This window comes from Chenopodium quinoa, unplaced genomic scaffold (genome assembly GCF_001683475.1).
Source record: "Chenopodium quinoa cultivar QQ74 unplaced genomic scaffold, ASM168347v1, whole genome shotgun sequence".
In the NCBI taxonomy this organism is placed as follows: domain Eukaryota; kingdom Viridiplantae; phylum Streptophyta; class Magnoliopsida; order Caryophyllales; family Amaranthaceae; genus Chenopodium; species Chenopodium quinoa.
This window is the reverse complement of record NW_018744745.1, coordinates 435,510-496,723: the sequence shown is the minus strand read 5'-3', so window position 1 is coordinate 496,723 and position 61,214 is coordinate 435,510. Positions and strand designations below refer to the sequence as shown.

Here is a 61,214-nt window from a genome sequence, read left to right as displayed (position 1 = left end):
AGCAAGGCCGATTCCCGATCCTAGGAACAGGATTGGGACCTGGAATGGACAAAGGCCAGAGTCTGACCCTGCTGAAGGGATTAGGGCAACTCCCCTTTCCTCGGCTCCTCCTCAGAGAACGGAGGAGCCGAGCGCTTCTGGACGGGATGATGAAGTTCCCGCTGTCCTTTGGGATATCCTCCCCGGGTTTTCAGAATGGGAGAATGCCGAAGTTGCTTCGGCCATGATAAAGAACCGCCCCTACCATGGTGGGTGGAGAATGCCGATCAATATCGATTTGCCGAGCAAATTGAGTTGCATTACGGCATTTTTGAAGCTGATGGGTATTGGTGCCGAATGCCCTCGGCATCCGATAGAATCCATCGTCCACCCCCGGGGTATGTGGGGGTGTACACAAGACAGCTTCAGTACGGGCTGAGGTTCCCTTTGGACGTATTCGTCCGAGACTTGCTGATCCATTACAACATCTCTCTATGTCAGTTAACTCCCACCAGCATCCGAAGGGTGATGACATACTTATGGGTCTGCAAGTTCTTAAAGTATGTGCCGAACCTGCACTGCTTCAAAAAGCTCCATCGGCTAGTGCCAAATATTCAAAATGGGCACGGAAGCCATGGTTCTGGGTGGTACCGGATTGAGTCCCGGCCCCAATACCTAACCATGTGGCCAAACGACTCTTAAGACAAGGACTGGAGAGGTCAATGGATTTGGGTTAGGGCACCCACAGATCCGGGCCACCCTTGCGTCTTCAGCGCTCCCCGGTACCTCGCTGAGCCTGATCCCGAAATGGGAAGTCTAGGTCCCCCCGCAGATAACGGGGTGGATCCGAACCTTGATCAGCAACATATCTTCGGCAAGCTGCCGAACCGGGGGGGCAGTGGCCGAATGCAGCATATCCCGGAGACTTGGCTTCCCGATACGCATTACGTTTTCCAAGAGAACATGCTAGCAGTTGTTGGCCTCAGCCGAAAGTTTAAGGATGGTAAGCTTCTTCGGCTGGGGCCGAGGCTTTTTAATTATCTCTTTTTCTTCTCTCGCTTCGCTTTTTTATGCTGTGCCAACCTATCTGAACTGACCTTTCCCCTTTCCTTTTTAAGAGCGGGACGAGACCAACGTTGGCATTAACTACGCTCGTCTTGGTGTCAATCGAGAACGAGTTGTAACTGAACGGGCCCCGTCTATCACTGAGCCGAGGCATAGGGAAGTTCATCTAGACTCTTCCCACTTCCAAATTGAGGCTGTTGCTCTGTATCAGAGGCAGAAGCCTTGGTGGAAGAAGAGAGACCCCTGGTTTCAGCTGCTGGACGAAGAAGCTGAAGCTGCCCGTACAGCCGAAGAGGTTGCACGGGTTCTCAAAGCTTGCGAAGGAGGAGAAGGGTCCTCCAGAGCTGCTGAAGAAGAAGCTGCAGCTAGGGCAGCTGAAGAAGACGAGGCTTTGCTGAAGACCTCGGTGAGCTTTCAGACTTAACTTTGTCTTTCTTTTTTTTTTTTTTTTTTTTTTACTTACATTCTTCCCCCCCCTGTCTGTTACAGTCTGAAGAGAGTAACAGACATAGAGAAGGGAAAGCTCCTGTTCGTCCCGAAGACCAAATACAAGGAGAGTCTTCAGACTCAGATATGGACGAGCAGCCCCTTCAGAAAAGGCGCCGAAGGATGGCCATCATCGGCCCTCATGACTTTCAGCGGAGGCCGATGACCATCGGCGTTGCAATAAGGGAACCCGAGGAAGGCAATGGATCGCCGAGGGTTCCCCGGCCACCACCCCAATAACCTCAAAAGACCCCTCCGCCACCTCCTGAGATGGAGGTGGATCAGAGAACCCCCGAATCTAAGGGAGGGGTCCAAGAAGAAATTAAGGAGAGTGCTGCTGAGCACGAAAACAAGGATGCCGTGATGTCAAGTGCTGAGGGCTTCACGGCAGACATCGCAAGAGAGGTTGAGGCTTTCGTCCTCACCCCTGAAGAAGAGGAGGTCATAGTAATTGACTCCTCTGAGAAGGATGATGCTGAGCCATCCAAAGCTAATCAAGCTCCATCGTCATCCTTCCCTTCCTTCCAGACTCTGCAATCTGGAGAAATGGGTTTCTCGGCCCCCCGAATTCCAATCCCAGACCACATCTGGGACCTCATATGGGGTCAGAACCGAGAAGGAGCTGCAGCCTACTTCGGCGATTTTGCTGGCATGTCCGAAGTAGATAGGGCAAGGATCTGGTCGCTGAAGGCCACTGCTGGGATGGGCGAATCCAGCAGATCAGTTCCTGACCCAGCCAGGTCTAACCAACTGCTGATGATGCAGGTAATTTTCCTTGTCTTCATTTCCTCTGAAATTCAGCTCTATTTTTATTATTATAAATATATTTTTTTTTATTTATTTTTTTTTGTCTTCATGTTTTCAGTTCGTGCACAATCAGACTCTCACTGTAGAGCTGATAGATACCCTACAAGATAGGGTAGACGCTGTTGTGCACGACAAGAAGGTAGCTGAAGAGGAATTAAAGCTTGCTAAGCTGAAGCAAGCAGCAGCTGAAGAGAAGCAGCAAAAGGGTGAGGAGTACGAGAAAAGAGCTGCTGAAGCCCTCAAAACCTTCTGCGACGCTATGGAGAAGGAAGTTTTTCCCCCACTGATGGAAGGGGAAAAATTCCTCCAGAGCATATGGGAGTGGACGTCTCCAAATTCAAGGCTGCTGTTGAGAGCCGTATTCAGGAAGGAGCTGCTGCACAAGCTGAAGTGCAGCAACGTCTAGAAGCTCTTGAAGCCAGCCGAATGGCTGCTGAAGAGCTGCTCCAGGCCAGAGATGTCCAACTCTCAGAGGCTGCTGCTGCTGCCGAAGCTCAGAGAGCTAAACTCCATGAGGCTGAGGATCAACTGATAACCAAAAAAGTTGAAGTGGCCCAGGCTCAGACAAAGGCTTCCCAAGTTCAGCAGGAGCTGAATGAGCTGAAAGGTTCCTCCTCCAAGCTCGCTGATGAGCTGAAGAAATCCAAGGAAGACTTGGAGGAGACCCAGAAGAAGCTGGCTGATGCTGAGGCTCTACTCAAAGTCCGCGTCTATACCCAAGAGGAATATGAGATGGGTTTCAGAAACGGGTTCAGAGTATGCCGAAGAGTCTGCCTTCATGCTGAGCCGAAGCTGGACTGGTCTAAATGTGCTGAATGGGTCCAGAATCCCAAAGACCCTCATATGAAGTATGCAACTCCAATCGAAGCTGAAATTCTTAAGGCTGAGGAAGCCGAAGAGGAAGCTTAGAGAATGGAGTTGGAAGCTGAACAGAGGGAAAGGGAGGCTCGGCAGAGTGCAAAGCCCGCTTCTTCTGCTGCTGGGGCTGAGGCCACCATGGGGCTCAACGTTGATCAGTCTGATCCTCAGGCTGAAGCATAGGAACTCGGGCAGTCGTCTTCAGAATCTTGCGGTTCATCATGCGCTTAATTTTAGACTTGCCGCTTTCTGAATTTTTTGCCTTGTTTTTTGCTTCAGCTTGCCTTGTCGTACAACAGTTTATTTTTTTGCTTATGTACGTATTTCGGCAGCTGTTATTTTCCGCTTGTGGGCGGCTGCCGATACAGTTTAATTGAACTTGTAGCTCAATTTCTGAGCATGAATTATTAATCTGATGCTCTTTTCTTCAGTTGCTTTGTTTTTGAATGCTTTACTGTTTCTGTTTCTTCAATTCTGCCGAACATACTTGCACTGATAGTGCTTCTTGCCCCCCCAGAAATTGAAGTATGACTTCAGCTGAATAAGCAATTTCTTCACTTCTTCAAAATGGGTATCCGAAACACAGGGCCAACTGAAGGCAATGCTTCTGGGATACAAGTCTTACTGAAGATTGACTTCATCTGAAAGTTGGATATCCGAAACACAGGGCCAACTGAAGGTAATGCTTCGGATATTAGCTTTCTGGGATACAAGGCTTAGTTAAGGCAATATCCCAGAATTGTCCATGGACTCATGTCTTTGGAGAACAAGTCTTACTGAAGTTTGACTTCAGCTGAAAGACCAGTGTTCTTTAAAAAGACACATATCCGAAACACAGGGCCAACTGAAGGCAATGTTTCGAATAATGGCTTTCTGGGATACAAGGCTCAGTTAAGGCAATATCCCAGAATTGTCCATGGACTAATGTCTTTGGAGAACAAGTCTTACTGAAGTTTGAATTCAGCTGAAAGACCAGTGTTCTTTAAAAAGACGAGTTTTATCAGCAATCTGAAACCCAGTTACCCGAAGGCGAAGGTTTCAGACGAGGCTGATTTAAAATTTTTCAATTGTTGCTGTTATCCTTGATTTTCTGTCTATCTTTGAAAAATGGATACCCGAAACACAGGGCCAACTTAAGGCAATGTTTCGGATAATGGCTCTCTGGGATACAAGGCTCAGTTAAGGCAATATCCCAAAATTGTCCATGGACTCATGTCTTTGGAGAACAAGTCTTACTGAAGTTTGACTTCAGCTGAAAGACCAGAGTTCTTTAAAAAGACGGATTTTGTCAGCAATCTGAAACCTAGTTACCCGAAGGCGAAGGTTTTAGACAAGGCTGAATAAAAAACCCTTAAAGAGTAGATAGAGCAAAGAAAATTTTGAAAGGATAAAAAGTTGTAAACATTTATATAAATGGCGACTCCAAGGCCTTTCATTAATTCAAAATGTACTTACAAAGATTGTTCTGCCCCGAAGGGTTTTTACATGGTATTTTTTCAGTACATCAGCGTTCCAGTGATTTTTCAACTCAGTTCCATCCAACTGCCGAAGTCGGTATGTCCCTGGCTGAAGCTCATCATAGATTTCATAAGGTCCTTCCCATGCAGCTGAGAGTTTCCCATGGATTCGGCCTTTCTGAACTGCAGCAGCATTCCGAAGGACCAGGTCTCCAATTTTGAGAGGCCTTGCATGGACCCTTCGGTTATAAAATTTGCTGACTCTCTGCTTATAGGCGGCCATTCTGTCTCGGGCTGAGTCTCTTACTTCGCCGAGGAAATCGAGAGATTCCCTCATCAGTCGCTCATTCTCAGCCGAGAAGTGGTGCACTCGAAGGCTCTCAGAGCCAATTTCCACTGGAAGGACTGCTTCGGCACCATACACCAGTTCAAAAGGTGAGTGGCCCGTTGCCTCTTTTTCAGTTGTCCGAAGGGACCAAAGGGTTCCAGGGAGCTCCTCCAGCCACTTGGACTTTTGATCTTCCACCCTCTTCTTGAGGGCATTTAGGATCTGTTTATTTGCAGCTTTGGCTTGTCCGTTACTTTGCGGGTGGCATACCGCTGAATATGCCAGTTTGATGCCGAACTGATCTGTATACCGCTTCAGCGGCAAGTTATCGAATTGCCTCCCATGATCGAAGACAAATACTCTCGGGATGCCAAATCGAGTGATGATATTCTGCCAGATAAATTTTCTGACAGTTTGCTCTGTAATGTTCGAGGCTGCTTCGGCCTCGATCCATTTACTGAAGTAGTCGACACCAACTATCAGCCATTTTTTCTGGTACACAGCCTCTGGAAATGGTCCCAGTATATCCAGTCCCCATTGGGCAAACGGGAGTGGATTAAGGATCGGCTGAAGATCCCTTGCTGGCTGATGGATAACTGGAGCGTATTTTTGACATTTTTCGCATTTCCGAACCAGCTCCTTAGCATCTGCGATCATGGTGGGCCAGTAATATCCAGCCCTCAATGCCTTGTGGGCTAAGGTTCTTCCCCATATGTGGTTCCCACAGATGCCGAGGTGAATCTCCCGTAGGATATAATCTGCATCTGTTGGTCCCACGCATTTCAACAATGGGGTTGAGAAGGACTTTTCAGAAGTTCCCCCCTGAAGACAATGAACCTAGAGCTGGTTCTCTTCATCTTGGAGGCCAAAGATTTATCTTCAGGAGTTTCTCCCCGAAGCTTGAAAGCTAGGATGGGGTCCATCCAACTAGGCTCTGGGTCAGCGCAGCACACTTCAGGTGCTTCGTCGACACTTCTCTCTCGACGCACTTCTACATATACAGATCTGTTCAGCTCGGTAAGAGATGAACTAGCAAGTTTGGAGAGTGCATCGGCTTGAGTATTCTGACCCCTTGGGATCAGCTGAACCTCAAAAGTTTTCAGCTCTGCAATGACTGATTTGATCTTGGCAAGATAAGCTATCATGGAGGGCTCTTTGGCCTCGTAGCTGCCACTGATCTGATATGCAACTAGCTGAGAGTCTGTTTTTAAGCAGACATGATCGGCTTCCAGGGAGATGCACAATTCTAGGCCGGCGATTGCTGCCTCATACTCGGCCTCATTGTTCGAGGCCTTAAAAGAAAACTTTAGTGCATACTCAAAGGATTTGCCTTCGGGAGAAGTTATCACTACTCCTGCCCCTGAACCGCTTTCGGTAGAAGATCCATCCGTAAACACGGTCCAAACTTTCTTTTCACTGTCTAGCGCTTCTTGGTATGAGCATTCGGCCAGGAAATCCGCTAGAGCTTGAGCCTTAATGGCAGCCCTCGGACGGTAGCTGATGCTGAATTCGGTGAGCTCAAAAGCCCACTTGGCTAGCCTACCAGATTTTTCAACCTTGCCGAGAACTTTTTCCAACGGCTGATCAGTTAAGACCAGTATTTGATGGCAATCAAAATAGGGCCTCAGCTTTCGAGCAGCTACTACTACTGCGAAAGCAACTTTCTCGAGTAGTGGATAGCGAGTCTCGGCATCCGTCAGTGTATGACTGACGAAGTAGATCGGTTGCTGACTATTACTCTCTTCCTTTAGCAATACTGCGCTGATGGTGGCAGGGCTAACGGCCACATATAGGTATAAAGTTTCTCCTTCAGCTGGGCTAGCCAGCGTTGGGAGTTCAGCCAGATGCTCCCGAAGCTGTTTAAAGGCGTCTTTTTGCTCTTCCTCCCAAACGAGCTCTTTTGTTTTCGGGAGTTTCAGGGCTTTGAAGAAAGGTAACCCCTTATCCGAAGCTCTGGAAATGAACCTCGAGAGGGCTGCCATTCTTCCGGTGAGCCGCTGAACATCCCGCTTCGTTTTCGGCTCAGGAAGGTCGAGTGCCGCTTTGACTTTAGAGGGATTGGCATCAATCCCCCTTTTGCTGACCATGAACCCAAGGAATTTCCCTGACTTCACGCCGAAGACACACTTCTTCGGATTCAGCTTCATTTGATGCTTTCTCAAGGTGGCGAAAGTTTCAGCCAGGTCATTTACATGGTCCTCTAGTTTTTTGCTTTTGACGATCGAATCGTCAACATAGACTTCCATGTTTCGGCCCTTTTGATCGGCGAAAACTTGATCCACCAGCCTTTGATAGGTTGCCCCCGCATTTTTCAATCCGAAGGGCATCATTTTGTAATTGTACACCCCAGCGTTCGTGACGAATGCTGTCTTTGCTCGATCGTCGGGGTGCATAAAGATCTGATGATACCCCGAGAATGCGTCCATGAAACTAAGCAAGGCATGGCCACTTGTCGAATCGACTAGCTGATCGATCCTCGGCAAGGGATAGAAATCCTTTGGACAAGCCTTATTTAGGTCCGTGAAGTCAACGCACATCCTCCAGGTACCATTGGGCTTCTGAACCATCACCACATTTGCCAGCCATTCTGGATATTGGCAAGGTTCGATGAATCCTGCCTCCAATAATTTTTTGACCTCGGCTGCGATGTCTCGGTTCTTATTGGCGGGGTAATTCCGCTTCTTTTGCTTAACTGGTCGACACGTCGGGTCAACATTAAGCTTATGGGAGATGAGGTCTGAACTTATCCCGGGCATATCAGCTGCCGAGAAAGCAAACACATCTCTGTTGTCCCGAAGGAGCTGAATAAGTTCACAACGGGTGTTCGGATCAAGGTCCATCCCGATTGTTACACATTTCTCAACGTCTCCTTCGGCCAACTCAACTGTTTCAGTCTGTTGGTCCATGTCCATTGCTGATGGACTGGACTCTTCAGAATCTGGCCTGCTGCCAATGTCAGCAGGTGTCCCAGTCTTTTTGTTCTTCGGCTGGCTCTCTGAGTCTTGCGGCTCAGCTGAAGAGCTAGCCTTTTCCCTTTCGGGCCCTTTTTCTCTGGGCACAGATCCTTGGGCCGAAGCACTTAAGCCTTTTGGCTTTTTTGTGCTTGGCTCTCTTTCTTTTTCTTTCTCCTCCTCATCCTTGTCGTCATCTGGGCGACTACTGGATGGCTTGAGGTAGTTGCACCTTCGGGCGTCCTTTTGGTTGCCCTGTATCCTTTCGGGGAAGCCGGCGTCTGAGACGTAAATCATCAGCTGATGATAAGTTGAGACGACCCCTTGGATCTCGTGAATTATGGGTCTCCCCAAAATCACGTTGTACACTGAAGGAGCGTCGATGACCAAAAATTCAATCATGACGTTCCTGGCTGCCTCATCGCAACCGATGGTGACAGGAAGTGTCACCTTCCCATCTGGATAAGTTGAAGCCCCATTGAACCCGGATACCGGGTAGGGTACCGGCGTAAGGTGCTTGGGCTTCAGCTTAATTTGATTGTAGGCCTTTCGGAACAGAATGTTTGCTCTACTGCCACCGTCAACAAGGACCTTACTGACGTCGTGGTTGGCCACCGTGGCGATGATCACCAACGGATCCTCGTGAGGGAACGCAATCCCCCGGCAGTCGGCGGCTGTGAACGTCATGTTCGGCACCGGCGACTGGGGAGATTGAATGTCAGCGTTGTTCACCTGGTGAGTCAAAGCTCTAAGGTGTCGCTTGTGCTCCCTCCGAGAGTATATTCCTCCCGAGATAACATTGATCGGAGGGAATTTCCCCTCCGGCTTTTTACTGTTTTTCCGGGGGAAGTCGAGGTCTTGCCGAGGGTCCTTTGCTGACCTCTCGGATTCTTTTTTCTCGCGGTGATCCGCGATGTATTTTTTCAAGTATCCCTTCCGGACCATGTCCTCTATCTGGTCCTTCAGTTGGATACACTCCTCAGTGTTGTGTCCCGAAGACTCGTGGAACTCGCACCACTGATTTTTATTTTTTCGCTGATACCACTCTAGGAGTGGTCTCGGCTTTCGGTAACTCTGCTCCTCCTTCGTCACGCTGTAAATTTTGGCGCGTGGAAGAGAGAGCGGAGTGTAGGACTCGTATCTGCCTGTGTATGAGGCAGATCTTTCCTTCTTTGGGTCGCTGGCCAAAGATTGCTCCGGGGCCTTTGACTTTCCCTTTGCCTTATGGCCTTGGCCTTCAGACAAGGGTATTTGTCTTTGTTTCCCTCCCTCGAATTGAGGTTGGGTTTTCGCTTTGTTCCATTCTTCGGCTCGGATGAACTTATCCGAAGCATTAAGAGCTTCCTCCAAGGTCTGCGGGGTATGCATGACCATGAAGTCTAGGAACTTTCCGGGCTGAAGGCCATTCTGCATTGCAAAAACGGCTAGCCCCTGGTCCAGCTGGGAGACGCTTGATGACTCGTTACTGAAACGGGTCAGGTAGTCTCAGAGGCTTTCGGTTTCCCCCTGTTGCAGACTCATGAGCTCTGAAGTAGTCTTCTCTCGGCGGTTTGCCATGGAAAACTTGCTCCTGAACTTGGAGGACAGATCATCCCACCCTGTTATGGATCCTTGCCTTACTCCCTTGGAGATCCACGCTTGCGCGACCCCCTTGAGAGTGGTTGGGAAATATTTGCACCAAGTCGCCTCGAATCTGGGGCAAAGATGCATATGAGTCTCATACGAGGCCACGTGATCCTTCGGATCCGTGGTCCCGTCATATGTGATGTGCGACGGTATTTTAACCGTGGGTACGCGCTCTTCCAGTATCCATTGCTCGAATGGTGAACTGGCGGGTAGCATAACGACCTTGCCCTTGTTCCTGGCCGAAGGGACCGCGCTCCGCCCTCTTAGAGAGGTAGGAGTGGTTTTCGTCCCTGGCTGGGAAGTCTGGGCCTCGGCTGCAGGGAATGAGAGGCGACTGCGCACGCTCGGTTCCTTGCCGCCGAGTCGGTCAAGGACGCTTCTGCGAACAGTCTCAGGTTCTCGGTGAGTAGATTCTGGCCGAGAAGCTGAGCTGCTGCTCTTATGCGCTTCTGGTCTTGAGGATGAGGATCCTTTTAAAAATTGAGGGTTCTTTTTCCTCTGTTTTTCATTTTTCCAGGAATCCTCCTCCCACTCTTCCAGTTCCCGGAAGGAAGGAAGCTTCCCACCATCATGGTCTAACTTCCTCCGCTGATGCCGGGTATGCGGAGGAGTTCGATCACGAGGTGGTGGCATATTTTGTGCCCTCATCGCCTCCATGAGTACTGCCAGCGCTCTTGCCACCTATTCCGAGCTGGGCCCCGTCAAAGGGGTCCTCGGCCGAGTGTGGGAATGAGAGCGCGCAGCCGATGGTTGGCTTTGGGACACTGAATGTGTCCTATGATCGGACTCACCCCTGCTAGACCGAGAGTAACTCGGCCTATAATGAGAGTCATGAATTACGGGAGATAGGGAATCCTCCTTGTATGATCCTCCCCCCGAGCCGGCACCCTTGGGAGAGTTCCGGTCCGGCGAGGGTGATGGTGTAGGGGTTTTAGGCTTTTCGCCCGCTCCTTGACGGAGGCCTTTGCTCTTGCGGTTCTTAGCCATTGCTGCTAAGATAATTGCAAGATGATCTTGCTTAGGAATTTGGCTTAAAGATTTTTAAAAGTCTTCCCCACAGACGGCGCCAAATTGTTTCGGGTGAAAACAATGGGACCTTGCCGAAGGTCCGCTGAAACGGAGAAGGCTGGATTCGGTCCAAGTTATGTTGGGCCGAAGGTTTCCTGCACAGTAAACACACGTAAACTAGCCTCGGGGGTGTTGCCGAGGAAAGCCCCTCCGATGCTAAAGTCAGTACAATGTGTAAGAAGAGGACACTATGCAAGAGAGTTTGTTGCTTGAGGCTTTGATGGAATATATGAGAATATATGAATGAACCTATCAATGAACATATGAATGAACATATGAATGAACATATGAATGAACATCCTAAATGTATCAATATTGATGGAAAATGTATCAATATTGATGGCTTTTATACCTTATCATACATGGAGAGGTTGGGCCTTAGCCCAATTGGCTTGCTTTGTGGGCTGACCTTTGACTTTAGCACAACTGGAGAGTTGAACCTTGACCTTGGGCTTTTAATTGGATCATTTAATGCCTAGGCCCAATTGGACTAAATTGGACCCAAACATGATGTTTTAAGTAATAATAATACTAAACAGAGAATTACCATGAAATTACCTACACATTCTATCATTTCTTAGATAATATTACTAATTTCATAACCACCAAACCAAAAATGCAACTCTAACCAAATTGATACTAACTAAAGATTCAAACCGTAGATACCCCCAAATTAATTTTAAAAAACCTAATTATAGCGAATACTCAAATTTCATATCTAGAAGAGAGAAGAAAATTACCTTAGATTTCCCCAAATTGACTGACGAAAACAATTGAGCTTGAGGTGAAGCAGAATTTGTGAGGATCTAGCTTGGTTGAATCTCCCTTTCTTTTTACTTCTTCAGTGGAGTAGTGGAGTAGATTTCCCCAAATTGACTGACGAAAACAATTGAGCTTGGTTGAATCTCCCTTTCTTTTTCTTTCTTTCTTTTTCAATAATCGATTTTGGAAATTTGGAATAATAGACAAAAAGGGAGTTTTCCCGCTATTTTGGTTCTTTAGAATGAATACTGTATTGATTTTTTAGGGTTTAATTTTGATTTTGGAGGGTTAAATTCTGAATTTCCTAAAATAAAAAAATTACCAAGATAAATGCTTTATTCATTATGGTGGTAAGTTTCCCTCCAAAATTTTCACTCTAACTTTTGTTTTTTTTAATGATTAACATATCTAATAGAGTAATAGTAACTTTATACTACGTATCTAAATTACTTGCTAATTAAATTTAAATTTTTTTATGAATATACGGAGTAATATAGTGCGCAACCATTTCCTTAAACGCAATCATCAGTCACTAGACATGAATAGATTAAATATTTTATCTCACTAATATAAATATAATACTCGACAATGTAATACTCATCAACAAATTTATTACATTAGTGGTAGACTTGTAGTGTTTGAAAATTGAAATTATATAAATAATACAATGAGTAATAGACAAGCAGATAGTGATACGAGTATAAGACAACCTATGCGGTAAGCTATACTAAAGCCATATGCCTTAAACTAAATAACTTTGTTATGAGTTTGGCTTGATGAAAATAACTAGAATTAGATTAATAAAGTAGGCTTCAACAACCCGTCAAAAAAAAAAAAAAAGTAGGCTTCAACAAGCTAATAATACCAATGTTGTTAGTTTGCTCTATTCACAAGATTCATCTATAAACTTGGATTATTACTCAAATTATCGAAAAGCATTTCTATTATAACATCATCTTACATAATAACATATAATTTTGTAATTCATAAAAGAGTTTCTCTTAATTAGAAACTGATATTTATTATTATTGCTATGTACTCATTTCGCTTTTTTGAAGTGCTAAATTAGGACTTTTTTTTTTAATTTTTTTTATTTACATTTAAATTGGGATTTCATGCACTATTCTAATTTGTGTTTATAATCTCCCTACAAAAAAAAAGGAGTTTATACTAAGGGCATGTTATCTTTGACTGAACTGAACTGAATTGAATATTTTATAAGAGAAAGAAATTAGAAGCTGAATTGAACTGAATTTCAACGTATGAGAACAGACCCTAATTGAGATAATGAGATCGTCACATTGAATATACTGTGTTAAGATTCAATTGTCATATCTTATACTTATTGATAATTACAATATATGAATATATTATTGGTCAAATTTTGATTTTGTATTTGCATACGTGTGCCATCAAAATGGAGTACTTAAATAAAAACAAACGAAGTAGTTAAGAAAATAATAATAGTAGTAATAATAATAATTAATGTTAAAATAATCTTGTGATTTTGATGACAACAATAACAATGATATTAACATTAACAACTGGTAATAAAAATAATAATAAATCTACTAATTAAACCTTGACTCAAAGTATCGACCCAAAATGACCCGATCTAAAGTAAACCTGACCCGAACATGACCCCGACCCGACTTGACTCGATATATGAACTTGAGAACTCTACCGACCCTGACTTGACCTAACCCAAGGTCAACACAAAGTTTTGACCCGATACCCAACCCGACCATCTATTAACCCAAACTCGACACAAAACCCGAAATGACACAACCCGACCCAAACCCAACCCGAATATTTGTTGACCCGACCCGAACGACCCGATTGCCAGGTCTAATTTTGTGTATTACATGACCAAGCAAATTGATTTTATTGTTTGTAATATATGGAAAAAAATTTCTGAGACTTCAAGTCCCTTTTCATACTTCGATAATTTGTTTGGTAATAATTTGAAATAGAAGAGAAGATGCAAAAGTGGAGTAACAAAAGCTAATTGTATTAAGGTGACATGAAAACCATCTATACAAGTGTGATTAACTATCACTCTAAGAGTTCCTTCACAGGGCATACCATAGCAAAATATCCACAAAACTTGGTGGAATTACTCATCTTATCCTTCTTCTTGTGTCCAGCATATGTGAAGTGAATGTTGGCTTTAGACTGGACTTGCTGAACCATCATAGTCTCTTCCTACAATCAGCACCTACAGAACTGAACACCACAAATATCAATCAACTGCAGAAATGATAAGAAGCCTAGTAGCGGCAATACAATAAGGTCGGATCAAGCTAAATCCAACATAACACATTTAGTTCGCGTAATACAACAAAAAAGCACAATATTGTTGATCCATACATATTTCACACCATTTCTTGGCGATGATAATAATTAATTTGGCATGATGGACACTATAAATCATCCTGATATTAAGTGCAATTGGCATCTATTAATGATCCCTACAGACAGAGCAAACTACTTAGCAATAATAAAGCCAGATTGCCCAAGCCCTTATAGATGGGTAGGGCGAAGGGTGATGCAAAGGATAGCTATCAGAGTTTGGGCAATACTCACTAACCAAAAAATAAAGGGAAATTATCAATGATACATTCTAGGTTTTGACTTTTATCAATGATACACTTCATCAAACTTTCATTATCAGCGGTACACCTAAACTTTTTCCTAATTAGCTACGGTAACCTAAACGTTAATTGTGATTAGATGACAGAAATTTTGGTCTGACTTGGATTGACTAAAATGCTCCCCCCCCCTCCCACCCACCCACTCATTAACACTCCCTCCAAGCCCAACCAACAACATTAAATACAAAACTTTTGATCGTTCATCTCCCTCCAAGCCATTGATTTTTCACAGAAAAAAAAAAGTAAAAAGAAGAGACTATGAATGGAAAGGGAGCATACAAACAGAAAGGTGTATAAGTAGGGGAAATTTCACAAAAATGGAGGGAAAAATGGTGGGAAAATTTGGAGGGATATTTAATGAGAGGGGCAATTCAGTATCTTTAGCCTCCTAAGAGTCCTAACCTTTAAAACGCTGTCAACTAATCATAATTAACGTTTACTTAACGTTCAGGTTACTGTAGAGGGAAAAGTTTAGGTGTACAGATGATAATGAAAGTTTAATGAGGTGTATCATTGATAAAAGTCGAAACCTGGAGTGTATCATTGATAATTTCCCAAAAATAAACTTCAAGGACATCCTTGTAAGATCATTGGACGGAAATTTCACTGACTGTTAAGCCCATTAGAAAACCCACATGTGAGTGGTGTGTGGTCCCACATTGGTTGAGTTTATAAGTAAGGGTTTGTATTGGGATATGTATCCCACATTTAAGAAATATGAAAGTTGTGCTAAGGGGCTACTCCCTTCATTGCCATATGTTTTTGAGGTGGAACCTCCTTGGTCGTATAAAGTGGACAGTTGTGTCGGGTGTGGCCCAGACCCGTTTATCACTGACAAATAAATCTCCACAAGGAAGAAAAGGATAGGACAAGAGAACAAATAACAATTACTATATAGCCCTGGACAGTTACTTTTTAGTTTTTACTAACCTGAAAGCATAAATTGAATGGTCTAATGTATGTTCTTATAAATGTCATTGGTTAGTTTCTACCTACCTTGGTCCTTGCAAACACCCAGAGCACAATTTGCTTGATGTCCCTTGAAAGAAAGTGTTGAAGCACCACTTAGTGGACCTTGACAAGAACATGTGGTATCCGCAGAATTTGGGCACCAATTTATTTTGAGATATTGCGTAGCTGACTCAATATTTCAGCAAGATCAGCAGGTGGAGGGCATGAAAAATGCATGTATTTGCCAGTACACGGATGCTTAAACCTAAAAAAAGAGTAGTAACAATGTTAGGAACTTGTAACTATTGCTCAGATTTAGAACATAAAGTAACATTAATAGATTTTACTTCTCACCCAAGAACCATAGCATGGAGGCAGGGCCTTTCTATGCTGGAAACCAGATCACTGAGCTGTAAATGACATGTGGATGGGGTTCTTGGTCGAAGCAACGATAAGGCCATATCCTTGGTCCCACCATACAATTCATCTCCCAGTAATGGAATGCCCATGTACTTTGCATGCACCCGAATCTTCATCAAACACAAGGACACATACATGGCAAATATAATGAGCAACAATACAGAAGCAAGTTCAGACCAACATATAAATCCTATATAGAGTAGATCACAAAGAAAGATCTGTGTACATTACAAACTAATGGTAGCACTGAAAAGTAAGTTCACTTGAGGCAAAGTAATATGGCAAGGGAGCCTTCAATATTGTTCCAACAAAAGGGAATTAAATCATCTCCCAAGTCTTATAATAGAACACAACATATTAATTTAGCACACTATACACATAGAATCATTCTACTTAATTCTGGAATTGCAGCATAAGATTTATACACATATGACAAATCCATCTAAGCAAGTAAATGTTGGAATTTAGTGACACTTCTTTTCAGTGATGCTTAGTCTCAGTTGTTTCACCTTAAGTACTAAGTGAGTCGATGAAATTTGAAAGGGCAGAATTTTCTTTCTTTATTTTTTAACTTTTTTTTTGGTGTACAGAGAACCACAAGAGTTTTTAAGTACCACCCTCTAAGACTTCAACTGAATAAGCTAGATGGTATCCTTTGATAGACACTTAGGCAGTCTGTATGGAAATTGGAATAACAAGATTCTTGTAAACCACAAAACTGATAAAAGCTATTGCTCAAATTATAATTATGTGATGATTTCCCTAGAGTGCCATACTAAAAAATGTTAGTAAACTTTAAGACGAGAAACAACACACACCTAGTCACCTATTCTCTATCTTTCAAATCTCAGAAGTCAATACCGGATTTGGAATGCAGAATACATCTAAAATAGTGAGCAGTTGAGCATACATCAACACCTTCAACATCTCTATTTTAATGGGTCAGAGAAATGGGAGATCTGCACTACTTTTTATACCTGATGTGTACGCCCAGTTTCTAATCTCCATTCAACTAATGCTGCGCCTCCGTTAGCTAATACTTCAAGTATTTTGTACCTGCAGACACAAGACAAAGGAAAGAAAAATTTGAAGGTATTACAGGATTACAGGTACATCAATTAATAAAATTGTAAGATAAAAACCAAAGCAGGAGTCATTGACTTATATGATTGATTCAAACACAAAAGTTACTAGAACATTTCTCAATCCAACCTGAAATACATTGACCCTATACCAAAAGTTACACATCTGACCCATTTCATGGTGTTATACACAATGTCTACCAAATTCATCAACCTGTCTTAGATGATGTATCACTATATACTTTTAGGTATTTGTAACCAAATAAATATAGGCAATGGGGTCTGGTCAAGAAAGAAACATAATTACTTTAGGGTGTAAAAGGGAAGTTAAATACACAACCCCCCCCCCCCCCCCTCTTCCGGTCTCCATTTCAAAGGAAACTACCCTATTTCAAAAATCATCCTGCTAATAGAATTGCAACCTTAATTTGTCATAATTATCACATGTCCAATTTCTTGTAATGATCAGCTTTTTCCTACCACTCATTCTCCTTACCCTTTATTTATTTTTATTTTTTTTAATTTCATAAAACTAAACAATAGGAAATACAAAATACAGTAATGACCATGGTGGTGGTTGTTGTACTGCTGAAGTGGAAGCTAGGAGGAGTTACATTATTTTTCAGGGTTGTGGCATAAAATGGCTTAGAAGATTTACTTCACACTTGCAATTTGAGAGGTTTTAACCTTTTTCAAAACATTTTCCAAAAAAAAAAAAAAAAAGAGGTGACCACAGTTTAAGTTCAAATTTTCTTTACACTATAATTATGATTTTTGTATACAAGCTTACAGGAGTACATATAAGCCATAAATACATTTTCTATTTTGGTACTCCCGCCAACCATTGACTTCTACATTATTCACATATCTTCCTATTAACCACACTTTTTTTCTAATATAAAAACACACGTTATCATGTACAATATTATTGGATTTGTCTCAATGTATTTTTTCAAAAAATCAATTGTCTTTAATATTATTTAAACATATTGAGAAATAAACGGTCAACGTATTCATTGAAAACACAAAAGTCATCCAAATTCGATTATTTAGAGATAGTGAAAGGATCTTAAAAACATTATTATGCGGTATTAGAGACATAATTTACCTACTTGCAGCATGTCTCGAAGGTCCAGATTTATGTCCAGTAGCAGCAGTCATCCGAATTCGATTATTTAGATCACGACCAATTGGAACCTCAACGCGGCCAGAAGCAGAGGTAGGCACCCCGGAAGTGACACTTAAATAAACTCTGGTCACTGTATGAGCCTTAAATTGCTCTGCCAAATGAGCATGAGAATGTTCATCCTGTCAACAGCACATAGTTTTTACAAAATTTATAATTACGTGAACCACTTTCATCTCTTCGGTTGCAATAGAAACAAAACATTCTGTAAAATATTATAAATCTTACCTTAGCAACAACCAGCAATCCACTGGTGCCTTTGTCTAGCCTATGCACTATTCCAGGGCGAATTGAACAGGATGCATCTTCACAAGTAGTTTGATTCATAGGATGAACGTCTATATTGAGATCATCCTCAGACACATCATCTGCCTCAGAAAGCCACCCAACATCAGTTAATGCAACATTGGGGAGACTGCAATGGTTCAAAATTGCATTAACAAGAGTGCCCCTTGGATTTCCAGGTGCAGGATGGACAACCTAATCACAGTATAAATATTCAAGGTATTAAACTAGGTAGAAATGCTGATGACATCTGTACCATATACTTATAATTTACAAATTTTGATGAACACATAATCTCTCATCCATGTCAAAAGCAAAGAATCTCACAATTTGCATGATTCTACCCCTTTTTTCTCATCGTTAGATTTATTTTACTTTTTATTAGTTAAAAAAAAGGAAAAAAAAAACCTCACAATTACGCCCTATTTGTTTTTGTTTGTCCTATTTTACTTTTTAAATCATTTCTAATTCACACATTCAAGTAAAAATATCTTCTTCACTATGGAATTATGTATAATACAAAAAAAAAAAAAAAAAAAAAAAAAAAAATAACATAAACTTGATATTATAAAACAACACATTCAGATGACTGTTTATTGAAAGAGTATTAGATACTAACTAGTTTGGGGCCGGGGTGATGCCCCGGGTTATGTTTAAATACAAAATGAAAAATTACCTTGAGTTTAAATAATATTTTGGTTCAAATCTAATCCAAATACTAATGTGTTGTCATGTCATCATCTATGTGGCGCTATGTCATAAATGCTATGATGACAAAATATGACACATGTCATCCACATGTTAATCCCTTGGGTTTTAATAATATTATAAATTGCACTGTAATCTAATATCATTCCAAACAAGACTTAAATAATGAAACGAAAGGAAAAGTATACTGACGTACAGATGTAGACACACAAACAAATGCCCAAATCAGACAGCTATCAACTTTCAAAGCTATAATGGGCATCATCACACTAAATACAAGAGGCATCACAGATCATCTACATATATGATTCTGGAAAATTTTGATGACATTCAGTTACTTTCTAGAAGCCAATTCTCAATAAAATTTCTAGTAGTGCTTCCAACAGGAATATGCTCTCATAATGGAAGGTGCATGACAAACAGAAACATATTTTTATCTGTAACAGAATCAGATTACTACATCTCTTGTATCAAGGACATCATTTCAATATAAACACTTTTGAATAAATTCTAATTATACACATGATAAGTTTGGAAAGATTTATCTATCACATGTCAGCAATTGCAAAAGGCTAATTATAGGATGAGATCAATATTTTTTTTATGAAACAAGGTTGGATTATAGAGGTCATGTGGATATAGTACTCACATAACAGTTCCTTAAATCTTCATACAACAGTAGAAACCTTAGAACGCTTATGTGATAGACAACCTCATTTCAAAACACAATAAGGCCCCGTTCAATTCACCTTATTTTTGCTGAACTGAAATTATTTTTACTGAAACAAAATTATATTTGTTGAACTTAAATTATTTTTATTGAACTTAAATTAATTTTACTGAACTAAAGCTGAACTGAAATTATTTTTACTGAATTGAAATTAATTTTAATGATCTGAAATTATTTTTTACTAAACTGAAATTATTTTTACTAATATTATTTTTTTAAGGTGAAGTGAACAAGGCCTAAGCTCCCAAAGAATAATAAAGAACATAACTTTTAGCTAATAGTCTCATAGATAAATAAAAATACCCGTGCTACACATGTCAAACAGTCATGATACATCAATTGATCAATAGGTAGCACAACTAATTAATGGAGTATGAAAGACCATCAACAAATTGTGACATAAGAATCCTTACCATATGTGGAGGTTTATTCACAACTAAAACATGGTCATCCTCATATGTAATGTCCAAAGGTATATCCTCTGCATCAGCCCTCAATGGTTGCAGTTTTGCTATAGTGCAGTTGATTTCATCCCCTGTTTTAACACCATATGATACCTGTAAAAACAATGACCACCCTAGTGAGAATATCAACAAGCCCAAAATTACTATATTGTAATCTAAACAAAAGGTGATATTTCTATTTTAGACCGTCCCTCAAAATAAATTTAATTACTTTTTTTTTTGTTTGCTTATTATTGACAAATGATGGGGAGATGTCTTTGAATTACAAAACTCTCACAAATGAAGTGGCATATTCGTAATCAAACCAAAAAATATATATTATCGAAATGATTGAATATTCAATGACCATGGTTATATATTTCATCATTCTTGTTGTCACAGTTAATTTTTCGCTAAGTATGATGGTATTAGATTCACTAACCAGCCAAACTTCACCCACTAACTTTATATAAGAATGCACAATATAATAAACACGATAGAACACTAAGGATATACCACAAAGCATACTTTTATTAATATCATTAATCACGTATTTACACAATAGTTTCTGAATGCCTTGGACAGACCCCAAAGTCATCTATTTATAGGCAAAGGAGGACAACCCCCTCCAATGCGAATAGACACTTATCATGCATGTGTGCCAAGTGGCACTCATGCACTCAACTAATCATTAATACAAGTCAGCAACCCAAACCCACATACATAACGGATCACCAACATTATCCTTTGTGTCTCTTCACTTTGCATTTATCCACAAACCGTCACTCTAGTGTGAAGGGCTGCGTCGTTTCATCATAGTGTCAGCTCCATTGGCCATGTAACGGTTCACTAAACGTCGTCTCGCACCAACCGACGCCACTATCCAGCACCAAATGCCACTTCGCACATTCCGCACCAAGCAACACAACGCTTCGCGTTGCATCGCACCAATGTGCTGCTTCGTTGGCACCATGCCAACGACCAAGCAACACGTCACTTCACCGCACCGCATCAAGACCAAGCATCGCGTCGCTTTGGTGTCCCGTGCCATAGCCCATGCGTCGCATCGCTTCGAAGCAGCACCACTTCCCCAGCGTCGCGTCACTCCGATGCTACGCATCGTATCCCAACCGACACGTCGCTTCGCACCCAAGGCTAAGCACGCACCCGCAAAGGCTCGCGGCGAGCCTTTGCTCATAGCCCAACTCATTAAGCCCACTTATGTAATCAAGCCTTGTGCTTAAGGTGTAAGTAGCCCACACCACGCTAGGACCATGCATCATGGCCTTAGCCAATGATGCACCCATGGGCACACCAAGCCATGAGTAGCACTGCTCCCCCTTAAAGAGCTTTATATTGATATAGGCTTGTAATACTAGTGAACACGCCAATGACAATAACATAATAATGGACTATTGGCCCCAACCCTTGGGTCCAACGTTCATCTAATGAACCTTAGCTTACCAAGCTAATATATAGAGGCAACCATATGCCTTTATTTACTTATTAACCACACCATAGAGTCATATAGTAATATGTACAAGGCCTAGCACCTAGCCAAGCCGTAATGTGCCCTTGTCCAGGCACGCCATGCCGCGCATGGCTCAATAGAGTTCTTACAAACCTCCCCGCCTCGAATTGCCACAACGTAGTATCACGTTCCCACGAAGCCTCCACTTTAGGGCAATTCTTCTGCTGCACCAAGTACTTAACTCGGCGGTTTTTCTTACTTTGGCCCAACACCCTTCGATCTAGAATCATTTCCACTTCCTTATTGAATTGTTTCCGGATCGTTGGTGGGTTTCTCTTTGAGGCAGGATGCACACCTTCTGCATCTTCGTAGTAAGGTTTCAAATAGCTTACATGGAAGGTTGGGTGTACCTTTAATTTCTCCGGTAACTACAACCGATATGCAACAGCACCCACTTTCTTCAACACCTCAAATGGACCATCGTACTTTGGGATCAAAGTCCTTTGCGCCGTTTCGGCGCTAATCTTTTTCCAAATCTGAGGGGTAAGTTTCAGCAACACTTTATCCCCAACCTTAAATTCTAACGGACCCCTTCCCTTATCAGTGTACTTCTTCATGCGATGAGAGGCCTTTTCTAGGCTGTCTCTTGCCTCTTCCATCAAGATGATTTATAGCAAAGCGATGCGCTGCGGGCAGCCCACATCTTTACTTTGCTTTATGAACTCAAGCGGCGTAAGTGGCTGCCAACCCATGGCAAGCTCAAAGGTACTCATTCCCGTCGCCGAACTCTTATGGAGGTTATAGCAAAATTGAGTAGGATCTAACTCCAGCCAATTCTTTTGAGAGGCTGTAACATAATGTCTTAGATACTCTTCTAGCAAACCATTGATGCGCTCCGTTTGACCATCCGTTTGCGGATGATTGGCCGTCGAGAATTTTAATTCCGATCCCGACAAATTAAACAAAGCAACCCAAAATTGACCAGTAAACCGTGTATCCCTATCTAGGGGTGAAACAAACTCAGTTTAAAACCGAACCAAACCGAAAACCGAACCGAATAAGAAATTTGGTTCGGTTTTTTTCGGAAGTGGTTCGGTTTCGGTTTTTAAAAAAAAAAAAAATTTCGGTGTGTGGTTCGATTTCGGTTTGCGAAAATGAAAAACCGAACAAAACCGAACCACACCGAAATATAGGCCCAATCCAATTAAACCCTAGCCCAACTCTAAATTACCCTAGGTATTTAATGCAAAAAAAAAAAACCCCTAACACTCTCAGCCCCTCTCTCTCTCCTTTCCTCTTCTCCTCTTGAGGATTCCGTCCATTCTCTCTCCTCTCCTCTTCTCCGTTTCTCGCCTTCACTATCTACGAACACCATCAACCTTTTTCTTGTCTTTCTCCTCGCCACCATTAACGAAAGAATGCTAACTTTATGGGACTAAGATCGAGGGCCAGGACATTGAGGGCCAGGACTTTGTGGGGGTGGAAGCACACTCAACGGGACTGGATTGTAGATATGGTGATGGATTGAGTAACCACAATGGTCAGGGAATAAGTAATCCAAAATAATCCAAACCTTCCTGAACACTATCTCTTATTTGAGAATCAAGTACTGCTCATGGCCACACCAAACCATGAGTAGCACTGCTCCCCCTAAAGAGCTTTATATTGATATAAGCTTGTAATACTAGTGAACACGCCAATGACAGTAACACAATAATGGACTATTAGCCTCCAATGAACCTTAGCTTACCAAGCTAATATATAGAGGCAACCATATGCCTTTATTTACTTATTAACTATACCATAGTGTCATATGGTAATATGTACAAGGCCTAGCACCTAGCCAAGCCGTAGTGTGCCCTTGTCTAGGCACGCCATGCCGCGCATGGCTCAATAGGGGTCTTACACTTATCCTATATGATATAATATCAAAAAATATAACATCATAGTTCTTAAATACTTCGTATCAAGTATACCATAGTATAATCTTGATTTATGTATATACCATCCCCATTATCACTACCATTATAAAGTCTTGATTTGTTTTGCATTATATTATATATCATTTCTAATTTTACCATAATCATTAGCACCAAACGAGCATTTCTCAGTCCCTAATAACTTGAATCATTGATGACTCTAATAACACATGCCAGTATTAAGAATACAAGAGATACAACTATACAAGACACAACACACAAGTAAAGCATTTATGCTTATTGGCATTATTGTAGGAGTATTTTAGTATCATGGTAATAATACTACAATAACACAACAACAAAGCCATAGTCCCGAAATGATTTTGGGCTCGGCTAACATGAATCGTCGTAATACCATCCAAAAACATTAATTACTAAGTTAACAACTGAATTCAACATTAAAATTCAAGTATGCAACAATTAGTACAAAAATGAAAATTCCAGAAAATGAAATAGAGAAATGGGAGTAGTAGTACCTTATCGACAACGCGGCCATTAACGCAGACAAGGCCAGCGCGAATACTGGATTGAACCCTAGCTCTGCTAATTCCATTAATTTTGGAAGAAATCCAAGCGTCAAGCCTAGTTTTAGCGACGCCTTCGACCGTCACTTTCTCCTCCAATTTAACTCCTTCATAGTTGGTTATTACACCTTCAGCGGAAGAAGTGGTGGAGAAGGCTTTGACGAGAGATGAAACCCTAAATCCAATTGTTTGGCGCGGAGGGAATTGGCAGAAGGTAGGAGATGAAGTGAGTGCCATCATTTTTGAGCTTTCACAAATTCTACACAAAATTGTCTGATGACCCGGATTAAGCCGGACGTTTTGGGCTTCTTTCGATGCCTAATAGAGATGGTTGTGGCCTGTGGGGTGTTGGCTTATGGATCGTGTAGAGACCCAAATGCTTTGGGTTAGCCTATCACACGAGCTATGTGTCATGTCGTGCTGTATCAAATTTTTTAAAAGATATGACTATGCATGTCCCAAGGCTTAGTGGCAAGGACCATTCGTGTTGTGCGTGCAACATGCGTGTGGTGTGCCTAAGCCAATTTTTTATGATTTTAGCCTGTTTTGTCATGTAAGGATATATTGGGTCATGCTTTGTTGTGTTTCTCACAGATAAAAGTGGCCCAAGCTCAACCTACAGCCATCACATATGTATCCTGTTGTGACTTGTGTCATGCATACACGGTTGTGCCATGGTTTTTGATGCTTTAGTCGACATGGCCCAATGTGCCATTTGTAGGTTTGATACGTGAATGTTAAACTCTTTGGCTTGAAATTCCAACCCAAATGTAAAATGGACCATTTTAGTGCAAATAAAACCAACTACTCTATCCGTCTCATAAAATGTGTCATTTACTTTATCCAACCCAAATGTAAAATGGAGCAATTGATAGTCTATTCATGTCCTTTTCCATCCAAATGCAAATCAGTTTCTTAATCCAAGAGACTAACCACATACTTGTTGTGGGATTTATAGTTGAAATTTTGCATAAATTTAACTGTAATAAAAAGTAAACATACATGATTGATGAGATTTTGATCAAGTTTTGTAACAAATATGCAGCTTATTAATCTCAGGAAACAACAACGAGATTATAATCAATTAATCAGAACAGTAATATACAAGGCACAAGTAATTAATTTTAACTCTCCTTCACCCTTTTCACTTGTACACAAACAACTCATTTTTCTTTCCATCAGAATCTGGTGTGCCCTTCTTCATCATTGCTACAAACTCCTCATAATTTATGTTTCCATCCTGTGCGCAGCACACCAAACATCATTCATATAACAAGCCTATCGTCGAATCACATCTTAAACATAGAAATCACAAGGGTGCAAACAAAGTTGAGGAAGAAAATTTACTTTGTCAGTGTCAACATCATCAAGAATTTCGTCAATAGTTGCATCATCTCCCATTTTATATTCTGTCATTGCCTGTTTCAGCTCATCTCTTGTTATATACCTACGACGATACATATATTTTGTTGTTAGCCATAAAGAATTCATCTTCAGTTGCCTGCTTTTTGGCTGTAATAAGTTGAGATTAAACATGTCCTAGTATTTTGGAACGGAGGGAGTATAACTTCATCTTCACCTAAGAAAAACAGAACATGAAAAAAAGAATAATGCAATGTATGTTCTAGCATACTAAATTACTAACCCACTGCCATCCTTGTCAAAGAACTGGAAAGCCTTGTACAGATTCTCTTCCTTATCCAATCTATGCCGATGCATAGTAGCCGAAATGAATTCCATGTAATCAATAGTTCCATTCTTATCAACATCAGCCTGACAGAAAACACAGGACTTAACATATGGACTCGCAAAGTATGATTTATAAGTATTGAGAAGAATATTGATCATCAAATTCTGATAGTTGATCGATTTCTTACAGCATCCATTAGCTGCTTTATTTCAGGTTCACTCAGTTTTGAGCCAAGCCTTGCTAGGCCATGTTTAAGTTCATCTATAGTAATTGTACCGCTTCTATCAGTATCAATGTTGTTGAACATTTCCTTTAAACCTTTTATTTCTTCATCTGACAGATTTTCTGCCATAACCTTCATCAATCAAATTCACTTTATCAAGAAACTAGCTTAACAAATTTTGGATTTAACACAAGCAGTTGTCGATCATACAATATATATAGATGTTCTAACAATATATAGGAATTTGGTATGTTACCATGAGAGCAAGCTTCTTGAGTTTGTTCATTGCTCTGAACTGCTTCATCCTAATAAGAACCGCGCTGTCAATAGGTTTCTCAGAAGCATCACTGTCTTCTTTGAGCCATGGATGTTCTGATTCATATAATAGGTAAATTGTGGGCAGTCAAAAGCAGTTTCATGTCAAAATTCTCTATTATCAAACCTTAGTCGAGCTAAAAAATTACATACCAAGTGCCTCTGCAGCACTTATACGCGCCTTAGGATTTCTGTCTAACATTTTAGCAATTAAGTCTTTGGCACCAGCAGAAATTGAAGGCCATGGATGTGTACTCAAGTCAAGCTTCCCGTTCTTGACCTGATAAAAAATCCCAGCTTCAGTCTCTGAAACAGTCGCAAACACTATGAATCAGAACCAAAGAGATGAGATGGGCAGGTTACAGAATACAGATAAATGAAATTAAGCAAGTATCCCCTCATAATGCATATTCATCTAATCTACAACATCTCTATAGGCTGCTATAACAATCTTAAAATTTTCGTTAAGCAGCATGAAACACGTCGAATTCAGTTTCAGGAAGTATATGCTTACCAGCCCAAAATGGAGGAACTCCACTCAGAAGAATGTATAAAATGACCCCAGCACTCCACACATCTACTTCTTTCCCATAGTTGCGTTCCAAAACCTCTGGCGCTAGATAATAAGCACTTCCGACAAGTTCCTTGTATATTTTCCCTGCATTTTTCATTTGACTGATCACTACTGGTGAACCCAAATAGCTCCAACATCATATTAAGTCCGATTATATAGAAAAATCTTAAAAGAAACAGTACACTACTTAAGACTCAAAAGTCCACAGTTAAAAGATATAATTGCATCTTGTGGAATGGGGCATTAACTTGCAGTTAAGTTACAGTACATAAGCTACTCAGCTTGTGACATTTTCAACAACACCTCCTCATGACAGCGCGAAACTAATTACAAAAGTTATCTACATCAGACATAACATCAGTGAGATGTATGTATAGGAAAATAGTTATTTGTCTAAACATGACAACTGAGGGAAATTGTTGTTATTTGCAGAAATGATGGCAGACGAGGACATATATCGTAATAATTGGGTTGAAACAAGCTTAAATGATCCTAGTCAACCATAATGAACATCTCTTTCATAATCCCCATTTAATTAATTAATTTAGTGCTTGTTTTTATTCAATAATTCACTTTTCGTTTTTGAGGAAACATAAGTTGACTTGATTTGGTTGACTGGCCCCTTTTTATGACCCTAAGACACCATTTTGGTGCAGGTTGCTTTCTAGAGTTATACATGAAAAATATCTCCATTACAAATTTTCAATTTCTTCCCTTAATTTTGCTTGGGTTTTTTTCCCTAAATTTTGATTGAGTTGTACTTATATATATATTATCTTACTTCGATCTACCCTTTTATCTAAAGAAATTATAGCAAATGTGTTACATAGTTAAATTATCTGTGTTTGGGTCCAATTTAGTCAAAGTTGGGCCTGAGCACTAAATGATCCAATTAAAAGCCCAAGGTCAAGGTTCAACTCTCCAATTGCTCAAAAGTCAAAAGTCAGCCCACAAAGTAAGCCAATTGGCTAAAGCCCAACCTCTCCAAGTATGATGAGGTATAAAAGCCATCATATTAACACATTCAAAAGGACATCACATACATTATCACATATGATCATTGACATTCCAATTCAATATGCTCATTCTTGCATTCAGAAATATTCCACAAAAGCCTCAAGCTACAACTCTCTTGCATAGTGTCTTCCTTCTACACATTGTACTGACTTTAGCATCGGAGGGGCCTTCCTCGGAAAACACCCCCGAGGCTAGTTTACGTGTGTTCACTGTGCAGGAAACCTTCGGCCCAACACAACTTGGATCGAATCCAGTCTTCTCCATTTCAGTGGACCTTCGGCAAAGGTCCCATTGTTTTCAACCGAAACAATTTGGCGCCGTCTGTGGGGAAGACTTTCAAAAAATCTTTAAGCCAAATTCCTAACCAAGATCATCTTGCAATTATCTTAGCAGCCATGGCTAAGAACCGCAAGAGCAAAAGCCTCCGTCAAGGAGCGGGGCGAAAAGCCTAAAACCCCTACACCATCGCCCTCGCCGGACCGGAACTCTCCCAAGGGTGCCGGCTCGGGGGGAGGATCACACAAGGAGGATTCCCTATCTCTTATAATGCATGACTCTCAATATAGGCCGGACCACTCTCGGTCTAGCAGGGGTCAGTCTGATCATAGGACATATTCAGTGTCCCAAAGCCAACCATCGGCTGCACGGCCTCATTACCACCCTCGGCCGGGGACCCCTTTGACGGGGCCCAGTTCGGAAGAAGGTGGCAAGAGCGCTGGCAGTACTCATGGAGGCAATGAGGGCACAGAATATGCCACCGCCTCGTGATCAAACTCCTCCGCATACCCGGCATCAGCGAGGAAGTTAGACCATGACGGTGGGAAGCTTCCTTCCTTCCGGGAACTGGAAGAGTGGGAGGAGGATTCTTGGAAAAAATGAAAAACAGAGGAAGAAGAACTCTTCAATTATTTAAAGGATCCTCATCCTCAAGACCAGCAGCGCATAAGAGCAGCAGCTCAGCTTCTCGGCCAGAATCTACTCGCCGGGAACCCGAGACTGCTCGCAGAAGCGTCCTTGACCGACTCGGCGGCCAGGAACCGAGCGTGCGTAGTCGCCTCTCGTTCCCTGCAGCCGAGGCCCAGACTTCCCAGCCAGGGACGAAAAACCACTCCTACCTCTCTAAGAGGGCGGAGCGCGGTCCCTTCGGCCAGGAACAAGGGCAAGGCCATTATGCTTCCCGCTAGTTCACCATTCGAGCAATGGATACTGGAAGAGCGCGTACCCACGGTTAAAATACCGTCGCATATCACATATGACGGGACCACGGATCCGAAGGACCACGTGGCCTCGTATGAGACTCATATGCATCTTTGCCCCAGATCCGAGGCGACTTGGTGCAAATATTTCCCAACCACTCTCAAGGGGGTCGCGCAAGCGTGGATCTCCAAGGGAGTAAGGCAAGGCTCCATAACAGGTTGGGATGATCTGTCCTCCAAGTTCAGGAGCAAGTTTTCCACGGCAAACCGCCGAGAAAAGACTACCGCAGAGCTCATGGGTCTGCAACAGGGGGAAACCGAAAGCCTCCGAGACTACCTGACCCGTTTCAGTAACGAGTCATCAAGCGTCTCTCAGCTGGACCAGGGGCTAGCTGTTTTTGCAATGCAGAATGGCCTTCAGCCAGGAAAATTCCTAGACTTCATGGTCATGCATACCCCGCAGACCTTGGAGGAAGCTCTTAGTGCTTCGGATAAGTTCATCCGAGCCGAAGAATGGAATAAAGCAAAAAACCCAACCTCAATCCGGGGGAGGGAAACAGAGGCAAGTACCCTTGTCTGAAGGCCAAGGCCATAAGGCAAAGGGAAAATCAAAGGCCTCGGAGCCATCTTCGCCAGCGACCTAAAGAAGGACAGGTTTGCCTCATACACAGGCAGATACGAGTCCTACACTCCGCTCTCTCTTCCACGCGCCAAAATTTACAGTGTGACGAAGGAGGAGCAGAGTTACCGAAAGCCGAGACCACTCCCAGAGTGGTATCAGCGAAAAAATAAAAATCAGTGGTGTGAGTTCCACGAGTCTTCGGGCCACAACACTGAAGAGTGTATCCAGCTGAAGGACCAGATAGAGGACATGGTCCGGAAGGGATACTTGAAAAAATACATCGCGGATCACCGCGAGAAAAAAGAATCCGAGAGGCTAGCAAAGGACCCTCGGCAGGACCTTGATTTCCCCCGGAAAAACAGTAAAAAAACCGGAGGGGAAATTCCCTCCGATCAATGTTATCTCGGGAGGAATATACTCTCGGAGGGAGCACAAGCGTCACCTTAGAGCTTTGACTCACCAGGTGAACAACGCTGACATTCAATCTCCCCAGTCGCCGGTGCCGAACATGACGTTCACAGCCGCCGACTGCCGGGGGATTACGTTCCCTCACGAGGATCCGTTGGTGATCATCGCCACGGTGGCCAACCACGACGTCAGTAAGGTCCTTGTTGACGGTGGCAGCGGAGCAAACATTCTGTTCCGAAAGGCCTACAACCAAATTAAGCTGAAGCCCAAGCACCTTACGCCGGTACCCCTATCCGGTATCCGGGTTCAATGGGGCTTCAACTTATCCAGATGGGAAGGTGACACTTCCTGTCACCATCGGTTGCGATGAGGCAGCCCGGAACGTCATGATTGAGTTTTTGGTCATCGACGCTCCTTCAGTGTACAACGTGATTTTGGGGAGACCCATAATTCACGAGATCCAAGGGGTCGTCTCAACTTATCATCAGCTGATGATTTATGTCTCAGACGCCGGCTTCCCCGAAAAGGATACAGGGCAACCAAAAGGACGCCCGAAGGTGCAACTACCTCAAGCCATCCAGTAGTCGCCCAGATAACGACAAGGATGAGGAGGAGAAAGAAAAAGAAAGAGAGCCAAGCACAAAAAAGCCGAAAGGCCTAAGTGCTTCGGCCCAAGGATCAGTGCCCAGAGAAAAAGGTCCCGAAAGGGAAAAGGTTGACTCTTCATCTGAGCCGAAAGACTCAGAGAGCCAGCCGAAGAACACAAAGACTGGGACACCTGCTGACATTGGCAGCAGACCAGATTCTGAAGAGTCCAGTCCATCGGCAATGGACATGGACCAACAGACTGAAACAGCAGAGTTGGCCGAAGGAGATGCTGAGAAAATGTGTAACAATCGGGATGGACCTTGATCCTAACACCCGTTGTGAACTTATTCAGCTCCTGCGGGATAACAGAGATGTGTTTGCTTTCTCGGCAGCTGATATGCCCGGGATAAGTTCAGACCTCATCTCCCATAACCGAAGGGTCCATGCAAGGCCTCTCAAAATTGGGGATCTTGTCCTTCGGAATGCTGCTGCAGTTCAGAAAGGCCGAATCCATGGGAAGCTCTCAGCTACATGGGAGGGACCTTATGAAATTTATGATGAGCTTCAGCCAGGGACATACCGACTTCGGCAGTTGGATGGAACTGAGTTGAAGAATCACTGGAATGCTGATGTACTGAAAAAAATACCATGTGTAAACCCTTCGGGGCAGAACAATCTTTGTAAGTACATTTGAACTAATGACAGGCCTTGGAGCCGCCATTTATATAAATATTTACAACTTTTTATCCTTTCAAAATTTTCTTTGTTCTATCTACTCTTTGAGGGTTTTTTATTCAGCCTCGTCTGAAGCCTTCGCCTTCGGGTAACTGGGTTTCAGATTGCTGACAAAACCTGTCTTTTTAAAGAACACCGGTCTTTCAGCTGAAGTCAAACTTCAGTAAGACTTGTTCTCCAAAGACATGAGTCCATGGACAATTCTGGGATATTGCCTTAACTGAGCCTTGTATCCCAGAGAGCCATTATCCGAAACATTGCCTTAAGTTGGCCCTGTGTTTCGGGTATCCATTTTTCAAAGATAGACAGAAAATCAAGGATAACAGCAACAGTTGAAAATTTTTAAATCAGCCTCGTCTGAAACCTTCGCCTTCGGGTAACTGGGTTTCAGATGGCTTACAAAACTCAGTCTTTTTAAAGAACACTGGTCTTTCAGCTGAAGTCAAACTTCAGTAAGACTTGTTCTCCAAAGACATGAGTCCATGGACAATTCTGGGATATTGCCTTAACTGAGCCTTGTATCCCAGAGAGCCATTATCCGAAACATTGCCTTAAGTTGGCCCTGTGTTTCGGGTATCCATTTTTCAAAGATAGACAGAAAATCAAGGATAACAGCCTTTTTAAATCAGCCTCGTCTGAAACCTTCGCCTTCGGGTAACTGGGTTTCAGATGGCTTACAAAACTCAGTCTTTTTAAAGAACACTGGTCTTTCAGCTGAAATCAAACATCAGTAAGACCTGTTCTCCAAAGACATGAGTCCATGGACAATTCTGGGATATTGCCTTAACTGAGCCTTGTATCCCAGAGAGCCATTATCCGAAACATTGCCTTAAGTTGGCCCTGTGTTTCGGATATGCGTCTTCTTTAAGAACGCTGGTCTTTCAGCTGAAGTCAAATTTCAGTAAGACTTGTTCTAAAGAGGTTAGTCCCAGAAAGCTAATATCCCAAGCATTGCCTTCAGTTGGCCCTGTGTTTCGGATATCCAACTTTCAGACAGTCAATCTTCAGTAAGACTTGTATCCCAGAAGCATTGCCTTCAGTTGGCCCTGTGTTTCGGATATCCATTTTGAAGAAGTTCAGAAATTGCTTATTCAACTAAAGTCATACTTCAATTTCTGTGGGGGCAAGAAGCACGCAGTGCAGCTATGTTCGGCAGAGTTGAAGAAAAGAAACAGTAAAGCATTCAAAAATAAAGCAACTGAAGAAAAAAATTGAGCTACAAGTTCAATAATTCAGTATCGGCAGCCGCCCACAAGCGGAAAATAACAGCTGCCGAAATACGTACATAAGCAAAAAAATAAAACTGCTGTACGACAAGGCAAGCTGAAGCAAAAAAAAAAACAAGGCAAAAAAGCTCAGAAAGCGGCAAGTCTAAAGTTAAGCGCATGATGAACCGCAAGATTCTGAAGACGACTGCCCGAGTTCCAATGCTTCAGCCGGAGGATCAGACTGATCAGCGTTGAGTCCCATGGTGGCCTCAGCTCCAGCAGCAGAAGAAGCGGGCTTTGCACTTTGCCGAGCCTCCCTTTCCCTCTGCTCAGCTTCCAACTCCAGTCTTTCAGCTTCCTCTTCGGCTTCCTCAGCCTTAAGAATTTCAGCTTCAGCTGGAGTTGCATACTTCATGTGAGGGTCTTCGGGATTCTGGACCCACTCAGCACATTTAGACCAGTCCAGTTTCGGCTCAGCATGAAGGCAGACTCTTCGGCATACTCGGAATCCGTTTCTGAAACCCATCTCATATTCCTCTTGGGTATAAACACGGACCTTGAGTAAAGCCTCAGCATCAGCCAGCTTCTTCTGGGTCTCCTCCAAGTCTTCCTTGGATTTCTTCAGCTCATCAGCGACTTGGGAGGAGGAACCTCTCAGCTCATTCAGCTCTTGCTGAATTTGGAAAGCCTTTGTCTGGGCCTGGGCCACTTCAACTTTCTGGATCAGCAATTGATCCTCAGCCTTTTGGAATTTAGCTCTTTGAGCTTCAGCAGCAGCAGCAGCCTCTGAGAGTTGGACGTCTTTGGCCAGGAGCAATTCTTCAGCAGCCATTCGGCTGGCTTCAAGAGCCTCTAGACGCTGCTGCACTTCAGCTTGTGCAGCAGTTCCTTCTTGAATTCGGCTCTCAATAGCAGCCTTGAATTTGGAGACGTCCACTCCCATATGCTCCTGGAGGAATTTTTCCCCTTCCATCAGTGGGGGAAAAACCTCCATCTCCATAGCATCGCAGAAGGTTTTCAGAGCTTCGGCAGCTTTTTTACCGTACTCCTCAACCTCCTGCTGCTTCTCTTCAGCTGCTGCTTGCTTCAGCTTAGCAAGCTTAACTTCCTCTTCAGCCACCTTCTTTTCGTGCACAGCAGCGTCTACCCTATCTTGTAGGGTATCAATCAGCTCTACAGTGAGAGTCTGATTGTGCACGAACTGAAAACAGGAAGACAAAAAAAAATAATAAATAAAAAAAATATATATATGTAAAGAGCTGAATTTCGGAGGAAATGAAGGAAAATTACCTGCATCATCAGCAGTTGGTTAGACCTGGCTGGGTCAGGAACTGATCTACTGGATTCGCCCATCCCAGCAGTGGCCTTCAGCGACCAGATCCTTGCCCTGTCTACTTCGGACATGCCAGCAAAATTGCCGAAGTAGGCTGCAGCTCCTTCTCGGTTTTGACCCCATATGAGGTCCCAGATGTGATCTGGGATTGGAATTCGGGGGGCCGAGAAACCCATTTCTCCAGAATGCAGAGTCTGGAAAGAAGGGAAGGACGACGATGGAGCTTGATTAGCCTTGGTTGTCTCAGCATCGTCCTTCTCAGAGGAGTCAAGTACTATGACCTCCTCTTCTTCAGGGGTGAGGACGAAAGCCTCAACCTCTCTTGCGATATCTGCCGTGAAGCCTTCAGCACTTGACATCACGGCATCTTTATTTTCGTGCTCAGCAGCACTCTCCTTGATTTCTTCTTGGACCCCTCCCTTAGGTTCGGGAGTTCTCTGATCCACCTCCATCTCAGGAGGTGGCGGAGGGGTCTTTTGAGGAGATTGGGGTGTTGGCTGGGGAACCCTCGGCGATCCATTGCCTTCCTCAGGTTCCCTTATTGCGACGCCGATGGTCATCGGCCTCTGCTGAAAGTCATGAGGGCCGATGATGGCCATCCTTCGGCGCCTTTTCAGAAGAGGCTGCTCGTCCATATCTGAGTCTGAAGACTCTTGTATTTGATCTTCGGGACGAACAGGAGCTTTGCCTTCTCTGTGTCTGTTACTCTCTTCAGACTGTAACAGACAGGGGGGAAGAAGAGTGAAAAAAAAAAAAAAAAAAAAAAAAAAAAATGAAAATGAAAATGAAAAGAAAAAAGTTGTCTGAAGCTCACCGAGGTTTTCAGCAAAGCCTCGTCTTCTTCAGCTGCTCTAGCTGCAGCTTCGGCCTCAGCAGCTCTGGAGGACCCTTCTCCTCCTTCGCAAGCCTCAAGTACCCGTGCAACCTCTTCGGCTGTGCGGGCAGCTTCAGCTTCTTCGTTCAGCAGCTGAAACCAAGGGTCTCTCTTCTTCCACCAAGGCTTCTGCCTCTGATACAGAGCAACAGCCTCAATTTGGAAGTGGGAAGAATCCAGATGAACTTCCCTATGCCTCGGCTCAGTGATAGACGGGGCCCGTTCAGTTACAACTCGCTCTCGGTTGACACCAAGACGAGCGTAGTTAATACCAACGTTGGTCTCGTCCCGCTCTGAAAAAAGGGAAAGGGAAAAAGTTTAGCTCAGATATGTTGGCACAGCATAAAAAAGCAAAGCGAGAGAAGAAAAAGAGGTAGTTAAAAGCCTCGGCCCCAGCCGAAGAAGCTTACCATCCTTAAACTTTCGGCTGAGGCCAACAGCTGCTAGCATATTCTCTTGGAAAACGTAATGCGTATCGGGGAGCCAAGTCTCCGGGATATGCTGCATTCGACCACTCCCCCCCGGGTTCGGCAGCTTGCCGAAGATATGTTGCTGATCCAGGTTCGGATCCGCCCCGTTATCTGCGGGGGGACCTAGACTTCCCATTTCGGGATCAGGCTCAGCTAAGTACCGGGGAGCGCTGAAGACGCAAGGGTGGCCCGGATCTATGGGTGCCCTAACCCAAATCCATTGACCTCTCCAGTCCTTGTCTGAAGAGTCATTTGGCCACATGGTCAAGTATTGGGGCCGGGACTCAATCCGATACCACCCAGAACCATGGCTTCCGTGCCCACTCTGAATATTTGGCACTAGCCGATGGAGCTTTCTGAAGCAGTGCAGGTTCGGCACGTATTTGAAGAACTTGCAGACCCATAAGTATGTCATCACCCTTCGGATGCTGGTGGGGGTTAGCTGACATAGGGAAATGTTGTAATGGATCAGCAAGTCTCGGACGAAAACGTCCAAAGGGAACCTCAGCCCATACTGAAGCTGTCTCGTGTACACCCCCACATACCCCGGGGGTGGACGATGGATTCTATCGGATGCTGAGGGCATTCGGCACCAATATCCATCAGCTTCAAAAATGCCGTAGTGCAACTCAATTTGCTCAGCAAATCGATATTGATCGGCGTTCTCTACCCACCATGAGTAGGGGCGGTTCTTTATCATGGCCGAAGCGACTTCGGCATTCTCCCACTCTGAAAACCCAGGGAGGATATCCCAAAGGACAGCGGGAATTTCATCGTCCCGTCCAGAAGCACTCGGCTCATCCGTTCTTTGAGGAGGAGCCGAGGAAAGGGGAGTCGCCCTAATCCCTTCAGCAGGGTCAGACTCCGGCCTTTGACCATTCCAGGTCCCAATCCTATTCCTAGGATCGGGAATCGGCCTTGCTCTTCTTGGAGCACGGGCTCTACCTCTAACTCCTCTTGCCATGGATTACTTCGAAGAGAAAAGTCGAAAGAAAAGGGGAAGGAGTTCGAATTCGAAGAAAAATAAACTGAAATCAAAGGAATTTACCTTAATCTGAAGCGAAAGTTGCCGATTTACGAGTTCGTAGTGGCAAGTCTCAGTTTCTAAGCTCAATGCTCGGGGAATTTGCGAAGTTTTGATGCGGGTTCTTGGTTTCTCTCTCGAAGAATTCTGGGTTTGTGTTGGTGAATAAGTGAGGAGAATGACGCGCCTCTGTTTATATCTCCAGGTACGGGATACGAAGAGTCTGTGCTTTAATTTCTCTTAAGTACCCACTAAGTAACCATTAAACACATGTCTTGTGATTAAACTGCCCATTATCCGTCCAACTTCCGCAAATCATTAACCGTTGTTATCTCATTAATTACGGTTTAAATTCAAATTTTTGGATCAATTAAATCATTTACTTCCCTCCTTTTCTGAGTTAAATCAAACCCGACCCGTCATTCTTCCAAATCGGGTCTGGGGGGCAAGTTGTTTGGGTCCAATTTAGTCAAAGTTGGGCCTGAGCACTAAATGATCCAATTAAAAGCCCAAGGTCAAGGTTCAACTCTCCAATTGCTCAAAAGTCAAAAGTCAGCCCACAAAGTAAGCCAATTGGGCTAAAGCCCAACCTCTCCAAGTATGATGAGGTATAAAAGCCATCATATTAACACATTCAAAAGGACATCACATACATTATCACATATGATCATTGACATTCCAATTCATATGCTCATTCTTGCATTCAGAAATATTCCACAAAAGCCTCAAGCTACAAACTCTCTTGCATAGTGTCTTCCTTCTACACATTGTACTGACTTTAGCATCGGAGGGGCCTTCCTCGGAAACACCCCCGAGGCTAGTTTACGTGTGTTCACTGTGCAGGAAACCTTCGGCCCAACACAACTTGGATCGAATCCAGTCTTCTCCATTTCAGTGGACCTTCGGCAAGGTCCCATTGTTTTCAACCGAAACAATCTGTATATTCCTAAGTATAAATTCCCAGGTGATAAACCTCAGCTCATGAATAACAAACCAATCAAACTTGTGCATGCTTATAATCTTGTAAATTTGTTTATAATCGTTACAAATAATATGAAACGGAGGTAGTATATCGAATAACATTTGTACACCTAACAAAAAAGAATCTAATTGAATTATGCTAGAAGATACTTAATTGATTCACTTCAAAAAGTACATGTTTGACATGAGTTTGGAATCACTCGAACCCATACCACTTGTTTGGCCACATATATTGGAATTGAGATCCATCCCCTACTCTCAATGTATACGGTAACAAATTAACAATCTTTACAAAGTAAAATAAAATCGCACATTGCATGAGTTTTTCATCAATTGAAAAAATAAAAAAGTTTTAGTTTTGCCATTTAAATTCTATTTTATGATTTTAAATAGATAAAACAAAATAATAAAATAAACTAAAATATAAAAAATAAGGTTATAATTTAATGCGTACATTTTACACCAAGGTGGGCTATGTTGCACCCTTGGACTTACTATCAATCATATTCAAGGCCAAGTATCTTCTATGCTAACTTGATTACTTATCAATAGTCAATATATACCTTGCTTCATAATGAAATAATGTCCATATAAAATATATAAACTTTGCAGTAATTTTTCATATCATTGCCTTAAAAAAATTATACTCCTTTTTATCCCAGCATAAAGCTTCGCATATGCTCCTATTATATTCTAGTTTATCCCAACAAAATTCCACTTTCTATAATGTGTAATTTGAAATTCTAACTTTCCCAATAACTTGTAATTGGCACTTTGGTAACCTAATAAAAACTCAAAAAGAAGTTAAGATTGTAACATGAAAAACAATTTCCACCAAAAAAGAAAATGATATAAACTAAAAAAGAAAGACAAACATACAAACTAATCAACAGATAATTACTCCGTAAATGATTATGTTATTCAGTTCTAAGGTATATATTTTGCGCACCCAATTAACCCAAAGTTAGTTTTTGCTTTTTATTTGATGATTAAATGAAAAGCAATCATCAGAATGAGAAAAAAATGTTCATGAGTCTACCATGCACCCGAGTATATGAACAATCTCTCAGAGGTAGTGTATATCACAGTTGTACGGAAACAGTATAACTTACCTTCGATGAAGACGGAGAGGCCAAAATCAGTAATCTTCAAAGGAGAATCATGATCTTTACTAACCAACAAGAAATTCTCAGGCTTCAAATCTCTATGCATGACACCCATAAAATGACAGACATGAACAACATTAACAATTTGTCTAAAAATAACAGCAGCTTCCTTTTCAGAGAATTGGCCTTTACTCACAATTCTATCAAACAATTCTCCACCAGAACAAAGTTCCATTACTAAATACAATTTATTTTTATCTTCATAAGCCCCTTTAAATTCAACAATATTTGGTTGTCCACTTAAATGTTGCATTATCAAAATCTCTCTTCTTACATCTTCAATATCCTTTTTACGCTTAAGTTTAAGCTTAGATATTGATTTACATGCATATTTCAACCCTGTTGAAATTTCTGTGCATAAATATGTTATTCCAAACTGCCCTCTTCCTAGCTCTTTCTCTAGGTGGTAGATGGAGGTGATGTCTACATAGGGTTTGTTAAGGATAGTGCCGTGTTCCAGGACCGAAGACATAGTAGAGGAGGAAGGAAAGGGAATTGATGTTCGTGGTGGTGGCGGAGGTGGTGGGGGAGCTGGTGTTTGTATAGGAGGGAGTGGTGGGGGTTTGTAGTATGATTCGTTTCGGTTTCGGCTTCGGGTTGGTGGAGAAGTGTCTGAGATTGCTATTTCGTAAGAACTTGGAGACCAGAATTCTCCTGAACAACAGTTTCCCATGTTTGGAGAGAGAGAGGAGAAAGAAAGAGTAAGAAATGGGGTGAAGAAGGAAGGTTTGAGCTAGAATTGGAGGAAGGAATTAGATTAGAGTCGTCCACTTTCATATTGAATGTTTTTGGTGCTTTGCTTTGCCTTCGAGAGTTGATCATTGATCACTTTTTATTTTTTGTGTTTTGTTTGTTCCTCCTCTCTTGTGGGGGTAGTTTTGTATTTGCTTATAATTATTTATTATTACTTTATTGTAGAGAATTAACACACAAATCGATACAATAAGAAATAGAGAGAATGGGTTGTTTTACATATTTGCACATCCGATAAGCTTTAACTGTATTTGCCATAAGGTTGCTATTGCGCATGTCATAGCGGCTAGTCATGTTTAAAGAGACCACTTATTATTAACAACATTAATGAGGGGAAAATGTGTAAACAAATATTAGTAGGGGTATAAATGTACGCATTTTATTCTTAAGCGTTAAAAAAAGCAATTAACTTTTTGTTGACCTTATGGTTTTGATGATGACATTGCCTAACTTTATATACAGACTAGTAAGAACTTGATTGTTTAAGTGTATCATCAGATGCAATGACTAGGAGAATTGAGTTGTCTTACGAAGATTGCACGAGGAACAAGATAGACAGGGACAAAGTAATCCAAAAGAGAAGAGTTCCCTCACAGGAACTTATGCTTCAGAGATGGAGCCTTGAAAAGAGAAGTTCCTTATAGACAGGGACAAAGTAATCCAAAAGAGAAGAGTTCCCTCACAGGAACTTGTGCTTCAGAGATGGAGCCTTGAAAAGAGAAGTTCTTTTGCAGGAGTAGAAGTCTCGGAGTAGGAGTTTCATTAGAAAAACATGAAAACTAAAATATTTTATGTTTTAGGATTTATGTAAGTATTAAAACTAGGTTTACACTTTAACTTAGCTATGTGGAATTGGTCTTAAAGATAGAATTGTGCGTTGCTTAATTTTAGGAAAACAATTGGCTTCAAAGTCTTATCTTTTAATTATAAAAAGGATTTTATTCTCTCTAAATTTCGAAATATCATTTTAATAAATAAAATGTGATTTTTATTTTCCAAAACTTGTGAACTACTCTCCATGACGACTTTTTTTCCATGTCATGGTCTTGCACATTGAGGGGTTCGTGTCCTTAATTTTAGGGCATGTTCTACTTAGTAGGTTTAGAGTAGTGGCGACATGTGTTTAGGTTAATTTTACCCCGCCACGTGGTCCAACCAGAGGACGACACGTGTCAGCTTAAGGTTGGCCCAAAGTGGACCAATCTCTGCCTGACACGTGTCACTCCAGAAATTAAGGGAAAAAAGGCGGCCTTCAGGCCCAAATCCCGAGAAAGCCGCAAAGCGGCGCAGCCCACCAATGATTAGGGTTCAGTGACCTAATCAGGGGTACAAATTCCAAAGACCCTATAAATAGGGAGATGTCCCTCTTTTTGAGGGCACGTTTTACCATTTACTACATACAGTCCCTGTGATAGAGACATCTGAGCTTGGAATCCGAGCATATACCCACCTAAATTCCCGCACCTTTTTCACTCCCTTCAAGTTACTAACTTGTTCGTCGGAGGCGGAGCACCAACCAACCGGTGTCTCCGTTTGTCTTGCAGGACAGCTCCCGCCGGATCAGTCTTCGTGTTGTAACTCTCCCAAGGGACAAAAACACCAAAAACATTTGGCGCCGTCTGTGAGGAGAGTACCACGAAGATGGTTCAAGAGTCTGTACCACCCCCTAACCATCTGGGCGATGACCCATAAGTCTTTACAGACCATGAGGATGAAGATCCTCAGGTCGAAACCTTTATAGCCGATGATGGCTCTCTCAGAATCAAGCGCTTCCGGCCCATAGACACTCTAGAGCGGGGTGCCTCCCAGGCGGGTACAAGCCGACCCCTTGGGCAGCCGGAAGGGGAAACCCATACGGCCGCTGGATCAGCCCCTGTCACCCGAGACGAACTCATGAGATTCATGACAAGTTTCAAGGGTGAAATTAAAGAGCTGATCACCCAAAGCCGGGCTGACCCATGTAAAGGTCAGTCGCCCAGGAAGACTCCTCTAGAGAAGGGGAAGTCAGTCAGAGAACGACAGCCCACTCCTCATCCAAAGGAGAAGGCAACCGGGACCATTGATTGGTCAAAAATTCTTCTCCCTAAGAGGAACAACAACAACACCCGCCGGACTCAGCAGCCGGTGGGAAGTAAGAAATCAACTCTTGATGCCCGGGAAATTATCAACCGAAAGAGAAACCAACAACTGTCTGAGTCGGCTTCAACGTCGAACTTTCCAGACAGCTTCAACAACACTTCTGCAGGGAATGCACTCTCCCTGCATGAGAGCTAAACAGGCGGTAATACCGTCCATTCTGGCCCTCAGATGATTGGGGTTGTACCGTATGTGCCTACTCAGGTTTACGATCAATATCCCCCTCACTTCATGCAACTGGCTCTCTTCGGAGGTCAGGCGGCATATCAAAATGTCCAGCCACTAGACTGGCAGCTCCGTCTGCTACGTCTGGGTGAACAACCTTCTACGTTCACCCGGGAGATAACCAAGGCGTCACAGCCGGCCAAGGTTAAGAATGTTTTGGTGGGTACCTATGATGGTACTACCAACTCGGAAGATCACCTTATGGCATTGTAGACACCTAAAAATGTCTCCCCAAAACCAAACCCGATGATAAACAACCTTTCACCGCCACTATTGGTCGGGTTTGGTATTTAATCCCGAGAGTGCTTGAAAAATCGTAAATTCATATTTTCGAAAGGTCTATGGATCAGTCTTGGTGTTTGGTAAAAGCATAGTTTTAATTTTATCCCAAACTTGTTAATTAATTTTAAGCCCAAACCTTTTTATTTTATTATTATTTATTTTTGGCCCAAATATTTTATTTATTTTTATTTTATTATTTTAGCCCGAATAATAAAGTCAGAAAAAAGCCCGAAATTATCAATCGGCACTTAAAAAGCCGAAAGAAATTAGGGTTAAAAATGAATTTAGACGGAAAAATGGACTAGAACTGACCGTGTCACGTACAGCCTGACCGTGTCACGGGAACTCTTCCTGTCTGACGGTGGGACTTCCCGTGACACGGGAGGTCTGCCGTGACACGGGGAGTTCTGTGTCCTTTCCGCGTAAACCCTTAACGCGTTTTCCGTTCCGTTTTCTGAAAATTTCCCGCGACACTCCAAAACTGACCGTGTCACGGGAACTTGTACCGTCTGATGGCACAGTCTAACCGTGTCACGGTACAGTCTGACCGTGTCACGGGATACTTTTTCAGGGTTTTTATCATTTTAGGGTTCCGTGTGCTCCCTCAGCACATTTCCCTATAAATACCCCCTCATTTCTGATGTACGGGGCAACCAGAATTCGATTATTCTTATTTTTCTCTCTTCTATGCTCTTAACCTAAACACTAGCCTACCCTTTTCACTTCAAAATTCCTTCTTCAAGCACTCAAAGGAGTCCATATTTTACTCGAAGTTCTGTCCTTAAGCCAAGGCGTGAAAGGTAGAATCGTTTGAGGGTTTGGCCCCAAAATCAACCTTATTTTATTTAATTTAATTTAGTTATTGTTTTATTATTTCCTTGAAGTTACTAACTCGTTTATTGTTTTGTAGTTGCAAACAAACAGAATCAAAGTAAGGATCATGCTCCTTTATTATTATTATTATTTTTCTAACAATTTTATGTTGTTGTGATTAAATTGGTATTAATGTTGATTTTATTTTTATGATCACTATATTGCATGTTTAAAGAGAATATGTAATTGAAAATCACGGCTAATAAGATACTTTGGACAACCGGTTTAGGTTCCCTTTTAATCTTATTGTTAATTCAAGTGATCACCAAATTTTTAGAATTATGTGTGCATTAATTTTAAACCAATTTAGTTAAATAATAGTTTGGAGCAAATTGAATTATTGTTTGTACGCCTTTGAGATCACATGAATGCTTTTCACTATAAGAATCGAGTAGAGGCCAATACGGGCGAACGTGACTCCATGACTCACTTCGTACCATCATCCCCGATCCTCCTTTCGTGGTTCCGAACCATATGGAGTTAGTAATCTCATGGATTATGAATGGGGTGTAACCTTCACGGGTCAATCGTTGTTGCCTATCGTTGTCCCTTATCATGGTTGCCTTTTTATGATCCGTGAACGGTTTACAAGTTCCTTAAAAACTTGTTGGCGGCTCCCTACTTTATTTATCCCTAATCGTAGTGTCAATTCCCACTCCCTATGAGTGCCAAGCATATTCACAACATGCTTTTAACGTAGGCGCACTTCAAACGACGCCTACAATTTGGCGACTCCACTAGGGAGGATTCTTAGTTATTTATCGATTTGAGTGATCGGTATTTAATTAAGATGAGTGGATGAGACTTGAAAGATTCTTGAAAAAATATTCCTGTGATTAATTTGGCATTTTTGCATCTGCATAGACGTTTTAACGTCGCATTCAGGTATGTCCCGTAGGAAAAATTGGATAACTCGGTTACGCGCAAAAGCAAACAGGGCACCAGTCAGATTTTCTGACTGCCGTGTCACGGCAGTCCTAAAATCTGTCCGGTGGCCTATTTTCTTTTCTCACAGTCGACTTCCTTCGATTTTTCTGAAAAAACGTATGTGTTCTACATGCGTCTTATCCCCGGGGGATTTAAGCTCTATCAACCCAAAAACGCTCATGGTAATAAGGGTTCATCCGAGTTATTAAATCCACCCAAACCATGGAGTCGAGTTCGATTTCATCACGAACTCGCGGAGCCGCCCGTTGGCATACACCCTCAAGGGAGGCTGCCTTGCTAGCGCGTCCAAACTCTTAACCATGGTACTCTTTTGACACCCAAAGCTTGACCAATAGTTGAACATAGATCTTGACTTTAGGTTGCGAACTTTTTTTACATCATCGTGCCTAAATGCTATGTGTTTGTTTAGTGCTAACCCCAATGTGTTTGCTCTTTTTATTTGACCCATGACCGAGGGTTTTTATTCTCATATAGTAATTAGTACGGACTTAAAATCGATTAAAATCTGAAAAAAAAATCACAAACTGACCTGGAACTGCGCACCGTGTCACGGCATTGTGTGCCATGTCACGGCATTGTGTGCCGTGTCACGGGGAACAGTGCCGTGACACGGGAGAGTCTACCGTCTGACGGTAGGGTTAAACGTGTCACGCTAGTCTGCACCGTGACACGGTGCCTAGGAAAGTGTCCCGTCAATATTTTTTCTCGATTTTTGTGTCCAGTATTGAGTCGTGTCTAGCTATACAGTCAAAACACGCGTCCATAACCTCACTTAATCACTCACATGTCGTGTTTACACACTTTTTTGCTTTAAGTCGTGCACCACTTTTTTAACCGTATTTTAGGGAAAGTCTTATTTTTATGTCTTTTTTTAAGTCGGATGGTATCCTCCCTTTAAAAATAAACAAGCAACGTTTCAAATTTTTTTTTTTTTTTTGAAAAAAAAAAATTGACCGTGACACGGGAATTTATCCCGTCTGACGGGAGAAGTGTCCCGTGTCACGTCACCCCTTTTCAAAAAAAAAAAAGAAAAAAAAAAAGAATTTTGACCGTGACACGGGAATTCATCCCGTCTGACGGGAGAAGTGTCCCGTGCCACGTCACCCCTTTTAAAAAATAAAAAAAAAAAATAAAAAAGAATTTTGACCGTGACACGGGAATTCATCCCGTCTGACGGGAGAAGTGTCCCGTGCCACGTCACCCCTTTTCAAAAAAAAAAAATTTGACCGTGACACGGGGAATTTATCCCGTCTGACGGGAGAAGTGTCCCATGCCACGTCACCCCTTTTCAAAAAAAAAATAAAAATTTTCCGTGACACGGGAATTTATCCCGTCTGACGGGAGAAGTGTCCCGTGCCACGTCACCCCCTATAAAAAAAAAAGCGTCAGTTTAGTCTTCCGTGTTAATTTGGTCCTCGTGTCAGTCATTTTGGTTATTGTTCACATGTCTAGCCATGCGATCATACCACGAGTCTTATAACATCACTTGATCACTCACGAGTCAAGTATAGTCCACACACTTTCTTTATGTTCCGACTCGAGTCGTGCACCAGGTCGTTTATGATCGTATATTAGGTTCATGCACCCTTTTTTCGTCATAATAAAAAAAAATGAGTGGAGTTTTCTCACTTGTTTTCAAATGTCTATTTTTTCCTTCCTTTCCTATCTTGAGCAATGAGTCAAACAATTAAATGAATTGTTTTATTTCACAGTACTTGTTCAAGGAACAGAGATAGATCAATACGGTTCGAGCCATTATCGCAACAATCTCTCAGATCTAATAGGAGTTCAAAGAGAACTTTGTCATCTCCGTTACTCATCACCTTTCAATGGCCACTAAAGAAGACATTGAGAACATCAACAAATCCATTGAGGCACTGTCTTCCATAATGCAAACCCTTACCACTAGGGTCACTACCATGGAACAAAACAAGGTCACTGTTTCCACCCTTGACAAACTGAAGGAACAAATGAGTAAGATTTCTGAGGATTTCACTTATGCGGAACGGCCTCCCACTCCTTTGGATGTGAAGGATAAACTCCCTGAAAAGTTCTCCACTGCTGATATTCCAAAGTTCAAGCCTACTGACAATCCAATATTCCATTTGAAGGCGTTCTCTGCAACCATGGCTCTTAAGGGATTGGACGTAACACTCTTCCCTACGGTGTTCCCTCTCTCCTTAGAACATGTTTGCCAACAATGGTTCTATTCCCTAGATGCCAAGCGTACTGCGACTTGGCAAGATGTCACCGACAGTTTCATGAATCGTTACAAGTGTAACATTCAAACTAAAACATCTGAACGTGAACTCTCCATTCTCAAACAGAAAGAGAATGAAGGCTTCACCGCTTACCTGAACAGGTGGAGGGAAACAGCTTCACTCTTGGTAGATCCTCCCAAAGAAAGAGAGATGGTTCGCCTCTTTATTCAAAATCTGACTCATAAATATAAAGAACATCTCAAATTTCTTCCATTGAACACTTTCGAAGCTGTATACGACATCGACATCAATATCGAGGATGAGCTAATAAAGACTGCTGGTAATAACAATAATAACACTTGGAAAAACAAGAAGAACGACCATCCTTCTTCTTCGTCTTCTAAGCACGAAAATACTACCAACAATATAAGCCAAGTTGATCTCAATGAAGTGTTAGTCCTTGATACTCCGTTGCCCAAGAAGAAAAGAACTTACACTCATTTAGGATGACTTATGATGCGGTCTTTGATCGCCTTTACGGTCAAGGCTTGATCACGCCTATTGGACCATTTCCAGAGCCAAAACCTGAAGAAAGGAGCGCCAAATGGAATCCCAATGCCTATTGCAAGTACCATCAAGGAAGGGGCCACACTACGGAGCAATGTTGGAATTTGAAGGACGTCATCCAAGACTTGATGAATGCAAATAAACTTCCTGTCCCTCCAGGCGGCAAGAAGTAATGAATACAAGGCACATAGATCCTTCGTGCAAGATTTCATGTTTTTTTTTTATTCTTTTGTTTCAACCCTCTCCCCAATAAGTCTAGCATAGGTTCCCGTTATCCATGTGTATATGTGTCACATTTCTTACCTTCTTCATAAATGAGCATCTCTTTCTTACATTCGATCATGTGATTAGCAAAAAAAAATAATAATAATAAAAAGTTGCCGAACTAAACACAAGGTAAACCAATGATTTGAGGCACCTTTGCAACCCATTCATTCCCCATTAACCATTCAATTACATATCCATTTTTTTCATCAACCACTTTGAGCCTCGTCTAACGTTTGGCCTTCATTTCTTCAACCCACATTCACTTAACCCTGGGATTGGAAGATGTGTAATTGTATAACATTCATAAAGCAAGTAAAAAAAAAAAAGTAGCAAAGCAAAAATAAAACAATGTCTAAAGGCAAGTGTTCCAATGTCTTTGATATGAACACGTCTCAAATTGCGTCTCTCATCGAGTGCTCGGTACCGTGCCTGAGAAACATGAATGCTAAGTGATTGATGGACCGCATGATCTGAGATTGCCTACATTGATTCGCAAGAATGAAAAAAAAAAAAAAGAAGAAAAACATATATATTGAAAATAAACTTGCAAAATTCAAAATTTTCAAATTCAAAATTACACATCTTGGGGATTCTCTCGGGTCTTGATCCTTTTATCCCTTTCTTCCTTAAACCATCAACTTAACCACATTACAACCCTTGAAAGACCTCTTTGAGGTGTACATACACTTGTGCAAAGTTCGGTTAGAGCTACGTTCGGCCTGATTCCTAACGGATACGTAGGCAACCTCACATTGAGGTGCGGCCACATTCATATTCATATCCATGCATGATCGAGTCAAAGAATATCCAATGCTTATCCCTACCCATTTAGAGCTAGACTTGGGGGTTTGAACCCAAATCTCATTAGCTTACCCAGCCTGAAGAGTCATCATCTTTAACAAAGCATATCGTGCTTAGCTCCTTGACCTAAGAAACGTTCATTATGCAATAATCCCTGTACGTGCTTAGCTTCCAGACCTAAGTGACGTTCAAAATCGCTTCTTTACACCATATATGATGCTTAGCTCCATGACTTAAGTTCATTCATCTATCGTGTCACATGATGTAATTGTCCTTAGCCTCCTGGCCTAAGAACATGCATCATGCACACATTATTTTCAGGACAAGCAATTCAATCCATACGATTTATTTCGTCTTGCTCAAGGAGGAATTTCAAAACTTTCCTTTTTCATTATTTTATTTTGGGGAAGTTCAAAAACTTTTTCCATGTTTTCATCGAAGGAAGTTCGAAAATAAAAGTTCAGTTTTCACATCTTTCTTTTTCGGGAGAAAGTCGGTACCCTCCACTCGTGACAAAAATTGACGGAAAATTTTTGCATCTTCGTTTGCTTGTGTCTGCACACACACACACACACTCACAAGTCATACACATGTCATGTCACATCAAGTCAAACTTGGTCAAGTTAGTGGTCAAGTCATTCACAGTGTATACGAGTCCATTGGCAAATTTGTTTTTGCAGGTCCCATCTACAGCCCACGTCCGGGGACAAGCGAACCAACTACAGCCCACGTCCGGGGACAAGCGGACCAACTACAGCCCACGTCCGGGGACAAGCGGACCATCTACAGCCCACGTCCGGGGACAAGCGGACCAACTACAGCCCACGTCCGGGGACAAGCGGACCATCTACAGCCCACGTCCGGGGACAAGCGGACCAACTACAGCCCACGTCCGGGGACAAGCGGACCATCTATAGCCCACGTCCGGGGACAAGCGGACCTCCATCATTTCATGACGCAAGGTTCTCGATACACAGAGACTTGCAATCTCATCATCTTTCAACTTTCCTCAGGCATGGAAAGCATCGTTAGTGGATTTTTCTTCAAGTATAGAAAACCACAAAGTTCCTTTGTCGGCTTTCCTCAAGTATGGAAGGCATTATCGGTGGAATTCTTCAAGCATAGAATGACACCAAATTCGTTCGTCGACTTTCCTCAGGCATGGAAAGTATTATCCGGTAGCTTTCTTCAGGCTTAGAAAACTGCCAAACTCTTCAACAAATGTCGCTCGGTGGATTCCTTCAAGCTTAGGAAAATACCAAACTCGTTTGTCATCGACACACTGGTGCCAGATATGTATTCTATCCCTTTACTCTTTTATCTGTAGAACTAACATTTTTCTGCAGGTATCGGCGTATACAAAGTGATTTAGGATCGCAGAACGTCTTAAATCATTCTCCGTCCCTATCGACTACTTTGACTGTCGTTTTCGAAACTGACGTTTTTACAAACTCAGTCAAAGTGGGGGCTTCTGTAGACACCTAAAAATGTCTCCCCAAAACCAAACCCGATGATAAATAACCTTTCACCGCCACTATTGGTCGAGTTTAGTATTTAATCCCGAGAGTGCTTGAAAAATCGTAAATTCATATTTTCGAAAGGTCTATGGATCAGTCTTGGTGTTTGGTAAAAGCGTAGTTTTAATTTTAGCCCAAACTTGTTAATTAATTTTAAGCCCAAACCTTTTTATTTTATTATTATTTATTTTTGGCCCAAATATTTTATTTATTTTTATTTTATTATTTTAGCCCAAATAATAAAGTCAGAAAAAAGCCCGAAATTATCAATCGGCACTTAAAAAGCCGAAAGAAATTAGGGTTAAAAATGAATTTAGACGGAAAAATGGACTGGAACTAACCGTGTCACAATACAGCCTGACCGTGTCACGGGAACTCTTCCCGTCTAACGGTGGGACTTCCCATGACACGGGAGGTCTGCCGTGACACGGGGAGTTCCGTGTCCTTTCCGCGTAAACCCTTAACGTGTTTTCCGTTCCGTTTTCTGAAAATTTCCCGCGACACTCCAAAACTGACCGTGTCACGGGAACTTGTACCGTCTGACGGCACAGCCTAACCGTGTCACGGTACAGTCTGACCGTGTCACGGAATACTTTTTTAGGGTTTTTATCATTTTAGGGTTCCGTGTGCTCCCTCAGCACATTTCCCTATAAATACCCCCTCATTTCTGATGTACGGGGCAACCAGAATTCGATTATTCTTATTTTTCTCTCTTCTATGCTCTTAACCTAAACACTAGCCTACCCTTTTCACTTCAAAATTCCTTCTTCAAGCACTCAAAGGAGTCCATATTTTACTCGAAGTTCTGTCCTTAAGCCAAGGCGTGAAAGGTAGAATCGTTTGAGGGTTTGGCCCCAAAATCAACCTTATTTTATTTAATTTAATTTAGTTATTGTTTTATTATTTCCTTGAAGTTATTAACTCGTTTATTGTTTTGTAGTTGCAAACAAACAGATTCAAAGTAAGGATCATGCTCCTTTATTATTATTATTATTTTTCTAACAATTTTATGTTGTTGTGATTAAATTGGTATTAATGTTGATTTTATTTTTATGATCACCGTATTGCATGTTTAAAGAGAATATGTAATTGAAAATCACGACTAATAAGATAATTTGGACAACCAGTTTAGGTTCCCTTTTAATCTTATTGTTAATTCAAGTGATCATCAAATTTTTAGAATTATGTGTGCATTAATTTTAAACCAATTTAGTTAAATAATAGTTTGGAGCAAATTGAATTATTGTTTGTACGCCTTTGAGATCACAGGAATGCTTTTCACTATAAGAATCGAGTAGAGGCCAATACGGGCGAACGTGACTCATGACTCACTTCGTACCATCATCCCCGATCCTCCTTTCGTGGTTCCGAACCATATGGAGTTAGTAATCTCATGGATTATGAATGGGGTGTAACCTTCACGGGTCAATCGTTGTTGCCTATCATTGTCCCTTATCGTGGTTGCCTTTTTATGATCCGTGAACGGTTTACAAGTTCCTTAAAAACTTGTTGGCGGCTCCCTACTTTATTTGTCCCTAATCGTAGTGTCAATTCCCACTTCCTATGAGTGCCAAGCATATTCACAACATGCTTTTAACGTAGGCGCACTTCAAACGACGCCTACAGGCATACACCAACCTCATGTATTTACAGGGGTTGGATGATGCCACTTGGTGTCGATGCTTCCCGGCTACATTGAAGGGCATTGCCCAACAATGGTTTGGCAACTTGCCAGCCGGGTCCATTGACAATTTTAGGAAGCTCGCCTTCCTATTTGCTTCCAACTTCTCAATGAACATCCCTGCTAAGAAAACAAGCCTTGACTTGAGCACTGTTAAGCAGGGAGAGAGAGAAGGGCTGCGCTCATATTTCAGGCGGTTCAATCTGATTAGTATTCAGATTCAAGGCCTGTCTGATGAGGTAGCTTTTAAAGACTATTTCAAGGGTCTGAGAGACGGGTCGACCTTTAAGTTCGACCTAGTCAGAAAAGGGGCTTTAACCTTACAGACGGCCCTGAGGGAGGCGGAAAGCTACATTCAAGCTACCGAACTCTACTCGCCTGGTAACCAGTCGGACTCTAAGAAGTCCGACAAGCAAAAAGACAGCCGGTCTGTTCAGCCGGCCAAAAATAAAGAAGAGAGCAAGAAAAGAAAAGAAATCTGGGCGGTTAATGACTCTGACCAGCCGTCCGAGAAGAAAAAGAAAGAGTTTAAACCGTACGTTCCTAAGTACGAGTTTAACAAGGACTGCAACTCCATGCTCATGGAAATCAAGGACCGGCTGTCCCTAGAGAAGCCGAATCCAATGAAAACTTCCATTCAGTCAAGGAACAAGAACAAATTCTGTCAATACCATGAGGAGGTTGGCCACGACACCAACGACTCCTTCAGCCTACAACGGGCGTTGGACCGTCTGGCTGACAAGGGGATATTGAAGTCTTACATTTCTAAGTCCCCAGCCGGGGCAAAGAAGAAGAACAAGGGTCAGTCATCCAAGACTACCCCCAGCCTGCTAGTAGCTCGGATACCGATAAGAAGCCGGTCTACACAATAGCAGGCGGGTTCTCCTATGGTGGCCCAACCATCCGGGGCACCAAGAGCCATATTCAAAAGATGGACAAGGATGATGATGAGCAGGCGTCTGCAAGCACCTCCTTCCTAGACGTCTTGATCACTGAGAAGGACAGGGGCAGCGCCCGCCGTCCGCATGATGACCCGGTCGTCATTGAATGTAAGGTTGCCAACCAGCTGGTTGGAAGAATCCTTATTGACACCGGCAGCTCATCAGACATCATCAGCCTCCGGTGCTTGCAAAAGCTGAAATACAACGTCAGCAGCATGCATCTGGTCACCCACCCCTTGGTTGGCTTTGGGGGTGGGATGGTCTACCCAGCCGGAAGAATTGACTTACCCATCCGGCTGGGAGAGAAGGGCCAAGGACGACATATTGTCGTCAGATTCTTGGTCGTTGAGGAGTTGACCGCCTACAACATTATCCTTAGCCGGCCAACCCTCAATGTAGCCATGGCAGTAATCATCCCGTCTCTCATGCTCATCAAGTATGAGAGGGATGACGGCGTTGTTGGTTCCCTGAATGGGGATCAGAAGACGGCCCGAGAGTGCTATATCTCAGCCTTCAGAGACACTGTGGCCCCAGGCGGCCAGGAACCAATAGACCTTGACAATGTCAAGGATGCCGACCCAGCACTTGCCCCATCAGCAGCTGGGAAGAAAAGAAAGGCACCTCTGCTGGTGGAGGTGAAGAAAGAGAAACAATAGCAATCACTGACCGCTGAACGGTCAGACGAGCTTCGTCCCCAACCGGCTGGTGAAAACATTGATCTCGTTCTGGATGACAGCCGTCCAGAACGTACTGTAAAGGTTGGGACGGTTGCTCATGCTACCTTGGGTGCAAGCTTGCACCTTCTGCTGAAGGAATTCAAAGACATTTTTGCCTTTGAAGTGGGAGAGATGCCTGGCGTCAGCCCGGATCTCGTTGTCCACAAACTCGTCGTGGACCCCAAAAAGAAGCCCATCCGGCAAAAGAAAAGAAACCACGGCGAGGAAAGAAGTTAGGCGGCAACTGCCGAAGTCAAAAAGCTGCTAGACGCCAAGTTCATTCGGCCTTGTAACTTTCCCTACTGGGTGACCAATGTGGTCCTTGTTAAGAAACCAAATGGGACCTGGCGCATGTGTGTTGATTACATAGACCTCAACAAGGCGTGTCCAAAGGACAGTTACCCGCTTCCAAAGATCGACAGTCTGGTCGATTCTTCAGCCGGTCACGCCTTGATGAGTTTTATGGATGCCTACTCCGGCTTCCATTAGATACCCCTGTGGAAAAAGGATCAAGAGAAGACGACCTTCGTCACTGATCATGGGTTATTCTGTTATATCGTGATGTCGTTTTGCTTGAAAAATGCGCCTGCCACCTTCCAACGGATGATTAATACGGTCTTCATTAATCAAATTGGGAGGAATGTGGAGGCGTACATTGATGACATGATAGTCAAATCCAAGCTGCAGACGGAACACCTTGCTGATCTCCGAGAAACATTCACCACCCTCAGGCGGCATAAGGTCATGTTAAATCCAAAGAAATGCGTCTTTGGTGTTGAGTCTGGGAAGAGTCTCGGATTCCTGATTGATCAAAGGGGGATAGAGGCTAACCCCGAAAAGATATAGGCGGTGATAGACATGAAGTCACCCCGTTCTGTCAAGGAAGTGCAGAGACTCACCGGTTGTCCGGCCGCCTTGGGGAGGTTCTTCAGCCGGTCAGGCGACAAATGCCTCTACTTCTTCCAAGCAATTAGGAAGAAGACCAGGTTTGAATGGGGGGATGATGCTGAGGCGGCATTCCAGAGATTGAAAGAGCATTTACATTCTCTACCTAGGTTGGTCAGTCCTTTGCCTAGTGAGACGTTGTATATGTATTTAGCCGTCTCAGATCATGCCCTCAGTGCCGTTCTCCTTGCTAAGCGAGATGGCGTGCAGCTCCCGGTTTACTTCATTAGCCATGCTCTCAAAAATGCTGAACTCCGGTACCCCATGGTTGAAAAATTTGGCCTTGCTTTGTATATGGCATTCAAAAAGCTGAAGCCTTACTTTTTGGCACATCCGGTGGTGATTTACACCGACCAGCCACTCAAGCGGCCAATGTCTACCCTGGAGTCATCCGAGAGAATGTTGAAATGGGCTATTGAAATGCAAAGCCTTAAAATCACTTACGAACCAAGAAAGGCAGTGAAAGGTCAGGCGTTTGCCGACTTCATTGTTGATATGACCCGTCCGGTGGCTCCGGATAATCTTGATCAGGTTTGGAAAATATACGTAGACGGGAGCTGTACAAAGAACAGCTGTGGTGCAGGCGTAATCTACGAGTCTCCTGAAGGGGACAGATTTGAGTATGCACTACGCTTCAAGTTTCAGGCCTCTAACAATGAGGTGGAATATAAAGCCCTGCTAGCCGGCATTCGCATGGGTAAGGCGACAGGGGCCATGAAAATTGACGCCTACTCTGATTCCCAATTGGTTGTTAGCCAGTATGAGGGAAGCTATGAGGCTACTCATCCGGCTATGATAAAATATCTTCAGGCAGTCAAAGAAGAGGCCGGGGCACTTGAGGAATTCCGGCTGAATCAAATGCCTAGGTCGGAAAACAACCAGGCGGATATATTGTCAAAACTGGCGTCTTCCGCCTGCCATGATACGCCTCGGTCAGTCTTTTGGGAAGTTCTTGAAAAGAGAAGCATCTATGAAGATCCCATTGGAATTTTGGACCGAAGCTCTACCTGGATAGATGGCATCCGGACCAATCTTTCAGACGGTACACTTCCTGATTCGCCACAGGAGGCAGCCGTCCTGAAGAAGCGAGCTGCAAGCTTCGAGTTGAAAAATGGAGAACTCTTCAAGGCGGGGTTTCTTAGGCCCCTGTTGAAGTGTGTCACCCCAGAAAAGGGGAAGGAAGTTCTCGAAGACCTGCACTCGGGATTCTGCGCCTCCCACATAGGCGATAGGTCCCTAGCCGTCAGAGCCAGACGACATTATTTTTGGCCTACTCTTGAGGCAGACGCCAAAGAGTTGGTAAAGAAATGTGACAAGTGCCAAAAATTTGGCAGACTTATTCACCGTCCGGCTACTGATCTGACGGCCATCCACAGCCCTATCCCGTTTTCAAATGGGGCATGGACATTCTAGGTCCTTACACGCCTACTCCAGGCGGAAAGTGCTACATCTTAGTGGCTATGGATTATTTCACCAAGTGGGTGGAGGCTGAGGCGGTTAAAAACATCAAGACCTCAGACGTGATTTCCTTCATCTGGAAAAACATTATCACCCGGTATGGGGTACCTATGTCTATGGTGTTTGATAATGGTCCTCAGTTTGAGACGCCTCAGCTAAAAACATGGTTGGGAGATCAGGGGATCTCAAGCTATTTTGCATCTGTCGGCCGGCCCCAAGCAAACGGCCAAGTTGAAGCCTTCAACAAACTCATCCCAGACGGCATTAAGAAGAAAATAGAAAGAGCCGGTGGCTTATGGGCAGAAGAGTTAATCCATGTCTTATGGGCCATCCGAACAACAGCGAAGAGGGCAACCGGTGAAACCCCATTTCTCATGGTTTACGGTGCTGAAGCCGTCTTGCCCATCGAACATTACGAGCCGACTCTCAGAGTCATGCTATATGATGAAGAGGCAAACTGGGAAGCAATGCGCCTGGCATTGGATTCACTCCCAGAACGCAGGGGCAATGCCGCCTTGCGTCATGAGATTTACCGTCTGAGAATGACTAGAGCCTACAAGAAAAAAGTACACAAGCGTCCCTTGAAAGTTGACGACTTAGTGTTACGCAAAATGGAGGCAACCGGTAGGGCCAATGAGCTGGGAAAGCTAACTCCAAATTGAGAAGGCCCCTACCGGATCTATGAAGAAGTAAGGAACGACACCTACCGCCTAGAAACTCCAGACGGCAGGCGCCTGCCTAGATATTGGAATGTAGACAATTTGAAAAAGTACTACTTCTGAGAATGTAAATTTTTTGTAAACAATGAGTCAATTAACGAGAATTCGGACTTTGTTTGCAAACTGGTTTTGTTTTTTTCCGCATGGGTAATACCTAGACGGATTCTTTATTTAACTAACTAAGTTTGACACTTAGTAAAGATTACAGCTGCTTAACCGCCTGGGTAGTACTCAGATGGATTCTTTATTTATTTTACTAATTTTGACTTAATAATTGTCTGTTCGCCTGGGTAATGACCCAGACGGATTTTTTGTTTAACTAACTAAGTTTGACACTTAGTGTAATTCAATAACATTCGGCCAATGCTCCGATTAAAAATTAAGCACAAAAACGCTTAGTGGCTATACAACCGGTCTCAAACAAGACCAAAGGCTAAAATGGCCGAATGGTTGCTCATTTTATAAAATCGTCTGTCCCAACATGGACAAAGGCGTCCGGCGACACCCCTCCGGGTGCAATCGTCGCAAAGAACAGACTATCTGTCGGTTCTACGTATCTATGCAGACGACAAAAATTGCATGACCAAATTGGTCTCATAGCCGTCTGACCAGAATGATATGTGAAGAACAATCAAGTTACCGAATACCGGATACCCTGGGGCATCAGTCGGTCACCGGCTGAAGTTCTCACTTAGGTTATTTATTCCAAAGTTGCACTTGCTATCCCAATTAGGCAAAAGAATTGTGCAATGGCTATGCAATCTCCACCAAGACGGACAAACTTCGTCTGGTTAGAGACAGGAGCGCCTGTTGGTGTACGACTGTGCACTTGGTTTGGGGCAATCACTATTATGATTGATCGACTTACGAACGTATCATGCTCTTTGCAGCATCAGACGTTCCTAAGTCAATCTACCAACTCCATTTGAAACCAACCACACAACCGTTCAGGGGCAAGGACAGCCGACTTTTGATAAGTTAGGCAAAAAATCGCCACATGCTTTTAATAAGTTAGGCAAAAATGCAAAAATTGAAATTCAAACGCAAACGCAAAATGATCAAAACCGACTCAGTCGGTGCATTCCATAAAAGTCCACCCAACCAAACGGTTGTAGTGGATCAAATGTTAACCGGACCCCGTCCGGGAGAAAAGAGAAATTGTTAATTAACCCTGCTCCATAGCCGGTAAATACAAAGATACTCGGCACGCAGGCCGAAAAAGTAAGTTTTGCAATACTGCCGCAGAAAAGAAAAAATAAAAACAGAGATTGGCATACTGCCGCTGAAAGATCACTTCTGGCCTGCAGGCGATGCCTCCTGGTCCTCTTTCTCATCATCTGAGGGAATCTCTTGTGCTACACCTGGACCAGGTTGCTCAGGCGCGGGGAGCTCATTGTTGGAGTTGACCCAGGCATCAAAGGACTCAGGCTCTGGCTCACCTATGTCTCTCAAGTACACCACGTACTCGGCAAGTCGGCATAACTGTGAGCCAGTGCCCAGATGCTGTAATCCGCGTCTGGGTACAAGGTAGCCCAGGCGATCTTCATACGGGCGTCATTGTCAGCGTCACTCTCAGCAACCAGGCGGTTTTGCTCCGCCTCCAGGGTTGCTGCAAAGTTTGTCTCAACCTGAGCAGCCTCCTTCTCCAGCCTCTCACCCTTGGTCTTCATTTTGGTGTTCTCTTCAGAAACACCTTGAAGTGTGCCAAGGTCCGCCTGGGCCTTCTTGAGCTCCTCATTAGCCTTCTTGAGGCTCTCATCCGCCTTTTTCTGGGCCTCCTCCGCCTTCTTCTGGGCCGTCTCAGCATCGCCCGCCCGTTGGTTGGCCGTCTTCAGATCCGCCTCCAGATGTTGGATTTTTGATGCATGTGTCATTATGATCGCTTTAGTTTCAAGTTCATTTACGATAGTTGAGTATAAAGCAACATTATCAGCGTCTGTGGTGGACTTCTTGGCCCTTTTTACCTCTTCCCATTTGCGGGAATAAGGACGCTTGAGCCCGTCTACCCGCAGCATAGCCTGCAAAAAAGCAAGCGGTATGAGCATTGCAGGCGAGGTAAAACACTTGGAAAAAATAAAATTGTCAAGTCTCTTCTCAGCCAGAAGGGATAGAATGCGTTCCAGATTGAACGTCTCTATCCTAGGGATGTTGTCTTTATCCCTCTTCCGTACGGCGTCAAGCATGGCCTTGGCATGCTTCTGGACGTCTGGCTAGCGAGGAGATTGATCTGCACCATAATCAATACGGGATGAGTGCGAAACTAAGGCAGCACCTGTCTGTTGCCGACCGTCTGAGGATGACGTCTGTTGGGAGTGGGATTTCACCCGCAAAGGCCACCCCAGCTCAAGCGGGGATTCAAAAGGGTTCTTACCTTCACAACCGGCCAAGCGAGAACCGCTTGCAGGCGTGGTGAACCCCCCGGTTGGTGATAAGGGGTTGACGAGATCAAGGCACAGGTTGCCGCCTATCCTCTCGTTTCGCCCCGCTATCCGCATCTGTTGATTCCCGGCTGAGGCGTCAGGAGTTGAGGCGGAGGTGGATTTTTTGGTTTTGTTGAGGACGGTAGGGGTTTCCTCCCTAGCCCGTTTGAGATTTTTCTCAAACGTCTTCCCTACCTCTCCTCCCTGTGAAAATAACAAAGTTAAAGTTAGCATCCGGAGAAAATAATCTTTGTGGACAAACAAAGTAAGGGTCAGGCGTTTTTTACCTTGGCCTTGAGTGCGGCCGCCGCTTTTTCCGCAAGCTCCTTGCGGATGACTGCAGAGGACCGCTTGGGAGTCTTCTTCGTCTGCAGCATGTCTAAAGCTTCTTCTGCAAAAAGAAAGAGATTGATTAATATCATAAATCAATTCTGATACAAAAACACTACATACGGATATAAACTCAGGCGCATACGTTTGGTAAACATGTGTCCTAGCCCGCAGGCGGCTAGGAAACACTCGTCCCTGAACCAAGCGCTCTTGGAGATCCAGTTCTTGGGGACTTTTATTGTTTCCCTGGTTGATAAGGTCGCGTCTGTGAGGCCGAAAAAGTCTGCCTCAATGATCTTGTCAAAATCCTCCTCTAGGATCCAGGGAAGAGCGCACTTCTGGCCCATCAAGTCGGGCTTCTTATTGTACTGGCGAAATTCATAATTCTCCCGCCTGCTGGGAGCGGACATCAGGAAGAACCTGTGCTTCCACCCGTCGAATTTGGAGACCTTGTCCAAGGTCATCATGTATTGGGGATGCGTGGTTAGAGTGTACCACGCCCTCCAGCCGCCTGGGCTTCTGCTAAGATAATGCATACTAGCAAAAGCCTCCTAGTCGGGGTTAAGCCCCTGGAACTCGCAGGCGGCAACATACCCCAGAATGTTTGTCCAAGAGTTGGGGGTAAGTTGCCAGACTCCAAGGCCGTAGCCTCTCAATATTGCCTTCACCGCCTGGTGAAGGGGGAAACGAAGACCAGCCTTGAACGCCGCCTCATAACAGCCGAAATAGCTGTTGGCGTTCTCTTGATCATCCTCCCAGGCGATGGTGCCATCCTCAGGCGGCACCCGGATTCTATACCCGTCTCCTAACGGGTGCATTTGCGTAAAGTTCTTTAAGTACTCCTCCATTTGGATCCGGTCCTTGGAGGAGACGTGGATGTTGAAGGGATCATCATTCTCGTTCCACTTCTTCCTTTCTTCCTCCTCGCTATCCTCAAGCGGGGGTAAATCGTCGCTGCTCTCAGAGGTAGAGGCGGAGCTGTCGCTCTCCGTCTCCTCCTCATTTTGGGTCAAAGGGGCTGAGACGGCCTCATCGCCGCCTTGGTCGCACTCTTCCAAAACGGAATCAGCGGGAGTTGAAGGGGCGCGCGGAGGGGATCTCTCTAGAGCCGTCTGGTCTCCCTGACCAAACGTTTCTCCCTCAAGCGTTTGGCCGCCTGAGCCTTCTCTTCTGTAGTTTGGATCAGTGGCCGTCTGCATAGTCCGAGCCATTGTGTCCTGCACAGACACATAAATGGTCGAAATCCAAGGCAAAGGGTGGTCCTAACACCCCGAGACGACACTCCCAGTCCTAGACTCAGCCGTCCCAGGTGACCGGCTTGACTCTAACCTAGGTTGTGCCGTGTGTATTGGTGATGCATCCATTTATTGCAAGAAATATGTACAAGCGGTGAAACAAGAAAAAGAGCTGAGAGAGGCAGAGACGGTACCTTTGGATTTGATATCTGAAAACGAACGGGTCTGGCTGGGTTGATGGAGTACGAGCTTCCTTGCTTGCGCCTGACTCAAATGGATGACTTCTACTCTCTCTAGAAAATTTTTGTAAACGTACAAAATTATGAGGCTAAACGGCTATATATAGAGGGTAAATACCGGGGCATTTCCGTAATTTACTCGGAAGGTGAACGATTACTTCTTTATGGTAAAATTACCACCAATCGGAGCGTGACACATGTCACAGATGCCACGTGGCGTGCCACGTCACATCTGTGAGGGGCAAATGTTTAGGGTAATTTTACCCCGCCACGTGGTCCAACCAGAGGGCGACACGTGTCAGATTCAGGTTGGCCCAAAGTGGACCAATCTCTGCCTGACACGTGTCACTCCAGAAATTAAGGGAAAAAAGGCGGCCTTCAGGCCCAAATCCCGAGAAAGCCGCAAAGCGGCGCAACCCACCAATGATTAGGGTTCAGTGACCTAATCAGGGGTACAAATTCCAAAGACCCTATAAATAGGGAGATGTCCCTCTTTTTGAGGGCACGTTTTACCATTTACTACATACAGTCCCTGTGATAGAGACATCTGAGCTTGGAATTCGAGCATATACCCACCTAAATTTCCGCACCTTTTTCACTCCCTTCAAGTTACTAACTTGTTCGTCGGAGGCGGAGCACCAACCAACCGGTGTCTCCGTTTGTCTTGCAGGTACAGCTCCCGCCGGATCAGTCTTCGTGTTGTAACTCTCCCGAGGGACAAAAACACCAAAAACATTTGGCGCCGTCTGTGGGGAGAGTACCTCGAAGATGGTTCAAGAGTCTGTACCACCCCCTAACCGTCTGGGCGATGACCCAGAAGTCTTTACAGACCATGAGGATGAAGATCCTCAGGTCGAAACCTTTACAGCCGATGACGACTCTCTCAGAATCAAGCGCTTCCGGCCCAGAGACACTCTAGAGCGGGGTGCCTCCCAGGCGGGTACAAGCCGACCCCTTGGGCAGCCGGAAGGGGAAACCCATACGGCCGTTGGATCAACCCCTGTCACTCGAGACGAACTCATGAGATTCATGACAGTCCCTGTGATAGAGACATCTGAGCTTGGAATCCGAGCAGATACCCACCTAAATTTCCGCACCTTTTTTCTCTCTCTTCAAGTTACTAACTTGTTCGTCGGAGGCGGAGGACCAACCAACCGGTGTCTCCGTTTGTCTTGCAGGTACAGCCCCCGCCGGATCAGTCTTCGTGTTGTAACTCTCCTGAGGGACAAAAACACCCAAAACAACATGGATAAGAAGCACAAAGAAGTTTTTCCAAAGCATATTTCGTCTATAAATAGTCAGTTTAATTAGTTGGAAAAACTCACCTTTGCTCAAATAGATTTCATCATTTATTTTCTTAAATCGAGTCAAGAGTCCTATTCCACATTGAATTAGAGTGTTCTTATATTTTTATACTAGAGTTAAATTCTTTCGAGTTGTTTTTTGGAGAATCGGGAAGTTTGAGTGAACTTCTGTTTTAGCTTTGAGTGAAGCTAGGAGAAAGAGAAGAGAAGAGTAACAAGTTAGGTGACTTGTTGCTGGGGCTTTGAGTTCGTTGAGAAACTCAAAGTTAGAGTCTTTAGTTTGTAGTAGGCCATTGCTCAATTCTATAGAAGATTCTTTTCCTAAAATCCCTTATGGTCGTGATTTTTCTCCTTGTTTAGGGCCAAGGAGTTTTCCACGTAAAATCTCTCTTGCACTTTAAGTTCCTTAAGC

General features: G+C 43.3%; 2 protein-coding genes across 2 annotated transcripts; both read right to left on the bottom strand.

Annotated features, from left to right (window-relative positions):
• Positions 1-12,857: 12,857 nt before the first annotated feature.
• On the bottom strand, positions 12,858-24,131 carry LOC110703608 (RNA pseudouridine synthase 2, chloroplastic-like). The gene is made up of 8 exons (XM_021881386.1): positions 23,773-24,131; positions 19,817-19,960; positions 17,909-18,160; positions 17,603-17,802; positions 16,390-16,468; positions 15,347-15,522; positions 15,038-15,257; positions 12,858-13,613 (listed from the first exon to the last, which is right to left on the bottom strand). The coding sequence occupies exons 1-7, from the start codon at positions 24,058-24,060 to the stop codon at positions 15,158-15,160; spliced, it is 1,239 nt and encodes a 412-aa protein (XP_021737078.1). The 5' UTR covers positions 24,061-24,131; the 3' UTR covers positions 12,858-13,613; positions 15,038-15,157.
• Positions 24,132-24,919: 788 nt separating this feature from the next.
• Positions 24,920-39,294, bottom strand: LOC110703607 (calcium-dependent protein kinase 29-like). Its single transcript, XM_021881385.1, has 8 exons — positions 38,191-39,294; positions 26,563-26,706; positions 26,202-26,354; positions 25,990-26,105; positions 25,698-25,865; positions 25,466-25,593; positions 25,168-25,267; positions 24,920-25,060 (listed from the first exon to the last, which is right to left on the bottom strand). Exons 1-8 carry the CDS (start codon positions 38,915-38,917, stop codon positions 24,965-24,967), a joined length of 1,632 nt encoding a protein of 543 aa, XP_021737077.1. The 5' UTR covers positions 38,918-39,294; the 3' UTR covers positions 24,920-24,964.
• Positions 39,295-61,214: the final 21,920 nt, after the last annotated feature.

Bases quoted from the DNA above. Each gene is read 5' to 3' on its own strand.
- LOC110703608 (XM_021881386.1), bottom strand. From the start codon at position 24,060: ATGATGGCACTCACTTCATCTCCTACCTTCTGCCAATTCCCTCCGCGC. The intron at 19,961-23,772 runs GTACTACTACTC...TTGTTTTTACAG, and splicing joins ATGGCCGCGTTGTCGATAAG to GTATCATATGGTGTTAAAAC. The intron at 16,469-17,602 runs GTAAATTATGTC...TTGTGTCTGCAG, and splicing joins TCGAGACATGCTGCAAGTAG to GTACAAAATACTTGAAGTAT.
- LOC110703607 (XM_021881385.1), bottom strand. From the start codon at position 38,917: ATGGGAAACTGTTGTTCAGGAGAATTCTGGTCTCCAAGTTCTTACGAA. The intron at 26,106-26,201 runs GTATGTAATTTT...TATATGAATCAG, and splicing joins AAGTGCTGCAGAGGCACTTG to AACATCCATGGCTCAAAGAA. The intron at 25,268-25,465 runs GTTAGTAATTTA...GTATCGTCGTAG, and splicing joins TTTGACAAGGATGGCAGTGG to GTATATAACAAGAGATGAGC.